Genomic DNA, 72,089 nt, shown 5'->3' with positions numbered 1-72,089 from the left:
AGGCAGGAAAGATGGGGAGCGGCAGAGCGAAGTAGCATAGGTAAGGCGGGCGGTCAGAAAAAAGGGGTGAAGAGCGTAGAAGAGGAGAAACGAAAGGTAGAATAGGTAAGGTAGCATTTCTTGGCAGGGAGAGGAGTCACAGTTTAGGCTCAGTGATGACGGTGACATAATTATGGAAGAGAATGCGGGAGGATGTAGGGGTGAAAGAAGTAGATAACATAGAAAAAATGGAAAGGGTTTGTGTGCAAAGTATAAGAGTGCAAAGGTCGCCCAAGGGCAAGAGTGGGGAGGAAGAGAAAGAAGAAGAAGGAAGCATACAGGACCTGTTAAGGGTGATTAGAGAAGAGTTGAAGATAGGGTTAGAAAAAGTTAAAGGGCAGGAAAGGGGATCAAGGGAAGAAATGGAAAAGATTAATGGGGAAATGAATAGAAGAGAAGAGCAATGTGAAGTAGAGAGAAGGGAGATGAAGGAAGCAGTAAAAGGGCATGGGTAAAAGACTAGAGGCAGTAGAAAAGCGGGGAGGGGGGAAAATAGAAAACGTAGAAAAATGATTGGCAGAAATAGAGAGGGGGCGCATGAAATGCGCGGAGAAGCGACAAGAGGGGGGGATGGGGGGGGGGGCAGGCGTGGTAAAGATAGCAATGGATAGGATAAGAGAGGGAGAGTGAGTTTTAGAGAGGAAAGAAAGGGCGGAGCCGCGGAGGAGTATAGTAGTAAGAAAAGCCAAAACAGAGAAGGCAAGGGAAAAAGAAGGGTCACAAAATATTATGCAGGTAATAGGGGTAAAGGTGGAGATAAAAGAGATGTGGCAGGTGGGCGCGAATGTGGGGGGGGGGGGGGGGGGTTGGGAGAGAGAAAACGGGATATGGATAGCAAGGCTAGGGAGCAGGGAGCAAGGAGCAAAGGAGGCAGATAATAGGAAAGAAACGTCTATCAAGAGTAAGGGAAGAGAGAATGGAGGAGGACCTCACCTGGGCGGAAGGAAAAATTTAATGGAAATTGAGGGACATAGCAGCGCTTGAGGAGGGATAGGGAAACAGAGTTAGAGTAGGATACAGAGGAATATTAGTGGAAGGGAAAATGTGGAAATGGGATGAGATAGGAGAGGTGCTTAGGGATAGGGTGGGTACGGAGGGGAGCGGAGGGGAAACGAAAAGTGATAATGACAGGATTTCAAGCGCAGAAAGGCAAGAGGGTAATAAAGCGGGGCAGGCGAAAAAGGACAAGGATTTCTGGAGGGGTCTAAGAGAGTGGGACGTGATGTTTTTAATGGAAGCGTGAATAGAGAAGAAGGGATGAGAAAGGATCAGGAATAAGCTACCAGTAGGATATGAATGGGAAGTGCAGTGTGCGGTGAGAAGAAACAGGAAAGGAAGAGCAATGGGGGGAATGCTGTCAGGAGTAAGAAAGGAATTAGTGAAAGGGTGGGAGGGCAGGCTGAACTGAAGGAGGAGATTGCGAGGAGAAAAAAATAGCGAGAGGGGGGGGGGGGGAGTAGAAAGTACTAGGGGTAAACGTAAACGGGTATTTGAAAACTAAATTAGGGGAATTGAGGGAACGGGTAGAAGAGGCAGAAGTAGGACTACGACAAAGGTGCTAGTGGGTAGTGACTTTACTGCCCGGACGGGGCAAGAGGGGGTAGGATGTTCGGGCGAAATGAGGAAAAAGTAAAAATAGCAAGTCAAAGGACAGAAAAATACACCCGGAAGGTAGGGAGCTGTTGCAATTTTTAGAAGAGATGGGCTGATCAGTAATGAATCAGGATATAGAGGGAGATGAGCAGGGGGAATTACGTATGTGGGAGGGGCAGGAGAGACGGTGATAGATTATGATACGTGAGGAAATGAGATTAGGGAAACAGTAAAAAGGCTGAAGATTGGGGTTAGAGTGGATTCAGATCACCACCCAGTGATAGTGTAGATGGGGGAGGGGGGCAGAGTCTAGGGAAAGAAAGGAAAAAAGGAAAAGGGGAGTTTGTGAAAGGGTCTGGACAGAGGAGGGCAGGCAGAGGTTTAAAAGAGAGAGAAAATGGGAGAGGATAGAAAAAGCGGCAGTAGATAAAGAGATAGAGGAAAGGCTAAGGGAGTTTAGGGGAGCAGTCGAAGCAGGAGGTAGGAAGGGTAAAGCGAAAGGGGGTTAGTAGGATGAGGAATGTAGGCGAAAGAAAGCAGACGTTAGGCGAAGTTTAAGAAATTGGAGAAAGAGGGAGGTAGAGGGAAAAAAATATAGAAAGGAGAGAAGAATACATAATAGATTACGTGACAAAAAGAAAAGGAAAGAAAATTTGGATTTCATAAAAGAAGCAGCAGGACTTCCGTTTCCGGTAACGTAGTTTACAGTTAAAAGGTGAAGCAGTGCAATTTTGTTCTTAAGTTTTGGAGGTTTGGGTGTAAGAATTAGGGAAGTGTTCGGGAATAGGTGAAAGAGAACAGCTGAAAGTTCAAGTGAAATAAATAAAAGAGGAGGGAGGAATAGAATTAAAGTGAGTGTTGAGGTATAAAGTAGAGGTGGTAGTTAGGAGGTTAGATTACGGCGCGGCGGTGAGTGGCGGAGAGGTAAAGGGGGCAGGTGAGAAAATGACGGTAGTGCCAGGGGGGGGTGAGTAGATGGGTAAAGTGGTAACGGCGGTGGGTAAAGTAGGTGGTAAGTGTAGATATTAGAGTATGTCGTATGGTAAAGAGGTGGATCAGGTGGGAAATTGCAAAGGCTAGTGATAGTTAGAGCGGCTAGCACAGGTGATGTAAGTGAAGCGGCAGGAAAAAGTGAGAGGAAGGAGAGAGGGGTAGAGGGGTAAGTGAAAGTAGCGGGAGACCTAGAAGAGGAAGAGGTTTTTGAAAGGAGTGAGATTGTGGTGAGGTCGCCAGAGTGAAAGAAAAAAATAATAAGAATTTTCATAAGGCTAGGGGAGATAGATGGTAGGATAAAAGAGGAATGTGGAAAGGTAGGAAATAGGGTGAATATACTAAGAGAAGAGGGAAAGAGAAAGAGAGAGGAGTTGAAAAAGATCTGGGAGGAGGAGAAAAAAGCGTTGAGGGATAGATTAGAAAAGATGGTGAAAAGGCTGGAAAAGTTAGAATTTGACGCCGCAGAAAGAAGTGGGGAAAAGGGAGATGGTGTTAGGATAGGGATGGAGGTGATGGATTAAAAGAATGAAAGAAGAATTTGGAAATTAGAAATAGGAATGGTAAAGAAGGAGAGGGAGGAGAGAAGAAAGAATGTTATAGTCGAAGGAGTGGAAATGAAAACCGGGGTAAGGTGGGAAAATGAAATTTAAAGGCTTTGAAAAAAAATAAGAGTTTTAGGGGGTGGTAAAAGTATGAAAAAAATTGGAACGGTGAATAGAGAAGGGAGGGTGATGGTTTTTATTAAGTTGGAGGGACTAGAGAAGAAAAGAGAGGTGATGTTGGCGAAAAATATGGTAAGAGGGGAGAAGGTAAGAATTGAGAACGACCTGACGAGAGAGGAAAGGAGAATTAAGAAAGTGATTGTGGAGGCGGCAATGAAAGAGAGAGGAAAGGGGAAAGGGGGAAAGGTAGGTTATATGAAGATGTGGGTGAATGAGAAAGCGAGGTTGCGGAATGAAGCAGGAGATTGGAGAGTACAGCAGGGAAACAAATAAGGGGGGGGAAAAGAAGAAAAAGAGGACAGGGTAGGATAGGAAAGAGAGAGATAAACGAGAGTATGAGAGTGAGAGAAAATAGAGGATAGGTTTTTGGAATATGGCGGAGTTGAGGAACAAGAGAAAAGACTTCTGGGAAGGGTGAAAAGATTGGGATGTTGCAATATTAGTGGAGACATGGGTGGATAAGAAGAAATGGGCGGAGTTAAGGGAGAGTTGGAAAAGAAGTTTCAAATGGGATATACAGGAAGCGATCATACCAAAAGGGAGGGGAAGGGCACAGGGGGGTATAGCACTAGAGATAAAGAAGGATACTAAAGTAGGTAAAATAGGAAAGTGGGATACTGACGGATGGGTAAAAAGAGAAGTTAAACTAGGAAAAGAATGGTGGTGTATAGTAGGGGTATATGTGAATGAGGATTTGGAGAGAAAAAACGAGTTAGTGAGGTGATGGATGGAGGAAGGTAATGAGGATGAAATAGTGTTAATAAGGGAAGATTTTAATATTAGGACAGGGACGGAAAGAGGGATAGAATATAATGAACAGGACGAAGGAGGTAGAAAGGCGAAGGATAAAGTACTAAATAAGGGAGGGAAAGAGTTATGTAAGTTCATCAATGAAAGAGGGTAGGCAATAGCGAACGGGCGTGTGAGCGGGGTCGAAGAAGGGGAATGGACATTTGTAGGGGGAAGGGGATGTTCAGTTATAGATCTCGTATTGATTGATGAAAGAATTAAAAAAAGTATAGTGGATTTGAGAGTAGAGGAAAGGACTGAATCAGATCATATGCCAGTTGTAGTTAGGATAGAAGTCAGCAGGTCTAAAGGTTGCAGGAGCAAGGCAGGAAGATGGGGGGGGGGGGGGGGGGGTATAGGAAGAGAAGTGTGGACGGAAGAGGGGGCACAGAAGTGCGGCGGAGATATGGGGGTGCAGGGAATGGACAAGGATCGAGGCGGTGCAGGACAGGTATGTGAGATGGACGTTAGGTGTGGAATGGCGAACACCGGAGTATTTAGCCAGGGAGGAGTTACAGAGGGAGAAGCTGGGAAATAAAGCAGGAAGAAGGGCATGGAGTTTTGAAAGGAAGCTGGAGAAGGGAGAGGAAAGCGAGTGAGCTAGGAAATGCTGGGAAGAAGTAAGGGGCAGGGCAGGGGAGGGGAAGCAGAGATTGAGATGAGAAAGGGAAAGGAAAAGTTTCTTCGTGGAAAAGGGAGCAGATCACAGGAGGGTAGTAGAGAGGAGGGAGAGAGGGGAGCTGAAATTTAGGGAGAAAGAGGAAAGAGAAAGAGGGAAGAGCAGAGGAAAGAAAGATGGGAGTAGAAAGGGAATCTAGGTACAGGAGATGGTACAGGTGGGTGAAAGGAGAGGGGATACCAAGGTATTTAGAAAAGGCGTAGGGAGAAGCAGGTGGACAAAGATCGCTAGATTCAGGTGAGGGAGCGAGATTAGGGAGGCAATGTACTGGGAGGCAGAGGAAAAGAGAAGGTGTAGGGTATGTGGGTGGGAGGAGGAAACGAAGAAGCACGTTTGGGAGAGGTGTGTAGGTTGGGATAGGATATTTTCAGTTTAGTTTAACCATAGACACCGATTGGTATCAAAAACTGGCATGGCCATAAAGATATTCAAATTACAATTTACATCATTCGAAATCCTACAAGAAAAGCACCATTATCAATCTGGTGAATCAGGGTATAAAACTTTCAAATGATTGCTATCATGACAAAAATCTTAAAAGGATGAAAGAATTTCTTTTCGAAAATAATTGTCCATGCATATTATTACATAAAACTATAACATTCAGACGCCGTTCCATACTTGAAGGAGACAACAACAACGAAGATAATCAAACTGATAACAACGATTTGTTTAGTTTCGTGTCAATTCCCTATGTTTCAGGATTATTTGAGTCGTTAAATAGAACTTTTGAGTAATACAATATCAAATTTGCGGGAAAAAATTAAATAATTTGCGGTCAGTTTTTGATTCGGGAAAAGATGCATTACTTAGAGATAAGCATTTAAATTTGGTGTACAAAATTCCAATCAAAAATTGTAACAAGCCATACATCGGGGTCAGACTAGTCGGTTACTTTCCGTCGGATTAAATGAACATAAGAACAATATCAAAGAATCTGACGACCACCATACGGCTCTAACGAAACATGTTACAATTCAATTACCAATTTGATTATGATAATGTAAGAATTTTTCATGAAGCACCTCGTTATTATAACCAAATAATTTTAGAAATGTGCAATATTGTGAGTCACACTGCTTTTGTCAATCTAAGACAAGCTGCGGAGAATTTGAGTGACACCAATGTAAAATTAATTATCGGCGCTAGTCTCTAGAATAAGTTAGATAAGTTATTTGAAATGACTGTTTCTGTTCTGGTTCCCTGTTTCGGTTTCTCCTTACCTTCTCCTTTTTGCTTCGGCGGTCACCGCGTACGCAGGCAAAAGTGAATCTCAATTTTGCAGATCTAAATATTCTTATTGTGACAGATCAAGAGGTGGAAAGTGAGAACAAAACGAGAGGGGAAGAATTCCCGGTTCCTTAAAATATGATCAGCGCATCTCATCCACGGTGAATCGTCTCTTTTTTCAATGTGAATAGGTCAGTATGAACAGAATTAGGTCATATCACAAAAAAGTTGTTTGATCCCGCTTGACTTATTGGCTTAACAGTGTCAAATACCGTTATACGATACTATATTTTGGTTTTTTTCTCGGTTGTTTAAGGTATTATTATAATGAAATTTCGTATGTGAGTTCTGTCCAAGGGCCCTCGTCGTTGGTTTAAATTCAATGTTGAATGTTAAACAAATTGGAGTGAAGAATGAAAATCGCATTCTTTTCCCACGATAGGACTGCTGATGTGTAACATTGACCACTCCAAATTCCTTTCCTACGGTAGGACTGCTGATGTGTAACATCAACCACCCCTACATTCCTTTTCCACGTTATCAACCACGCGACATTCCAAAATTATTGGTTCTGAGAATTGTTTTCCACTTACTCGGATGCCGGTTTGATATCAACCACGTGACATTCTTTTTGGCTTGTAACTGTCATGTGAACTCAACGATGAATTTTCAACGGGTTCAGTCAAGGTCAGAGTGCAAGGTCGACCAATAGCCGCGGTACATTCAGAGCCATGGATCTGCGGTGTTGAGTTACTATCGCACTGAGAATGCTAAAAGGTGCGCGCGCATACACAACATACGTGAAGCTGCCCTATGAAAAGGAAGCTCATCACTGCAAACGATCATTAAGTCTCAACTTGTCAAGTATACGTGAGGAAAAAGCTCAATACCGAATCCGCGGAGTGTTTGAGATTGATCGATATTATGGAATCAGCGTACAAAATCTTGGACTAATCATCCTCAATAGCAGAGATTCAGGAATGGATAAAATTTAGAAGTCAAAATATTCGGCTTCTGAACAAAATTTTGCAAAAGGCTTCATCGATTGGAAAAAAGATGAGAATTATCACAACGATCGGACTCTTGAAAGCGCTCGGGGAAGAATTCAAACGTCTCCAGAAAACGGGTGAAGGTATGCGGAAAGTAAGATGAAGCGATCAAGTTCACTGGGAAGATTTGGAATCAGCTTTCGAGGGGATAATTCGAACTGGGTCCATGGTCAATTTGAAGCATGAAGATATGAAGAGATTTCTAGAAGACGCAAAGGTACTAGCTGTGACGAGACTAAAAAAAGCTTTGAAGAAAGACTAGCTTGAAAGCCAACGTTATCCTGGCTTGTAAATTTGAAGTCAGAAAAGATGATCATACGGTGAAAGAGATCAAATTTTTCAATACGAGAAATGAAATCATCCTCCAGACAACAGGTATCAACGAATGGTTTATCGAAAATGCGACGAAGCGTTTGTTGAAAAAGGTGGAAGATTTCCAGGAAAAGGATTCAGGCTCGTCGCTGACTGAAATAATCAATTTGACCGTGAATATCAACAAGTACGTGTCATAACGAGGCGGTGTGTTCACATACACCCCGTTATCTAAGCATATCAGTGATAAGAAGGCTGTGGTAAACATCAGAAACAACGACTCTTACTGCTTTCTTTGGTCGGTTACCGCAGCTCTGTTCCCAGCCGACAACAATAATCTGAACGCGACCAGCTCGTATCGGCATTTCAGCTCAGTGCTACGGTATGATGGTATAAAGTTTCCTATGTCTCTAGACAAAAACACCATTTCAAAATTTGTGTCTCTAAGATGCGACATTCATACAATACCCAACGCACTCTGTGCAGCACAAAACGTTTTGATACTTCAAAATTGGCTACAAAATCATCATACTGTTCGGATGGCGAGCGTGTACAATTTGTGTTACTGCGCAGAAGCGTCTACAAGAACGGTCCCGCATTCCTGGCGAATGTATCATCCTGGTTATGATACTGTTGAATAGAATTATTGTACTATCGTTGTGAAGTAATTGTCAACTGTGAACTAAAAATTGTACTCAATAAAACTGTTTTTTAAAGAATATTCATGAAACAATTTTACACCTTCACCTTCACCTTAGCTCTTGAGAGAGAATTTTTTTCAATACAAAGCTTATGTAAGATTCGACCTTGCTCTACATCCTTGACCAAGCTGTACTCAAACCGAGTTATGTTTTTCATTCCTAGAGCGATAGTAACCCAACACCGCAGATCCTTGGCTCTGAATGTATACTACCGCAGCTATCGGTCGACCTTGCACTCTGGTCTTGACTGAACCCGTCCAAATTCATCGTCAAGTTCACATGACAGTTACAAGCCAAAAAAATGTCACTTGGTTGACATCAAATCGGCATCTGAGTAAGTGAAAAACAATTCTCAGAACCAATAATTTTGAAATGTCGCGTGGTTGATAACGTGGGAAAGGAATGTGTGGTGGTTGATGTTACACATCAGCGATATCCGAGTGGATAAAAAACAATTCTCGGAACTATTAATTTTGGAATGTCACGTGGTTGATAACGTGAGAAAAGAATGTGGGGGTGGTTGATGTTACACATCAGCAGTCCTACCGTGGGAAAGGAATTTGGAGTGGTTAATGTTACACATCAGCAGTCCTATCGTGGGAAAAGAATGCGGGACGATAAAAAAGTTCTCGTCCCCGCTGCACCCTCTACCGTTGGCAGACGAGTACTACATAAAGACTTTGACCTTCAGTCGGTAAGATTGTCGGTAAAACAGCAAGATTTTGACCTTTGACCGATAAGAATTGTTGGTAAAGCAGTGCGATTCTTACCGTCGACCAATACAACTGTGGGTAAGGTTGCATGGTTTTGACCTCAAGTCGGTACGGCAGACTGTGACGTCATCGCGGTAAAGGGCTTGAGTCTGGGGAGAATGCCGGTAAGTGTCGGTAACAGGAATCTGTAAGTAGAACCCCTATTGCTATACTACTATTTACAAAGTGGTTTCGTGCAGCCAGTTATCACCTGACTCATCATAATTTTAGTGTATCAAAGTGTCAATAGAGGCAAAAAAGGTTTGTACACCATGAAACATGGTATTAAGATGCGAAACAAGGCGTATAAGATCCATTAGTTGTTCATCGTTGAGCTGCCTCTCAATGTTGTGATGTATATGCGGCGCATATTTGGTAAATCAGATCCCGGAAACCTCACATGGTGTGACCTGGCTCTGGTCTTAGCGGTAAGTTAAAAATTTTGGGTACCATGGTCTGGGAAAAAAAATATTCGAGTCAATTTGAAAGATGAGTACGTTGAAACATGACATTCATCATAAAGAAGGTATATGGGAAAAATTTTAAGATGTTTCAGTAGTTGAGAAATGTCAAGGTCCGAAACGAATTCCAAAGCTATTGAGCTGAGTTTGGAGATTTGTGAGTAGTTGTAAATGTTTTTTTTAATCACCTGAAGTTTCGTAAGTAATTCGAAAGATATCTAATTCTTCTCAACAAAAGAAGTGAAAGAGTGTGATAAATTGAAAAATTCACATCGGGTAGCAATTAGTACATGAACTGCCGTTTTCTCCTCTCGAAAAGTGTAACCGAAGGTACAATACTACCGTGAATATCCGATTCTCGATGTTTTCCAGTCTCGTTTTCCGAAAGATGGATGTGGCGGTGATGGTTGAAGTCTGAAACGAATCCAAAAGTTATTAAGCTGAGTTTGGAGATTTGAAGATTTGTGAGTAGTTGAAAAATTTTTTCAAATCACTTGACGTTTCCTAAGTAGTTAGAAGTGAATGTAATTTTTTTCAAAAAAATGATGTAAAGAAGTGTGATTAATTGGAAAATGATGGAAAATTTACATCTGGTAACAATTGGTGTGAAGACTTACCGTTTCCTTTCTGGTAAAGTACTCGTATATCCGAAAGCCCAAGACACTTCACATCACTTGAGTTTGGCTGCCAATGAGCTGGTCCAGGACTGCAGTCTTATATTTATAATGAACCCCTATGTTGATGTTTTGTAAACGTAAAAATGCGATATCGTAGGGTGGTCCCCGTGTTCGCCGAATGTCATTATCTCGACTCATGTAATTCTTCTAATGAGTACCGTTCTACGCACACGGACGGCTTCGCGTGCACACACGAACATACGTACAGCTGCCCTATAAAAAGGACGCTCATCACGGCAAATAATCATTCGGTATCAACTTGTCAAGTATACGTGAGGAAAAAGCTGAAGATGGAATTGTTGGCTGTATTCAGGCCGTTCACCGATAAAAACAGAGTCCTTTGTTTTATGCATTTGCTCTACGATATCTTTTATGTTTCTGTGTATGTTATTATTCTCAGAGTCTCCATCTTGTACACGTCTGTTCTCTCTGAATAAATTCATCCTTTCCTTTCTAATAATCCAATAATAGGGAATAAAATTGACGCGTCAAAGACATGACACATCTATTGAATGATCAGACATTACTCTGAATCACTTACTAATAATCTCATAGAACTAAAGACGTCAAATGAAAATTATTAACAAACAGGGAAATTGTATAAAGTTAGTATACCACAGTACGGATTTTGGTTAGTACATCATGCTTTTATATTTAGTAGGTCTTGATGCTTATTCATAAAGGGTTTGTATCGCCCTCTACACCTATACATATGACTATCAACATAGAATGAACATTGTTAGCAAAAATAGGAATTGCACAAAGTCAGCAGTATATCACAAGCAGTATATCACAGTACAGATTTTTATTACTAAATTCGTCTCATATAGTAAGCAAAACTTCGAAGTATTATCAAGCGCTTATTTACAAAGCGTTTGTATCTTCTCTTCGATCAATGTTGCTTCTTTTGCAGCATCTTCAAACACCTTTTGTTTCTTTGCAGATAACTCTTTTACCCTAATCGCAGCTCTTCTTCTCTCCTGTAATGCAATCTTTTCGGCATGTGCCTCAGTGCGGCGTTTCTCCAATTCATCAATACTTGCGGTGAGCGTTTCTATCACTAAGAATGAGTGGTTTTTTGTAATGGGAACCGATTCCAATCCTTTATTGGTGATAATAGCATCGTATATTTTCCTATGTGCCATCAGTAATTCTTCGGCAAGATTTTCGACGAGATAGTCCTTGTTTACTGAAAATCTTCTCTCTAGTGTTGCATTCCCACGCGAAAGAATGAAAATCATTTTTAGAAAGGATGATAGTTCTTCCGGAACCTCAGATTCGCCGAACACTGTACAGAACCAAAAATTGTCTACTCTTTCATCTCCGGAAAATGTCTTCAAAGCTTCGACAAAGTGACTGGCAGCGCATAAGTCTTTGAACTGTCACTGTACTCTGTCTGCGACAATACCAGACAGCCATTTATGTTCTACAATCATTTCTAATGTGGTTACCAGATATTTATCTCGAATAGTAGACTATCGTGTGATAGCTCATTCGATTCGAAATGCGATTCTGAGAGAGACTTTCTTTCATTTTCCCCGCCGATAAAAATTGCAATTGTTATTGATAAACAACAAACAAAAAAAAACAAAGCTTCAGTTTGTGGCATTAATTCAAATAGTATAAGCGCCTTCGGAAATTTGAAAAAATATTCTCAAAGAGTAGAAAATTTCCAATAAAAAAGTGCTGACTACTGGTACTCTAACTTCAGTGGTAATAACTTTAATTTAACGTTGAAAATAGGGCACTGCGCGACCGTTACGGCATGGGCGCGCCGCGTCTGAAGACAGTATACCACTCAAAATAATTCTTTTACTGTAGTAAATATCAATTCAAAAATTCGAATAAATTATGGTGTATTCTTAACACTAGAAAGGAAACTTTCTCGTTGAAAAAACATTTTTAAATTTATTTTCCAAAATGTTACATATTTGTTAATTGGTCATAATTTTTCGAAACTTGATTTTCATTCCAAACGGCATGAATGTTTAAATAATAGCTCTTCAAATATTTCGCTTCTTGAAGCCCCTTCTTGAATGTATACTCAACAAGACCACGTTATAAAAGTTTTTTAGAGTTGTTTATTTCGTTCATTATGATTTTTGAAAGTTGACAAAAATGAGAATTTCCAAATTTCCATTTCCGTGGTCTTGTGAAGTATGTGTTTAAGAAAGAGCTCCAAGAAGCGAAATATTTTTAGAGCTATTATTTGAACATTTGTGCAGTTTGTAATGAAAATCGAGGTTCGAAGAATTATGACGAATTACCGAATGTGTAACTTTTTGAAAAATGAACTTAAAAATTTTTTTCCAAAGGAAATTTTTCTTTTGAGAAAAGCCCTGTACAGGTTCTAGTAACTATTGCAAAAATTGATACTTTGGCTGAATGCGAGATTTCGAATAGACTTAGACATTTTCGAATCGCAAACCATTGCCGTGGGTGATGGGTGATAGAAGCGCGTTAGTTTTATCACAATTGGATGGCCTGCAAAAAATTGCTCTAACCGTATTTGGTAGCAATTTTCCATGTCGTTTTTCTATCTACCTCCTTCCACGCCGAACCATTTTATCGAAATTCGTGACAGGTAGTTTATCGGGCTGACCTTCAAATCCCATGATGCTTGGTGAACATGACAACGGGAACTAAGATTACAGTACATAAATTCATCCTTTTATAGAACTCTCGTTAGTTGTTGCTCGACTATGAGGACGTGCACACGAAAGAGGTGCAGTGGAGGTTTGCTAAATGAAATCGACAATCATCTTCCGGTTAAATTGCACGTGCCAGGATATCAGTAGTGCGGAACCGGAACGAAATTGGCCAAGAGGTTGGCACGTAGTGATCTGGGAATCAATCCACTGGACGCTGCATGTAAAGACCACGACGTTGCATATGCAAAGAATCAAGATATCGCAGCGAGAAATCTTGCTGACAGAGTGCTCACTGAGAAGGCGTAGAATCGCATCTTGGCCAAGAACGCTAGTGTGGGTGAAAAGGCGGTAGTCTGAGGACTCACCAACGCCATGAAAGCTAAATCTAAACTCGAAATGGGTTTAGCTGTGAAGAGGTCGAAACTTGGAGTGGCTGCAAAGAAAAAATCTACAACAGGTGCGAAGAGTAAACAGCGAAAGAGAACAGTGAATCTTAAATCCATCATCACAGCAGCAAAGGTCGCCCTGCAACCAGGTCATAAGGCCGTTGCGTAGGCGTTAGCGGGTGCTTGTGCGGCCGCGCGTGCGACTGGGAAGAATGTTCGTGTGCCTAGCGTTATAGCTGTGCCTTATGAAATTGGCAGCATGTTGCGGTTCCTCATTCCAATTCTGGCCGGTCCACAGTGCGGCCAAAGGTCCCTTTATGCGGCTAAAAGTCGAAAGAAAAAGTTTTTAGTTGGGGATATTTTGTCATTGGCTTGGCTGAAGGAGTCCCCTAGGAGTCGGAAAACGTTCATAGTAAGGTCCCTCGCCTCAAATCCCCCCCATAATCTCAGTCTGAATATGGCCTTCGCCCGAACGCTACACGACGGTTAGGAATGTGCGACTGGCGACGCGGCGGATAAACAGGCGTCAAATTTTTGTTTTTAAAGCGATTTCAACAAAACAAATTGGATTCTACAGCTGAAGGTAAGTTAAATAAGTGAAAAAAATTCTGAATATAAATTCCTGAATAGTACATTCTTGGAAGGAGATATGTTAGGACTATTTTTTGGTTATTTTTCTCGAATTGAATGGATTTGATTGAGTGAATACGTTTTTACCTTACTACATCTTGCTCTCTAAGTCATTTGAGGTTTTAGGTAAAAGTATTATGTACTAATTAAAATCAATTTTAGCTGCCCGTTGCTGCCCGTTCACTTTTTGTGCACTGTATTACAGAAAAAAAGTAAGATATTCGTTTTAACGATCACAGTAATACATAAAAAACAAAATGAAAGAAAGCATAGAATTCAAAAACTAAAGTGAAAAACAAAGATAAAAGTGAGCCCTCGAAGGAAAACACATCCATACAGTAAATCAAAAGAATATGAGAAAGAGAGAGGGGGTTACACGCAGCTGCGATGTTGACACGTCAAAAGCTGGTAGTGGTACCTCAAATGACGGAAACACCGTTCGAGGTTTTTTTGAAAACTACAAAGAAGCTGCACAAATAACAGGAGTTGACGAAGATATTATATATCGTTTTGATATTATATTGCAAACTCTTGCATGTGGTCATGCTATTGATGATAACAATTTTTGGCAGTATGCAGTAAAATTAGCTAAAGACATTGTACAACAATATCCCTGGTATTATATGCCCACATTGGTTCACAAACTTTTGATTCATGGCCCCGAAATAATAAAACATTCGGTGTTACCGATCGGTCAAATGTCCGAAGATGCGCAGGAAACCTGTAATAAATTTTTTCAAGATCTACCGCATGAATTTCGCTAGAAAACGTTATCGTCAAAAAACGTTGGAGGATGTTTTCAAACGATTTTTGATTGCGTTTGATCCACAAATCTCCAGCTGTCGGAGATTACCCATGAAACCACTAAAATCTTTATCTGAAGACTGTTTTAATTGATTAGCTCCTGCAACTGTGAATAATCAAACGGAACTACAATATTATGACAGTTCTTCGGCTTTAGAAACCGATACAGATATAGAAGATTGCAACTGTGACGAGATCAGCAATGCAAATTTTTTCATGTAATATTATTTTCTACATCTAACTTTTAAATATTTTATCAATTACGCTTCTGAACTCTTCATGTTTAATGTGAGTTACTATGGTAAATGTCGATAAAAATATAATAATTTTTTCAAAATTTTTTCCTGCATAACATCGCCATATTGCACCCCGCCATTTTTAATTTGTTCATTCTTAATTACATACTTTAACAATCTCAAAACAAAGACTTTTAATCAATCGCCGAATTCATTCAATTTTAATAAGTTTTTTCGTACTATATGACGCCACACTAGGTCGGCCATCTTGAATTTGCTAATTCTGATGATGAATTCATAATCAGTGACCCCAAAAACCCTCATTCACCAATTTGTGGATCCTTCTCTACATTTTTCGACTTTTGGCCGTACAAAGGGGCCTTTGGCCGCACTGTGCGATCTAAGCGCTACTGGGGCTCTAGCGGGTGGTGTTGCGGGTATAGCTAAAGCGGTCGACGAAGCTTGCGTCAACAAACATGGCTTGAATGAAAGCAAATGGCACAATGCAACAATGGAGGCAATTGCGCGAGGCAAGGGATTATACCTAAGCCCCTACCGCAGCGGCATGGGTCTGTATTTACGACCGGCAGAAAACTGGCAAAGCTACCTCTCCGAGCTCTCACCAGCATTGATTTTCGCAAATATGTTAAAAATATGGAAATTTGACATCTTCGCGGCGTTTTCATGCAGAATGATCTACTGAAATCAGGACCAAATATGCGAGAATCTGCGATTATTAATCTTGACGATCAAAACGGTCCAGGGACACATTGGGTTGCGTACAAGAAAAATGGTGACCACGTTGTGTATTTCGATACTTTCGGTGATTTGAAACCGCTTAATGATTTGATGAAGTATCTCGGTGTTGGTAGCGTTAAATACATTCATAAGCGGCATCATAATATGATATTGTGATTTGCAGCCACTTGTGTCTTAAATTTCTTAGCGGACAGTTATAAAAAGACAAGTGTCACATGAGCGAGCATTAGTCATGTCGGAGTCGTTGACGTTAACATTGTCAGGCACATCCTTCGTGCTGGAGGCACAATATTTCCCCCTAATCGAGTTATCACCGGAGAAAAACTGTTCTCGGACTCGTCGAGTTCCTGACACTCAATTCAATACCCAATATCCGTGAGACGTTCAATAAATTTCACCTGCAACGAGCGGACAACAACAGAGAGGTCATTACGATACCCACGGGAAGCTATGAATGTTCAGTGCCTGAGCGTCGTTTTGTGCCCGTGTCATTGCGATCTCCGTGCGAGCCGCGCTCGAACGATTCGTCTCCGCAGGGATGCCAAATCTCGCGTAGATGAGGAGGCGAGCGCGCATCACGCATTTTTTAAAACAGTCGAGTTAAGTCGTCCGTATAGTGACGATCGTGAGTGACGCCGTGCGTTCTCTCGTACCACAACCAAAAGACGAGAGGCCCAAATATCCTCTCGTATACGTTCGCTCTACGGAGTAAGGTAGATGAGTACGGCCCGAGTGTCTCTCATTCTACACGGGACCGAGTGCCCATACACGCATACCAAGGGTCTTGCACCCTTCCATCATACAACGAGCCCGAGCGCTCTTGGTGTACTACCAACACCAATCATACTCTCATACACGTTCGCTCCTCGGAGTAAGGCAAATGCAAATCATACGAAATTCGATCGAATCGAATAAAACAAAAATCGCAATACGAAACGCACTCGAGATCGCGGTGGCATGAGCCAAACGGGCTGTAACCGGCATTTACACATTCATATACACAATCGACACACGCTTTTATACGTTTACAAATACACGTTCATACTTCGTGGGTTTTTATGCCGCAAGGCTTTTCCCACAAAAGCCAATAAACATTCATAATTCGATGGCTCAAACGCGAGAGTTTTTTTATTCAAGAAACCTCAACCTCTATCCTTCATACTAATAAAAAAGGTTCTATTCAAAACGATGAGGCAACTTCGCCTATGAAGAAGCTTCGACTATACAATGAAATTGAGGATATTGAAAATTTTCTGCGTAAGGAGCTACTCTCTGACATCACCCTCAGTCTAAGAGCTAATAACAATGAGCTGAACAGTGAAGTCACGTGCAATCAAGTAGTAGACTTCAAACCGCAAGATTCTATCGGCCGATTATTGGGATTCAAAGTGGCTGAGCTAGCACGAGATGTTACTGATAACTCAGAATTACCGGTGGCCGTACTGAAGGTTATTACTTCACGCGTTGAGTGTAACATAACCACAGGAGCATACATGAACGAGCGTCGAGCTCACACGATTTACGAATTTTTCTTAACCGTTCCATCAGAATATAAGATTGTCGAAGTGCCTGCCAACGTCATTTACCTACCAATCGCCTCACAGTCGATAGATCATTTGCAGCTAAGAATAGTCGATCAAGACGAAGAGCTGATTAATTTTCGTGGCAAAACAATAACTGTGCGTTTACACGTGAAATCACTGAAATAACGGGAATCGTGTTTGAGACGAAAAAGTTGGGCAAAAGTCATGGAAGTGAGACGTCATGGTCAAAAATCATCAGTCGCCCAGCACCTCTGACGACGCTTACACCCACACGAGGCTGACGCCTGTAAACGTTCGGTTTCTCCAGAGCCTATGTCTTCGATTTTGTGGAAATTTTGGAAAATAAGAATTTGTGTTCGCTGTATCCTGTGCGTGTTACCATGGAGGAAATAATAAGAATGCAGAAACCTGTGGTATTCGACGAATCGATTGCGCACTCTGAGATTCATGCTCATCAGCCGTTCGCATCATCCACCTTCCAGAACAACAATGAAATCCATATTCCAATCCATATACATCAAGACTTTTGCCTACTGCCCAGTAAAAGCTCTCTCCACATTCACGGAAAAATTACGAAGGATGATGGTGTGATTGCGGTCACGACTGCGAAATTGATGAATAAGGCTGTTTGCCATTTGTTTGAAGAAGTTTACCACGAGTTGAACGGTGTGGAGATTGATCGGAATAAAAATGTTTGTATCACCAGCGTTATGAAGGGCCACTCATCCCTAATTCCGGGTCAACAGTACAGTCTGGAGAATACTGGTCGAGTGGTGATACCGAACTACCTGATGCTTCTGGAAATTTCGACGTTTTTCTACCATTGAATTATATGCTCGGCTTCGTTGAAGATTGTTGTCGAGTCATCGCCAATGCCAAACACGAGTTGATTTTCACACGTTTCAACACCGATTTGAATGCCTATAGCGCCTAACATATCTCTCTTCAGGTATTGGCATTAGTGTAATTTTGCTGTTATTCTTCATCACGTCTCACGCTTGCCATGTTCGGACAGCTTCCTGCTGCTTGTGAGATTTCTCGTGCATGCGGTGTGGCGGACACCCGCCACTGGCGAGAAAAACCGTTGAAATATTTTCATGTCCGACTAGCCTTCGAGTGCCCAGGCCTCGCCTCGCTAGCCGAGGGCTAAGGGTTTGACCGCGCCGGAAATTTCCCTACATGTGGCATTTATGGCGCGACGCGACCCTTGGCCTCGACTCGGGGGCGAGCCTGCACTTTTTCTTCACCCTAGTCTTCGTTGCACTCTCGTAACATACACATCAAGTAGCTAGCTTCACTCTTTTGCTTTCCGTACTTTCGTCAATCAATCGTGTAAACCCAGTACCTCGTTTATTCTCTGTTTTAATAAAGCACCTATTAATTTCTTGTTATCGTTAACCATAATTATCGGCATTAATCATTTCGCTAATCACTCCACAACTCCAAAATCCTACAAATTGGTGACCCCAACGTGATCTGGCGCGATCCGTACTCTTTCTCGTGTCAGGCTGTATTAAATTTTTATTGTGAGTGCTAGTGTTAGTGAACTCATATTTTAGCTGTGAAATTTGAGTGGTATTGGTAACCGTATATAGACCCCAGATCGTGTAAGATGCCGGCAGACGCTGTAACCGACGTACGAGCTGCGCTAGACCGAGTCGCTGTGCGTATTCCGCCGTTTTGGCCCGCAGACCCGGAGATGTGGTTCACACAAGTCGAGAGTCAGTTCACCTTAGCGGGGGTGGTCGCAGACGAAACACAATTTAGCTACGTCGCAGGCAATTTAGACGCGAAATACGCCGCGGAAGTGCGGGACATTCTTACGCGGCCGCCCGCGAGCGGCAAGTATGAGAAATTAAAAATGGAACTAATCCGTCGTCTCAGCGCGTCGCAGGAACAGAAGACGCGGCGATTACTCGAGCACGAGGAGATGGGTGACCGCAAGCCCTCGCAATTTCTGCGGCATCTTCAGGCGCTAGCAGGCGTCGTTGTACCGGAGAGCCTCGTGCGCTCGCTGTGGCTCGGCAGGCTACCCTCGTCGATGCAGGCTATCCTTGCTACGCAAACGACCGCGAACCTCGATACGGTTGCCGAGTTAGCCGATGCCATCGCCGACGCAACTCCGCGCCACCAAGTCGCCGAGTACGCGGGGAGTGCGAGTAGGCTCGAAGCCTTGGTCGAGCAACTAACGGCAAGCCTGGCTACCGTCGTAGCCATGCAGGAACAGCACCAGCGGGACATCGCGGCAATCCAGCGGAAGGTGGACGACCAGCCGAGCCGATCACGCACACGTTCGCGGCAGCGTTCGCAGACCAGGGATCGTCAGCGGGACCGAAGCCGCAACGGTGAGTGTTGGTACCACGCGCGATTCGGAGCCAACGCTACAAAGTGCACAACACCGTGCACCTACCGGTCGGGAAACGCGACGGGGGGGCGTTAGAAGCGGTAAACGACCCCTGCCCAAAATCGCGCCGCTTATACGTATTGGATCGGGCAACGAAGACGCGATTTCTTGTAGATACCGGGGCCGATTTGTGCGTGTTTCCGCGAACTCAGGTACGCGGCCCGCGCGCCAAAACGTCCTACGAACTTTATGCGGCAAACGATACAACGATCGCAACATACGGATTCGTCACGCTCAATCTGAACTTCGGACTCCGTCGGGAGCTCACTTGGCGTTTCGTCGTCGCTGACGTCACGAAGCCGATTATCGGCGCGGATTTTCTCAGCCATTTCGGGCTACTCGTCGACATCCGCAATCAACGGCTCGTAGACGGGGTCACTTCTTTTAAGACACCCGGCAAGATCGCGGAGGACGGCCCTAGTATTAAAGTCATTTCCGGAGAATCGCAATACCATGCACTCCTCGCTACGTTTCCGGAGATTACGCGGCCAGCGGGGGCACACGTTGAGCCTAAGCACTCAACCTGCCACCACATCCGCACGACGCCCGGACCTCCAGTGACCAGTAGACCACGCCGTTTGGCACCCGAAAAACTACAGCTCGCGAAGAGAGAATTTAGAAATCTCCTGCAACTGGGAGTCGCTCGCCCTTCGGAGAGCAGTTGGGCATCACCGTTGCACATGGTACCCAAGAAAGGAGACGAGTGGCGACCTTGCGGAGATTACCGTGCTCTCAACGATCGGACCGTTCCGGATCGCTACCCGGTCCCGCACATCGAGGATTTCTCCCAGAGCCTCCAGGGGAACAACATATTCTCCACAATAGATCTGGTGAGAGCGTATAACCAAATCCCCGTAGCACAAGAAGATGTCCCGAAAACGGCTATCACGACTCCATTTGGCCTGTACGAATTCCCATTCATGTCTTTCGGCCTACGCAACGCAGCACAGACGTTTCAACGTTTCATGGACGAGGTACTCCGCGGCTTGGAATTTTGCTACGTGTACATCGACGATATCCTCGTAGCCTCACGGACAGAAGAGGAGCATCTGCAACATCTGGGGGAACTCTTCAGGCGGTTGAAAAGCTACGGAGTGCTGGTAAATCCAGCAAAATGCATTTTCGGAGCAGTAAAAGTAAGATTCCTGGGCTATAGCGTGTCCGGCGAGGGCACTCGGCCGCTGGCAGAAAAGGTCGAAACCATCCGCACCTACCCGAAGCCCGTAACTACAAAACAGCTACGACAATTCTTGGGTATGGTAAACTTCTATCGTCGTTTCATACCCAAGGCCGCATACCTGCAGGCACCCCTGAACGACCTTCTCCAGGGAAACGCTAAGGGACGAACCCCGGTAAGGTGGACCACGGAGGCTGAACAGGCTTTTGAAGCGTCAAAGGAAAGCCTAGCGCGAGCCACGTTGTTAGCTCATCCCGTAAGCGACGCCGAACTTGCAATCGTCTGCGACGCTTCAGATTTCACCGTGGGAGCAGCACTACAGCAACGCGTCGAGGGAGATTGGCAACCATTGGGTTTCTTTTCGAAGAAGCTCAGCACAGCCGAGCAGAAGTACGGAGCGTACGACCGAGAGTTATTAGCCATCTATTTAGCGGTGAAGAACTTCCGGCATATGGTCGAAGGCAGAGAATTTGTGATTTTCACCGACCATAAGCCGATTACATTCGCGTTCCGACAAAAGTCCGACAAGTGCTCACCACGCCAATTCAGACACCTGGATTTCATTGGGCAGTTTACCACGGACATCCGACATATTTCGGGGCAGGACAACGTTGTAGCCGACGCCTTGTCGAGGATCGACGAAGTAACAACACCGATCGACTATAACGCGTTAGCGCGATCGCAGGAAGGAGACGACGAACTGCGGACGTACCTACGTGGAGAGTCTGCCTTGCAGCTCAGGCAGGTGCAGATTCCGGGAACAGACGTAGCCGTCTACTGTGACGTTTCCACTCAAACGGCGCGTCCATTTGTGACAACGCCCTTCCGAAGAGCAGCGTTCAACGCCGTACATCACCTCTCGCACCCTGGAATCAAAGCGACGGTCAAGCTCGTGACGCAACGCTACGTCTGGCCGTCGATTAAGGCGGATTGCCGGCACTGGGCACGCGGCTGCGTAGAATGCCAACGAGCAAAGGTTTCGCGACACACGTCCGCTCCGATCGGGAAATTTTCTCCACCATCTACGAGATTCGAGCATATCCACATCGATCTGGTAGGTCCTCTGCCGGTGTCGCAAGGGTTCAGGTACTGTCTCACCTGCGTGGACCGTTTTACGCGCTGGCCCGAGGTATTTCCGGTCGAAGACATCGATGCTGCCACCGTCGCTCGGACCCTTTTCGCGGGTTGGATCGCGCGGTTTGGCACCCCGCTGAGGGTGACGACTGATCAGGGACGGCAATTCGAGTCGCGGCTGTTCAAACAACTAGCAGTTTTGGCAGGCGCGACCCACCTGAGGACAACCGCGTATCATCCAGCAGCCAATGGACTCGTGGAACGTTTCCACCGCCAGCTGAAAGCAGCAATTCGATGCCACACGACAGAGCGATGGACGGAGATCTTGCCTACGATCTTGTTAGGAATCAGGTCTGCATGGCGCGAGGACCTTGGGGCAACCGCAGCGGAATTAGTGTACGGCGAACCATTGCGTTTACCCGGTGAATTCCTCGTATCACGTCGTTCTTCGAGTTGCGAGGACGCTGCCGAGTACATCAAAGAGCTCAGGCAACACTTCGCGGAGCTGCGCCCCATACCGGGAACACGGCATGGCGAGAGGCGAACCTTCGTTTCGAAGGACCTAGCGACGGCCAGCCATGTGTTCGTACGAGTGGACACGCAAAAAGGTTCCCTCCAGCAACCGTACGAGGGGCCTTTCCGAGTGGTCAGCAGGGGCACCGGACACAAGACCTGCGTGGTTGAAGTCCGGGGGAAGCACGTCACGGTTTCAATCGACCGGGTAAAACCGGCGTACGTGATCTCCCCGGAGGAGAGGCCAACAGAGGGAACAGCCGAGGACGATGACATCGACCTGGCTCGGGACGAGCCAGCCAGAGACAACCCCAACCCACGGAACACCACGCGATCGGGCAGACGCGTCCGATTTCCCGATCGCCTGCAAGGCGGCTTTGCGTGACTCCATCACTGGCAGGGGGGTGATGTGGCGGACACCCGCCACTGGCGAGAAAAACCGTTGAAATATTTTCATGTCCGACTAGCCTTCGAGTGCCCAGGCCTCGCCTCGCTAGCCGAGGGCTAAGGGTTTGACCGCGCCGGAAATTTCCCTACATGTGGCATTTATGGCGCGACGCGACCCTTGGCCTCGACTCGGGGGCGAGCCTGCACTTTTTCTTCACCCTAGTCTTCGTTGCACTCTCGTAACATACACATCAAGTAGCTAGCTTCACTCTTTTGCTTTCCGTACTTTCGTCAATCAATCGTGTAAACCCAGTACCTCGTTTATTCTCTGTTTTAATAAAGCACCTATTAATTTCTTGTTATCGTTAACCATAATTATCGGCATTAATCATTTCGCTAATCACTCCACAACTCCAAAATCCTACATGCGGACTACAGGTTACAACTTTATAAGTTTCTGTGTTTTTCATGCCAAGTCACCTATTAGAGTAAAAGAGAATGCCTGCAGCTGTTGATCTCTCTGCCTTAACACGGAGTGCGCAGTCTATCTATGTAGATCTATGTTATTACGCAAGTGTGACGTGACGCTGGTCACGCGTCGCTGCTAAACAATTCTCTCGTTAATCCTTTTTTAGTCCGGTGCCTCTAGGCTACTCCATGCACCTGTCTTCTTTGTGAATTCTGGCAATGCGTCTTGCAGTCGATCAGCTGAGCACTTTACACTACATGTACATGTAATTGATGACGTCGTGATAAGACGTTGCAACAAGAATAAATATATTCTCAATAAGGTACTGGGAATATGTGATGGAAACGCTAGGAACATTTTGAGATACTTGAACACTTTGAGATGGCAGCAGGATTTAGGAATGTGAATTTTAAAAATGTCACTAATGGCGATACTGACGATGAGTTGCTTCATTACGTTCCTGTCGGTGGCGATAAGCGTTTTCTGGATTCTCGTAACTATAATTGAATTACTAACTAGAAAAAACCGAAGTAATTGTGAAATTGCATCGATGAGCATACTTTAATTTACAATATTATTAGTCGTCACTTATGTATATCATAATTGCCGGCGCCGCTCGCCCACCTTTTCATTCCGCTGTTCCCCGGATGGCTCGACCCCGTACTACTGCTCGCCACGTCAAGCAGTGAGCTCTTGTGTATGTAATGCCAAAGTCAACGCATCGTGTGTCACGGATTTTCAGAGAAACATAAGAGAGTACAAAATAAACTATGATATGAATAAGTTAACAAGAGTCCAATAGAGTGTAGAGAGAGAGAGAGAGAGAGAGAGAGAGAGAGAGAGAGAGAGAGAGAGAGAGAGAGAGAGAGAGAGAGAGAGTAAAAGAGAGTCAAATAAATAAGTTTATAGAGTGTGATTAGTAGAGGTAAGTCGTTTATTCAATCCCCAGTCCCTGGAATCCCAATAAGCCAATAATAATAAAAGCATTCATTTAATACAACTCAGAATTTCACATTATTTGACGTTGAGTGTATGCGTTTAAACCTTGAAAAACTCATTTTACCAGACCTTCACCTAGATTACTGAATCATAAAATAAAGTATTCTTTCTCATCTATTTCAGCCCTCAAGTTCTAGCATTTATGGATGTCTCTGACAGAATCAGTACTGTGCAATTGTCTGGATTCAGGTTTAAGGTAAGTGTTTAAAAATTAGCCATCGCAGGATTCAGGTCTAAATAGAAATATCACATACTGGCGTCAAAACTGTGGGGTCGTGAAGTAAATAGAGTAAATACCATGAATACCGGCTAATACCAGGTTGAATACTTTATTGAATACCATGTATTGAACAATAGTACAAGGATACCAGCACGTATCAATACTACTGCTCGCGAAGCGCCGAAGCGTACACTGAAGCAATCTTACTCATATTATCGTTGGTCCTCTGTCTCACGCACACATATCCACCCTGTAAACTATTATGTGCCTTGTCAGTCGAAGCAGTCAATCAACTGAGAAAATGAATAATATTTTCATCATTTTGGCCTTTGTATTACGAAAACTTCTTTTTCCCGCGAAATTTATAACAATTAATTTTTGTGGCGCTGTCCAGAGGTTAGTAAATGGAAGACGCCAGAAATTATAGTATAAAGTAATATGGGATTAACAACTTGTTTATAACGAAACAAAATCGGGTTACAGAAATTAGGGTGACGTAGTAGAAATGCGAAAGCTAGCGAAAGAAAGAAACTAATCAATAGATACGTATGCGCAAAGAGCGTGGCGAAGACTGGAGAAAGATGTGAAAAAGTGCAGGCTCGCCCTCGAGTCGAGGCCATGGGTCGCGTCACGCCATAAATGCCACATGTAGGGAAATTCCCGGCGCGGTCAAACCCTTGGCTCGCAGCTAGCGAGACGAAGCCTAAACACTCGAAAATTAACTGCAAAGAACAATAATTGTAAAAAGACAGAAATAGAGAAAAGGAAATATTATGAGAAATTCTTCGCTAGCTTTCTGGGGGCGGATGTCCACTACAATTTTCAAATAGTAAAAATATGTCATACTTAAATTTTCACACACCGCTGCAACTGACGAGCAGAATAATCGGAAAGGTAGAGTTACGGTTCGAGGTGAAGAAGGTCCGGTACCTCACTCGATTACCGGTATAATTACAATAAAGTATATTTCAAAGCATGTACTTGATACATAACAAACACGTGTGCACTGTAACGTGGCATTTCGGATACGCGTTCCAAACGGCTCCCCGAACCCTAGATGGGACTCGAAATTAAGGATCCCGCGGATCAGACTGCTAATCCTTTCGAAAAAGAATGCCAGGACGAAGGTCACGCATCCAATACTCTGAGGGGGGACAATTTTCGGTCTGGCGAAGACGATTTTTCAGGATTTTTTTTTTTTTTGTTTCGAGCAGATGCTGCATCATACACGGGAACGGCGGCAAATTCGAAAGCATTATAAAACCACAGTCGCGACGGGTCGCGACGAAAGGAGGGCCTCACGCGAGGCTACGGAGAGAGCGTCAACGTAGAGCTCTGCCGCGAGGGAACCCAAGGCGGAAGAGACTCCCGTTGGTGGCCGGCGAGCCGTAGCCTCCCCTCACCACGCTGACGTTACGCAACCTCGCGAAGTAATCACCACGCCACTGTCGAACTACGGGATACCGGCGACTGGACCGCCAATCAGCACTCCGCAGCAGCGGGAGCGAACGATAGCGATAAGTTACCGTATAAGAATTTCGCAACGAGAACACCAATTAGAGCGGAAGAATTTTGACGACGGATAGCGCCTATGTTCGAGGCATGTTCGAATTGTGGCTCCGATTAGCGGAGCTCGTCACTTGAGTCCTGGCGACAGTCCGAGGTAGTTAAACTTGCAGAAAATAAAGAAACGTTGTTGAGTTGTGTGTGCCATGGCCGATACGGGAGTTGACGAATTCTTGGTGTGGTTACGAATCGTTAAGTGCTATTAAGTCTTTGCGAGCTCATTTCGAGTGCAATTTAGCTCGGCGCACCGGTCAACGGTTGGCCAATTCTTTGTTGAGTTAGAGTGGCACTCGAAATTTGTTTGCCGATCTCCTTGTTTGATGTCCGTAGCCTGAGTTCTCGCGAGAACGCTGGGAGTAACATTTGGTTTGTGTATGGTATAAAGTCGAGTCACGGTTTTGAGTCGAGTCACTCTTGTTTTAAATTGAGTGTAGCCAAATTCCGCTGTACCAGGTCAAGTCGAGTCAGCTTGGGTAAAAGTGTCACCTCTAGCGTAGGTCGCGTATTCTTGTGCGTGAACGCTCGGGTTAGCGGGGCGATTTTTGAACTTTCAGGGAACGGCGAGTACGGATTGAGTTCGGATGCGTTGCGATAAAAGTTATACGATTACCGTGTAGACAGACGTAATTACGAAGAAAAGCTAGAGGTGCGATTAGCGCGTCGAATAAAGTTTGGTTTTAGTTATTGCCCTTGTGAGGTAGCATTATAGTTGGGCGATTAGCGCTGTATGTAGTTGAGGACGATCGTGGTTAGCGCGTCGGGTCAGGTTCCGTTTTTGGTTTTTGAGTTATTGTTTATTACTAAAGCAGCGACTAGCACGCGTAGGCTTGGAGGTCTTTTAGATTGAGTTTTTTTTTTTGTGTGAGATCTAAGTATTTGATTTTGAATCGCGAAAAGCGAATTTTGAATTATTTTTTCTTTTGTTGATATCAACGTTGTCGTGAAATATATGATTTTATTTTATTGTAATTTGGTAAATAACGTGTTGGTGTCGGAGGTCTTGCTCTCTCTCCCCAAAGCTACCCCTCCCCTCTCCGCGGTACTGAGCTACCGAGTTAATTGATGAGGTCTAGCGAATTAACGATTTTGAGGCGTGTTAATCACGCCAGGCGCCCAAAAGAATTTCGCGATATTGTTTAAGATCCAGCTTACATCGCGGGACGCCGAATTCTTGTGCACGCGGTAAGTGCTAGGTCATTTCCTTCGAGTGATTGAGGTACGGGAAAAATCCACGTCACAGTGTTTAGAAAAATAGCGTGTATTCACAGCGCTTGCCTTGGCTCATGCTGCATTCACACTAGTACTCATGCGAACGTAGCACTCGTCTTTGGCTGATGCCACCAACTTTGTATTCTTCTGAACGCAAATTCGCCTTTGCGGCTTATGCTGCAAACTTTACAGGTGTCAGAAAACTCACTTTCATCACTTGTTATAAAATATACCGGTTCGTAAATTACAGAAGTTAATCAATGAAAAAACCGGATCTAGCCCAATGTTCAGCATACATATTTTCTTTTGCATCGAAAGTGATTGAGACACTGTTTTTTTATTGATGTCATGTCTAATATCAAAAGCCATAAAGATAAAAGATATCAAGAAGACAAGGCAAAGGCTTCTCTAGGAGAGTTGCTGAAGTCTAGTGCTGATGTAGATATGCACTGATCTGCCGATCTTGCCTAACTTACCCGGAAAGTACCCAGGGTGTACTTGACCGATTACCTGCATTCTGTCATATGCTGTTCATCAAAAACTAATTCAATATTAATTTTCATGCTCGTGCTAATTGAGCCGTTGAATGAATGAAACTGTCCTGGAAGTTTTGCGGAAAAAGTCGTTTTACGATACAATCAATTGGACGTAACGTATTCACTCTCAGCAGATGATAATGTTCGCCGAGTTCTTACCCTTAGGGGTTGCATTCATTATTTGTTTGAGGTGAACTTCAGAGGCAGTCTTATCCATTAAAGGATCAAATCCGCACGGAAAGAAATACATGTGCAATATTTTTTAATGTACCTCACCACACCGCAAATCGTAGATAATCGATGCGGTACATCTTAGGTACGCTTTCCTTATAATCGCTATATGAATTACTACAAGTGGCACCGCTCGTGACAACTTCGATCCATTTAAATATGTGAATTCTGACTAGGACTATGAGCGCTGCTTGTAGAATGCCACTTCGGTCAAGGGAATGTCAGACCTTTATCAAATACAGGAAATCGTATTTTACAATTCTTTTTTTTCTGAATAATAAAATCTCTCTGATACTTTGGGAAATGATAAGATTTACGATTGAGCTTGTGGATTAACTGAAGGAAGTTAAGAAAATTGATGGCAAAACCCCAAAAATATTTGATTCAGTTGTAGTAGCGCATTGTTACTTCAAATCCAGTGAAAAATAGCTGTAAATAATGTAGTGTTTCCGTTAATTTTCTAAACTTTTTTTAGTCAACCCACAAGCAGGATCATCAATCCTATAACATAATAAGGTTTGAAGAGATTCAAATACGTGAAAAAAACAAAAATAAATTACCAGAGCACAATACGCTTTGATGTATTAGACGAAAGTACAATATTTACTTAAGAACGACGTACAAAGCAAATACTAGTGAAGGTAGACACAAATGTATTTCTCATTGAATTAAAGTTTTGGTTTGCATATTCTAGATCTAATGTAAAATTTTATATATTAAAGCACGTGAAAACAGAATACATAAATAATTCTGAGTTTCATATTTCCGATAAGCTGTTCATGGTACATTAAGTCGACACGTGAAATCAACTTGTCGGGATTAGATGGGGTCTTTAAATGAGTCGTAACGTTGCAAATGTATTGTGTCGATGATAGGCGACAACGGATGCGAGAGTGACATGGGTGGATCGACGGACGGTGAAAATTGATTCTACGATACAGCAGAACGACAGAAAGCTGAATTAAGTTAGTCGGATATTGAAAGAACAAGAGAAGAAAAGAGCATAGAAGAGCAGGGTAGAGAGAGAGAGGGAGAGAATAAATCTTACCACAGCCCGCTATTGATGGTTGATAGTGCGTTGCATAAATTATCGCAGTGGTGTCGAGTGCGTAAGTGCACTACAGAAGGATGAATTAGCTGTCCTCGGTGATACAGGTTCACACTGCCACACTGTAACGGTTGGTACAACGCACTCTAGTTGTTGGATGCCGGTCGTGGCGGTCCAGCATAGGTGGTAGTGTTCGAATTGACAGAGATAGCAGGGGTTTGAACGGTACGATTCAATGGAGCAAATGTTACGGGTTTACGGTTGTATTTTGTTTCGAGTTTCGTTAATATGTAAGAAGTCATGAACGATGATCATTATTGTTTTGCAGAAAAAGCATTATACACACAAAATTCATGTACAATTCCAAACACACATACAATCGACATAATAAAAACAGTAATCGACGATCTTGATCGATAACAAGACAAGACGTAGGCGGTGATGTATTAATGGTTAATAGACAGTAGTGATTGTGCATAAGAAAGTATAAATGCGTACTATAATGACACAGTTGTGGAAAAGCAATAATTATAGACAACACGTAAGGAGAAAGATGATAGGGGACACACAATGACACGACGTATAATATACTGTGTCAAGTTGATTTGCGAACTGCGTAATTTCACAGTGAACTATAAATTTCCACGATGTAGTGTAATTTTATGAAAATTTATGAAATTGCATGATCTTTTTGACTCTTTTTCTTGTACGATTGACACGTCAGTACAAAAACACACGCTGAACATTTATTCTATTCCTTGCAATGGCAAAAAACAGCAACACGCGGTTCCAGTTCGGAGTAATAAACTAGGTGGAGTCACGCTCACGTTTCCAATTTATTACTGCTGCGCATGGAATCTGATTCAATCTCTGAAAGGTCTAGCCGAACAAGAATGGTGAATCTGCCCCCACTGAATTTTGTGGCACCGATTTTTTCCCAAGTTCCTTACCCAAAAAAAAAATGTTGTGCAAAATTACAGCTTTCTACATCGATTCCGAGGGGTTTTTCTGACGAAAAAACCTGTGTTTTCGATTTTTGCAGTCATCAAATACTAAGAGGCGACCGAAAAATCTGAAAAAATTCTGAAAAATCAGAAACATGTTGAAATTTATGGAAAAAATATTTGCAAATTTTTTCTATGCTAAAGCCTATTATCAATCCTCGAATCTTCCTTCAAAAAATATATTTTACAATGTATATATTTTGATACTATTATGACAAAAATTGACGTGATTCTACTATTAATTCCCTGCAAACTAAAAAAAAGTCTCAAAATTCGGCCTGCAACACATTGAAAAAAAATGAAATGACAAAAATTTCACATTTTTCGATAAGAATCCATCGATAAATCATTCTTTGGGTTAAATTATCGGGTGATCATGGCTGGAGTAGTTGTGAGACATGACAAACAGATGTATATAATATGATTTTTACGCTTATTTTGGATATGTTGGAATTCTCGATGTCGATTAACAAGGTCGAAATGGAGTTTGTCCAATTTTTGACAATAACATGGATAAAAGAATCATCAGAGCTGTCGGTAAGCTGCACAGCTCAAGTGGCGCCGCTTGTGTGAATGTATTGAACGGCATTGAACCTCGAAATCGATCTAGATACTTCGGACACCAGGCCCATTTTCCTACTTAATTCTTTATTTCTCCATCGTGACAGAGTGAATCATTTGTCTCATCCTATACAACTGAGCTGACACACGTCGTAATCAAATGTGTGGTGCACGCACGGCATGCGCATCGACTTTTCGGGATACAGCGCGCAACTGAGCGCACGAAAATTCTATTCCCCAAACAGCGAAAACGAGGCGCGGGGACCGTCTCGACGTAACGGGTGAGCGTGAGACGCAGGGGACTTATGTTACGCCGTGTTGTGCGTCCCCCACCACTCAGCGAAACGCCGCATATGTTTCCGAACGTAAATAAAAACATATAAGCGGAGCGCTCACGTGCCTGCTTAGTCATTTCACTTCACGATTTCAACTCGTCAACTACGATCTGCTCAGTGAGAATATTCAGTGCAAGTCCTAGTCAGTGCTTAGCTACAAATGTATGAATTTCTATCCATTCTATACGATACTCGAGACAAAGAATGAAATAAAAATCGCCGTGCTGTCAGTAAGAATTTTATCAATGTTTCGTCCATCATTAAGCATGGTTCTCGCAGTGAAAACTAGATTTTTATACTAGAAGTTATGCACCCACACAACATCTTAATTTTGAGTTATTGGTTTCAGAATAACTTATGAGTGATTGATCAACATCAGTAATACACCATGTCAACGCCTCAGGTAAGCTCGGATTCAACAACAGATCCGACGAGATGTGCATACTGTTCTCGTATGCTTAGAGCATCAAAGGGGCAGCGAAAAAGAATAAACGATTATGGCAAATGTTCAGAATACTCTGTGAGAATAGGCAGTCTTGAAACTTGGGGATATTCTCTGCAATCATTGCAGGTTGATTCCATAGAGCAAAAGTAATAGAAATAGCACCGAATCGTTATCGACATCTGGCTCAAGAGAATCAGGATCACAACGAGCAACAGAGTTTGGTGGATCTCGCCAATGTTCTATGCCAGAAGTTGATGATGAAGATTCAGACCTCTATGAGTTGCCAACGCAGACATCTTCACTTTCTTTACACTCATCTCAAAGTATTTCTTCACAACAATCTTCTACAGTGATACCTTTACAAAGTTTCACAGACACTCCACCACAATCGTCCACTGGCAACCCATCATTTGTAGTGCAGTAGCGAGTCACTGTCGAATTGGTAGAAATGCCTTTTCCACGGGTAGTGTCAACTCACAAATACTGCTTTCTTTGTTACTCATCATCACAAATCGTCACTGTTTTTTCTGAAGCTCGATTGCAAGCATTACAGAAAAAAAAGATCTTCATTCCTAAGGGAAATCATTGTTCCCCAACTCATCTGATAAAAAACAAATTCCATTCAGATGACCTAGCTGCGTTGAAAATACATGCTGGTAACAGTATGATTGAAGTATCAGACTTGAAGTTTTTCCTGAATGACTTGTCAAATGGCCAAGAATTAAAGCACCAAATTAGGGATATTACTCTATCTGATCAACGTCTAGAAGCATTGACTGGGCTCAGTTACGCAAATCTGAATGAGCTGTCTGGGAAAATGAAATCGATGAGGAATTCCAAGACCCGTCACATTTTGCAAGCACTGGTAGTGTTTCTTTTCAAAATGAGGACTGGGAATTCGAATAGTATAATTGCATCTGTACTAGGGTTTGATCGTGACCAGCAAGTTTCAGGTTATTGTGCAGAAGTTGTGAACTCTTTTGAGAAAGATATTTTACGAGAGGGTTTTGGATATTTTAGCAAATCAAGGGATGATCTTGTGGAACATCAAACTTCGGATACAGTGAAGAAACTGTATGAGCTCGAGGACCAATTGGTGCCGACATTGGATAGAATTTACATCCGGCATCAGAAGAGTACGAACAACAACTATCAACGAAAATCGTATTCTGGACAGAAAAAGGTCCCATTATGTAAACCTTTTACTATTTTCACGACGAATGGGTACATCGTTGAGATGGAGGGGCCTTTTTACGCTACTCAAAACGATGCCGAAATAATGAGAATACTGCTAGACAATCTAAATGGTCTCCAACGAATCGTGAGGCCAGGTGACATTTGCGTAGTTGATCGAGGATTCCGAGATGTGCTGCAGCAATTAGAAAAGAGAAAATATAAAGTACTCATGCCAGCAATAAAACAACGTAGTCAGCTCACAACTGAAGAGTCGAACAACTCTCGATGGGTTACAAAAGTTGTTTGGGTGGTCGAAGCTGTTCACGGCATCCGTGGCTAGAAATATAAGCTACTTCATCACTCTTTAGATGATAAACTTCTCCCAAAGGTTCAATCACTCTTCAGGATTGCTTGCTATCTGAATAATATCTTTGGAAAGAGGTTGAATTCTGATGTTGGCATTAGGGATGATATTATTGAGCAAATGAAGTCTAGGCGTAATAGCGAGAATTCATTGGCAGAAGAGGCAGAGTTGGAGCGTTGAAATCGCCGAAAAACGCAATTTTATCAATGAGCATCAGCTGATTTGCTTGATTTCCCGGAGCTGACCGAAAAGGAATTGAATATACCCTTTACTGGTTCATACCAGCTATCTGAAGCAGTATCTTACCTTGCTGAAATAATGGACGAGGATGGAAATATTGCAATTATTTGAAGAGATTAGAAGATGCAAATCACGCAATCGTTCAAGTTCTTGTGAGGTCGAGACACATTAATAGAAAAACTTATAGATACTACATTGATTATACTCGTGATTCCCAAGGATCTTCTGGGATTCGCCGTTACGTTTGTGATTATCCAAATGGCAAACGAACCGTTGGTTGCTGTTCACACATTGTTGCAATCGTTTATCATCTATCTAATGCGCGATATCTATCGAAAATCATGAGACCAGCTGAAATCTTCACAGGACTCTTTGATGTAGAAGAGGTCAATGCTGTCATCAACAGTGATAGCGATGAAGATTAAATATGTAGCAATATAAATACTAGAAGTTAATGCTTGATCAATGACATTTATGGAAACTCAAATTACACTTATCATACTAATAACATTTATCAATGAACTCAAATTAGCAATAAAATCCTACTGATTATATCTGTTTATTATGTCTCACAACTACTCCAACTATGATAACCCAACAATCAAACCCAAAGAATGATTTATGTATGGATTTTCATAAAAAAATGTGAAATTTTGTCGTTTTTTTTTTTTTTCAATGTGTTGCAGGCCGAATTTTGAGCCTTTTTTGTTTAATTTTCAGGGAATTAATAGTAGAATCACGTCAATTTTTGTCATAATAGTAGCAAAATATATACACTACAAAATACATTTTTTAAAGGAAGATTCGATGATTAATAATAGGCTTCAGCATAAAAAAAAGTTGCAAATATTTTTTCTATAAATGTTAACATGTTTCCGATTCTTCAGATTTTTTTCAGATTTTTCGGTCGCCTGTTAGTATTTAATAACCGCAAAAATCGAAAAAACGCGTTTTTTCATCAGAAAAACCTCTCGGAATCGATGTAGAAAGCTGTAGTTTTGCACAAATTTTTTTTTTTTAGGTGAGGAATTTGGGAAGAGATCGGTGCCACAAAATTCGGTGGGGGCAGATTCACCATTCTTATCCGGCTAGACCCTTCATAAGATGTGTTATCCAAGATTCCATCCTTACACTCGTTAACTATTCATCATTTTTAGTTATAACGTGAGTATGTTCGAAAGCGACAAGTTGGCTTTATCGAGAGTGTCAGGTCATTCACTCAAGCTACTTGCAGCGTGAAGTTTTACCTTACCTTCTTTCTTTCGCTCTGAGTTTTCATTTTGTTTTTTTTTTTTTTTTTTTTTGCCTGGGTTCAGTTAGAAAATAGCATTCAACTATGTAGGCGAATTTTTTACATATTGTTTATAGAAATTGTCACCATCACACCTTTATAATAATTTCGCAGTTGAATTCTTTTGATTGCTCAACGTTTAGTAACGCGTGTTCATGGTAGATGCATGCATATAATGACATCCTCTCGACGAGATACGTATACAGAGCAACAGCAAAGTGATATACAGTGGGAATTTCTTGCGATATAATTGTACGTAGTTTATTATAATTTAACGCACTCTAAGAATTTGAGTATTGTAGTCACAGTTAGACATACAGCGCTCAAGTGCAACGTGACGAATGAAGCTGCGCTAGCAGCGTGTCAATCCATTGATCAGCGTATTTTGAATGTTATAAATCATGTTAAGTAGCTAGCATAAAACTCAATCGTACTATTTGATATGTATTTTATTCATTTATCACGTTGCCTGTTCGAACCCTGTTCGGAAAATTTGATGTTATCTTTGTGACAATAAATCAAAAGGACTGGTACGATTAAAAATACTGACGACTCATACCAAATTCAAAATGATTCGGCTGCTACATACAATGCTTCTGAAAGATAAGCGTATACGATTCATTGTTAACCGTCCAAAATCTTAAATTCATATATCAATGTAATTTGTAATAATATTTCGTTGATTGACAACTGTCCATTCTTGTTACCGATTGTTTAGCCAATTTTTCAAACAAAGAGAATTCCAACAGCTCACCAATCATCCTATTGAATATTTATGCAAGTATTTATATTTTTATTACAATTAATTCAGTTATAAGAAATTTGTTACAGCGCATGCACTACAATTTGAGATCACTGGTTGTCAGCGTGACCAACCACCACGAACGTTACCTCAACAATTGTGACAGTCGCCACTGGCAGTTGTGTTCCATACTGACAGGTGTCAAAATTTTGGAGGTTACATACATCGTGGCGAGCTGTCATCTAAATTTATGACAGTTGGTCGCCGTAGCTAACAACTCGTTTTAGATTGTAGCGCGTGCGTAGGAAACTACAGCATATGACGGAGTATTCTGCTGTTAGAAATTCACACTGTACGTATAAAATTAAAAAAAAATATCCAGGGAAGTCGGTTAAGCGTATTGTTTCTATAGGCCGCAGACAATATTACTGTAGTGCTACGCGTGATCGAGTCAATGCACTCTTAATCCGATAAAAGATTTTTAGTCCAATTTCCGGTTCCGGAAACCATGGAGAGAATGGCTAGTGACTATTCCAAGATATCCTAATATGCAAACACCGACAAAAATTGTCAATATCTGATGTAAATTATTGAAATGAGTTATCAACAATTGATTGATGAACGTCCTGATACAGGACGAAGTAACAGAGAAATAGGGAAATAGTAAGTAATAAACTTGAAAAAGATACAGTAACAAATAATATTCGGTTAATTAGTCGGTCAGTCGGTCCAAAGATACACAAAGAAGGAGAGGGCGAGGGATTGATTGATTAATTGATTATTTAATATGCCCAAGCAATGCTACAGAGCAAAATTTCAGTACATTTGTAGACAACATCTGAAGTATGAGAATTATAAGGGAGTAGGAGTTGGAGAGAAATAAGGAGAGGGAGAGGGAGAAGGAGAGGGAGAAATCAAGAAGAGAGACCGCGATAAGATGTAAGCAATACATGTGATACGTAATTGCCTCGTGACAAGTATAACAGGACATGTAGAAGATATCACGTAAACGTATGATAAGAATGTATAAAAAAATAACAGATGTGAAAAGTCAAAGTAATTGGTGAAAATAACTATGCAACAGTCAAACGAATAATAATGAAAATATTCATCTTTTTGTAATTAATTTCATCATTCTATTGTCTATACTCACGACTGCCTCGCCTTTTCTCCGACGACAGACTCATGGTTCGACCCAGCTCTCCTTTAACAGCTTTTAAAGATCTCAATACCTCATCAGGATCTCGCATCACCCTTGCGCATGAACTGCGTCGGCGGTCCCGATTGTAAACGGCGACTGGAACGTCAGCTTCGCCAGTGCTGCCACCTGAGATTGATAAGGGCATTAAAATGATTTCAAATGAACTTAAGTAAGGTGGATGTACCGGTTTTTTCATCACCTTAGTGTGGTGTATGTACGACGTGTGCGTATTATACCGCGGAAATTAGGGATGTACATACGGGCACGCGTTATACCTATATACGTGGAGATGTATATGTGCGAGAGTGAGTGGGAGAAGAGAGTACGAGAGCCGAAGAGTGTGGTAGTCAGTCAGTTGAAATAAAGTTGTCTTCTTGTAAACCTGTGTATTGATTCCTCTCTCCGATCCAAGATATCACACTTAGTATCAGTTATGTCAACACTATACAGATAATGACAGATAGAATGAGCAGGTGAATGGTACAGTCGATTCACCGAGTAAAAGAGAGAGAAAATCGAGTTACCCCCCATCTATCCTTGCCTACCAAGCATGCGAAGTGGACAATTGCCTAGAGGTAGAGCAGAAGTACCTAATCACGCATTCACATGGTCGCGGCAGAGATGAGTAGGGAGATCTCCAACGCTCGGCTTTTCGTGATACCAGCTAAGTTGGAGCGTCGACGTGACACCTAGGCGGCCACGCACCGAAGGTGGCCCATTTCCGACCTGACATCAAGCGGCCATGCACCGAAGGTGGCCCACAATCGTGTATATATAGATACACTCGGCTGCTCGAGCAAGTGGTTGCCAATCGCATCCTTGTCCCCGCTCGCACAGATGTTTCCAGGAATGCAAGAATTGGGATTTTTTTTGTTCCAGTTATGAATGTCAGCGAATAAAAGTATCTCCAGATTTGATAAATCTTGGAATCAATTAGCGGACGCTGAACCAAATTAGTTAACTATTCCCAGTCCGAATACTTTTTTTTCTTTTTTTTAATGTATATTATTTTTTTATTGATATGAAAATATGTGACGCCTGGTATTCTCGAATATTTGTGCACGCAGTCTATGGAAAAATATACGAAGCCAGCTCGATAACATTTATGCAAAATGTGCAATGGGCAAGTGGTTGGGGGAAATTTTTTTTTTTCTCGAACTGAATCTTCCAGAGAAGCATCAGCGAATTCCAAGCAAGCTCCATAAACATACCGAGCAAACGCGCGCTCACGGACGTAGCTGTGGTGTGGCTGAGTGGATACCACATGAGGATGAATTTTCAATCACAGGTTTTTGCGCGAAGTTTTCCTGTATTTAAGTTAATTACTGCTGCCTTTGCTATAATACTGTATTCAAGTCTTAAACAAAACACTAAAAAATAAGTTAACCACTTAATGTAAAACAAAATGTTAGATTGAGCTTAAAATTTAAGCCGGAGTTACATAAACTAAGATAATTACAAGTGCAACATTGTAAATATTGTACATTTATTGTTCATCTAAATAAATATGGTTTCCTTCTCAAAAAAAAAAAAAAATAAAATGAGGATGGAGTGATGCGGGACACGGGTTCGATCGCAGTTCACTCTTTTTATTTTTTTTTTTTTTTCAAATTCAATCCCGGCTTCTGTTTTTGTATTTTCGGAGAGAAAAAACAAATGAAAGAAAGAAAATTTCCAGAGCCGGTCGATTTTTTCCTTCTTTCCTTTTGCTTTTTGTTTTACTGAACCCACCCTTTTTGTAGTGGGGGTAATCCAGAAGAGAACAAATAATTGAAACAATAAAATTCCGAGTGTGAATCGATTTATTCCCCGTTTTTGGCGCCTCTTTTTTAATAAGGAAAAGTTTTGACAGTAATGAAAAATAGAGATTACTAAAAACAAATGTATTGTTTTTTAATAACACCGGTCCACAAAAATAAAAAAAAAGTGGTCTGTACTTTTGACCGGACCTACCTATCTTTATGTATTTTGACGCACTGAATCCGAATCTGAAGTCAGTTTTGCCCGTACACCCTCAAAATTTTGAGTAAATTGCAAAAAACCATAAAAATAGCCAAAAATTAGCAGTTTTGGTAAGAAAAAAATTTGTGGAACTATAGACCAAGTATGATTTTTATGCATTTTGGTCCGCTGAACCCAAATCTGAAGTTTATTCAACCATAAGCCTTTTAAAATTTAATTGGGCCGGTGTTATTAAAAAACAATACATTTGTTTTTAGTAATCTCTATTTTCCATTACTGTCAAAACTTTTCCTTATTAAAAAAAAAACGCCCATTTTATATCAGTCTTGACGAGCATTTCTTAAGAATTTTGAGAGACGCGAGATCGGAACGACAAAATTATTTCAGTAGCAACAATGTATGGACCCCTCTCCTTTTCTGATATTGGCAGCCAGTTAAGAGGCTTCACAGTGTTCAGTTTAATGCCAGCAGCTCTCGAGGTATCAAGATGCTAAGTGAATTACATAATTATTTTACATGCATGCAAAAACCGGCAGGTTTGACGCTCGTCTATTTACTTTATAGATTAAAAAGAGAAAAAAAGGGAAGGACCTGTAGTCGTATTTTATACTTTATTTAATTTTCCTTCAATTGTCAAACGTTTTTATTTTTCATTGTATAGGAAGAAGATGTGTAAGGAATTCCATTCTAGTGCCCAAGAATGTAGTACACATTTTCGATCGTTTTAACTTTTTTTTTTTTTTTGGCAAAACATGTTCCTCAATTTCCAAATTTCCTTAATTTTTTGGTATTCAAATCGATTCTTAACAATTTTGCGCACAGGTGGCATTTTTTTTTTGGCAAAACATGTTCCTGATTGATGATCTTGTAATGAAACATGTTCCAAGATTTTTTTTTGATTGTCTCGGAATGAGTATTTTTTAATTATGTTTGACGTTCTACTACTCATAGAGTTTAGATACCTAATAACAACTCAAATGCAATATGAAAAAGCTGCAGAGTAAAATCGTACCGTGATTTTTGGCATCCGAGGTAAAAAAAATGTCCAGGGGGCCACTAAGAGCTCGAAATGAAAATCTGAAAAAATAAGAGATGGTTTTTTGTATTCGAAGCCATTAACGTAAAAAATCCGTTTAACGACCATCCTAATAGATATACATTGTATGTTGGGCATTTCACGTCAAATTTGCAATCCATGTACCTCACCCTCTTCGCTTTTGATAATTGTTTGGTATGATGTTGCAACCACGGTTTCAATCGACTTAAAACAGTGTCGGAATTTTTTGCAGATTTCTTTAGCCACCACTGAAATAGAAAAAAATTGAAAAACCAATTCCGAAAACGCTTCTTTCAAAATTCTGAAAAAATTCTGAAATACTACATTCTTGGGCACTAGAATGGAATTCCTTACACATCTTCTTCCTATACAATGAAAAATAAAAACGTTTGACAATTGAAGGAAAATTAAATAAAGTATAAAATACGACTACAGGTCCTTCCCTTTTTTTCTCTTTTTAATCTATAAAGTAAATAGACGAGCGTCAAACCTGCCGGTTTTTGCATGCATGTAAAATAATTATGTAATTCACTTAGCATCTTGATACCTCGAGAGCTGCTGGCATTAAACTGAACACTGTGAAGCCTCTTAACTGGCTGCCAATATCAGAAAAGGAGAGGGGTCCATACATTGTTGCTACTGAAATAATTTTGTCGTTCCGATCTCGCGTCTCTCAAAATTCTTAAGAAATGCTCGTCAAGACTGATATAAAATGGGCGTTTTTTTTTTAATAAGGAAAAGTTTTGACAGTAATGGAAAATAGAGATTACTAAAAACAAATGTATTGTTTTTTAATAACACCGGCCCAATTAAATTTTAAAAGGCTTATGGTTGAATAAACTTCAGATTTGGGTTCAGCGGACCAAAATGCATAAAAATCATACTTGGTCTATAGTTCCACAAATTTTTTTCTTACCAAAACTGCTAATTTTTGGCTATTTTTATGGTTTTTTGCAATTTACTCAAAATTTTGAGGGTGTACGGGCAAAACTGACTTCAGATTCGGATTCAGTGCGTCAAAATACATAAAGATAGGTAGGTCCGGTCAAAAGTACAGACCACTTTTTTTTTATTTTTGTGGACCGGTGTTATTAAAAAACAATACATTTGTTTTTAGTAATCTCTATTTTTCATTACTGTCAAAACTTTTCCTTATTAAAAAAGAGGCGCCAAAAACGGGGAATAAATCGATTCACACTCGGAATTTTATTGTTTCAATTATTTGTTCTCTTCTGGATTACCCCCACTACAAAAAGGGTGGGTTCAGTAAAACAAAAAGCAAAAGGAAAGAAGGAAAAAATCGACCGGCTCTGGAAATTTTCTTTCTTTCATTTGTTTTTTCTCTCCGAAAATACAAAAACAGAAGCCGGGATTGAATTTGAAAAAAAAAAAAAAATAAAAAGAGTGAACTGCGATCGAACCCGTGTCCCGCATCACTCCATCCTCATTTTATTTTTTTTTTTTTTTGAGAAGGAAACCATATTTATTTAGATGAACAATAAATGTACAATATTTACAATGTTGCACTTGTAATTATCTTAGTTTATGTAACTCCGGCTTAAATTTTAAGCTCAATCTAACATTTTGTTTTACATTAAGTGGTTAACTTATTTTTTAGTGTTTTGTTTAAGACTTGAATACAGTATTATAGCAAAGGCAGCAGTAATTAACTTAAATACAGGAAAACTTCGCGCAAAAACCTGTGATTGAAAATTCATCCTCATGTGGTATCCACTCAGCCACACCACAGCTACGTCCGTGAGCGCGCGTTTGCTCGGTATGTTTATGGAGCTTGCTTGGAATTCGCTGATGCTTCTCTGGAAGATTCAGTTCGAGAAAAAAAAAAATTTCCCCCAACCACTTGCCCATTGCACATTTTGCATAAATGTTATCGAGCTGGCTTCGTATATTTTTCCATAGACTGCGTGCACAAATATTCGAGAATACCAGGCGTCACATATTTTCATATCAATAAAAAAATAATATACATTAAAAAAAAGAAAAAAAAGTATTCGGACTGGGAATAGTTAACTAATTTGGTTCAGCGTCCGCTAATTGATTCCAAGATTTATCAAATCTGGAGATACTTTTATTCGCTGACATTCATAACTGGAACAAAAAAAATCCCAATTCTTGCATTCCTGGAAACATCTGTGCGAGCGGGGACAAGGATGCGATTGGCAACCACTTGCTCGAGCAGCCGAGTGTATCTATATATACACGATTGTGGGCCACCTTCGGTGCATGGCCGCTTGATGTCAGGTCGGAAATGGGCCACCTTCGGTGCGTGGCCGCCTAGGTGTCACGTCGACGCTCCAACTTAGCTGGTATCACGAAAAGCCGAGCGTTGGAGATCTCCCTACTCATCTCTGGTCGCGGCATGGCGCTGTAACAATCAGAAGCTGGCAAGTTGCCGCGCGGCAAGTGGTGCTGCGCCGCGCGCCAACTCCGAATAGCTTATTCTTTTGACTTTCTTGTAACGCATGCGTAAATGCGTATGCAAACAAGGATAGATGGGGGTACCTCGACTTACTCTTTCTTTTCATCCGCACGACCTTACCACTTATGTTTTCGATTTCATGGCCTTTTGTCGTTTGAATAAAACAAGGTATTCGTCGATGTGAAACCAACAGAATATATTAGTTTAATATTTTCTACGTTTCGGCTGGACTGTCCGCAAACCATTTTCAGGGCTAATTAAGAAAAACCATTCTACCTAATTAATGTTTTCCCCATAAATTGTATGTTCTGATTCGATATAATATTTGAATGTTCAAATTTGAATGCATAACTAATATTTTATGGATAAACTAATCAGTTATTTGACTGAATGTCATCTCACGCCTATCAATTGAGGTTATGTATTAATAAGCGACTTTATCTTTTAGATGTTCTATCACCAAATCGCAACAACCGGGCTAATGGGAGACCCCATAGCAACCCCGAAAGATTGCTTGTAAGATTGATTATCATAAGCAAAATAACTGGATTCTAGACATAATTTGAGGGCTTCTGTAAATTCCTTTATTCAATAGTGATGTGAGATATGATGTCCGGCCATCTTTTGTTTATTATAGAAATCACAAGGCTTGTAGGTATATTAGTAAGCAGCGAGACGACGTCAAATGAAACCAGATAATAGTCTGGGGCGATATTTTTCCCTCTAGTTTCATTAACAAATGACCAGGAGTCTTTGACATGTTTTTCCGTTTTTCCATTGATATGAGATAAAAACTAGCTGAAAATTTTGAAACTTTCTACGTCGGTGAGTTAATGTTAGAAACTATAGGTCTGTGTGGTATGTCTGGTTTATGAACTTTTGGTTGAAAGTAGATTTTAGTTGCGAAAGAATGATGTGTTTTCAAATGCTTTACTGAAAAGGAACTCATCTACTTTTCACTCAACCAAAGATTTATATGATCATTGACTTTTTTTCTATAGTGTTAGGAGGATCCTTCGGTAGTAACGTATATGTACTAAGATCATTGAGTAAGCTTTGACATTTATGGTGATAGTCATTCCTTTCAATAAGGACCGTTGTTTACCTTTATCGAATTTAGTTAATATGATATCATGTTTTTGGAGGAATTCCACTTATGATAAATCCTGCGTTTTGCCCACTTATCTTTTATTATCTCTATGGACGAAACTCACGTTTTGCGAGCCAAGGTTATGACTGCAAATGGTACAGAGCTACTTTTATTTGTAAAAACACTAAATTTTCAATTATAAAGTGTACCAAATATCAAAAATTTTCATTCAAAACTTGCTCAAAGCCAGACTTTGTCATGATTCAAGCAATATCTAAATTAGAAGTGAAATGATTGAATATTGAATTTCATGAAGCTGGTCGTGCAGTACAGTGACTTAAAATATTCTTATAGAATTACACAAATTACATGGATTTAAGAAAACTCATAATACGACCACAGGTGACTTCAAGTTATTTTAAACGACTTTAAGTCATTTCAAAATAATTTCAAAGACTTTGGACCAACGTTAAGTATTAATTAGCTGGATTTCGGTGTAGTTACGTGTGCAGCTGAGCTGAAATAAGGTTCAAACGAAGGAGCTACAAAATAAAAATTGAAAAAGTTTGACTGATTGTACAGTTAATCAAGTTGAATTTGATCCAAACAATGTTCCCTAAATATGGAGACACGAAAAACGATTAAATTTTCTCGGAAAAAAGTCAGTTTCAACAACTTTTCAGACCTGGCATACTGTTCTCTTTTAATTTGAATTAAGAAACTATACCATATATCTAATTTCAATTAATTTTAGCTAATTTTATTGACAACTGAATTATCCTCATTCGGCTGGACTTAAACGACTCGTTTTGAATCCATACAAGTTGTATACATCGAACAGATGTTCTGTTTCCAAACATACTCCAGTTAGCAAAAATTCATAACACATGACTTGTACAGAATTCACTCACTAATAAAATGAGCCTTTATTCCGGGAAATTTGGAAAACGGAATTGGTTTATAACAAGTGCTGCAATGTAATGTAAGCTCTCTCACAAAGAAAGTTACACAAGTCGATCGTTGGGGATACCTTCCGTTTCAGATTATTAATCAGTAACTTGTTTCGACGTAAATTTATGGTTTTCAGTTTTCGTCCGTGCTAAGTGGATAATAATATTCCGATAAAATCAAGCATTAGTTTCTCTTTCAAGTTGATGATTTTAAATTACAGCTCCTTCACTTTTCCCGTTTCTATGGTTTTTTGACTGACCCATACACCTGACATAATCAAAATGAGACTATCAAGTTCTGGATACTGACAAAACTGCCAAAGGCAACAAAGACTTACGTTTGCTGTCAGTCCCTCCTTGACTCTGGAAACTGCTTCTTCGGCTACCTGGAAGTGACCTACTGTAATCTTTACTGAGTTCATAAGGCTCAACTTCGAGCTGTTCAGACTGGCTTGATCCCCTTCTTGAATTGGCTTGCCAGGCGTGGTCAGGATGAAGAAAACACGGTTCAGGGCTTCCGCTCTCACTCTGAGTGTCATCGCTAATACTCCTTTCCCGGAAATCAGTTCGCCTCAATAGTCTTTGAGCAATTTCAGTAGACAAGGAACCGCGCGGCGAACAGTGCGGTGATTTACCATACCGCAAGCCACGTGGATCCTCCAAACGGTACCTGTAGAAGTGCATTTTCAGAAAATGATTTCCCATTCGTTGAATCCAATAGTGAGAAACTATGTAAACTAGTTGGTATCTGTTCTTCAAAGGTATTCTTGGATGAGAAGGACTAAATGACCCTGTTTCGAGATTTTTAAACAGTCTGTTTAGAAATGTTTTGTAGGTTATAAAAACATGTGTCCGGCGTTTCATAATTCCATAGCCTCCTCCATCCTCTCCAGGGAGGGACCAAAATTACATTTTTTGCATCCAATTTTTTATTTTAAGGTTCGATTCACGGATTCTTACAAAAAAAAATTACCTACATCCATTACTAAAATACCTCTTATGTAAATCAATTAAGACGCAAGGGGCCACTCCCAAGTTCCCGAAAAAAATTCATATGTTTCGAAAGCTAATCGATGTGATGAAAACTTGACTTGTCATTTCATTGCTTCAGATATATGTTACCTGCACTGACTATTTTAAATTTTCGTGAATGGTGCGCCATGTCAAGAATGACGATGTTTGCACTTGTTTGCCATTCTTATACTATTTTCAATCATGTTTTGAAAAAAGTTGTCTGAATGGCTATAAAATATCGAGATTTGCCTTTCAAACATTAATTCACCTGATATCGAGCCTTGCGACCCTGTATATGAGAGTTTTGAGTTGATGAAATGTCTCATTTCAAGGGTGAGAATGATAATGTTGATTGATTTCTCGACCTGATCTTGAATCCATGTACAGACTGTTTAATCGAAAAACAAGTTTCATGTTTTGGCCCGAGGGGGGGAGGGGGGGGGGGGTCAATCACGATAGCTAGAATACTTAAAATAATAAGTCATAACATTTTTTTACTCCATCAACAAGTCAAAGTTAAATTTTCCGGACAAAATACTGGTGATGATTATGATAATAATGTATAGGATTCGAAGAAGTTTTAATTTTTTTAATAAAAACGTTTGTGACTGCGTCTCATCACGGAGCAGGTTAGGAATGGCACTTTGCAGTAAGTATTTTGAACAAGTATGTGAAAGAAATTATTTTATTCTCGTATCCATAACTGTGTAAATATTCCTTACAACCAAGGATTTACAGTGAAGATGATATATTGTCCTCGTGACTGTCTTCATCAGCAATAAGATGAACATTTTCCACGTCAAATAGTTTCGTTAGCATTTTTACGGATCGAATTATTTCTTATGAGTACTGTAAGACAGGTAGTATACAAGAGCAGCTGCATGAGGGTAATATCCAATTGTTCGTACACCATTTGTACAGCTACAACAGTACTCTTTGATTGCTTCTATACTAACATTATTCTCGTCGTAATGTATATAAGATAACACAATGAAAGCGAATGATCTTCTGTAAGCATTTCTGCTAGGTGGGATAGAGTCTGAGAAAGCTAATGGGACCCAGTGTCTAGGACAAGATATCATTCCCACTGTGAATACGTGGTTGCAGGAAATATGTTTCGTGGGGCGCGTCCTCTTTAACAAAAAAGAGGCGGCGTATGTTTTTTATTTGGTCACGATTTCCAACTCAAGAAAACAAGGATTTAGGTGATAGGAATAAATGAAATAAACACGTATTTTGAGCTATCAGTTCTATGTTTTATTATGGCTCAGAGAGGAAAATCTTTGAGGTATGAACCTTGGAGAAAAAACTCCTCGCGAATGTTGAATTTACAATGTGTATAGGATATTTATCATGTCAAATATATTTCGCACAATGAATTATTTCGGAGGTGAAATCTACGATTATGAGACAATATATATATATTGTAACGTTTTTAGACGTTACAAAAATAAATAAGGATCCGGGAGTTTAATTAATGAGACAAAATCAAAGGCGTTGATAAAATGCTGAGAAAAAGCTTCAATTGCAGGAAACGTGTTTCTAGTTCAGAGTCTGAAACAAGACTGTTTTTACAATAATGTTGGTTGACGCAGCAACCTTATTCTTTTTAAAGACATAAGAGGTTTATAAACTTCTTTTATCTATGATGACTACTAGATCATTAAAAGGGGGCAAAACGGGTGATTTCACCCTTTGTAACACTACTCCCCCTCGAGGAAAAGAGTCGTCCCAACTACGGAAAGATAAAACAATTGTAAAAGTGATCTAGCAGTCAGTGCTCGAAGCTGAGTTGAAGCTGTGGCTCTAAAAATTCAAAGACTCCCTTTTTTACTATCTGGCATTTGCCCACAGTCTCAAGGTAAACCACAGAAAACCTTGAGCAGATACTTGAGCATTAAATTGAATTTCAAAATTTTATGTGCCTTGTTTTATAAAGGTAAGTGTTATTCGGTGTTATATGTCTTCATGAATTTGTAGGAATCAAAATCATCTGGATCGACGTCGGAAAGGAAATCCATTCCTCTGACAAGTACGTCGAGGCGGAAAACCGTATCCGAGAAAACTCTGGGTCCTAGGCAAGGAAAAGGCTGATTCCCTCCGATAATTGGCACAGGAAACAGGAAGAAGGAATGGGTGACTGAATCCAAGACTTCTTCCAGAAACAGCACGCCCTAGAGTTTGGAAGGACAAATGTGAGTGGTGGCAGATCAATCCAAATTCGCTTAGGAAAAGCACGGAAAAGTTGAATCGAATATTCATTTCAGAGAGAAAAGAAACGATCTTATCTGAATCATTTCCGTGTGATTCTTCAAACAAAGGCCACCAGTCATTCTCAGGAATCGGGAAAGGTCGGAAGGAAAATGCTGTTTGACAACTAACCTGAAAAAGTGCTCACAAAAACTGACACTTGGGGTTGATAAAATATGAAAATCAAGCAATCGCTCATCGACCTTGAAAAATAATCGTGGCTCTATTCACATTATAAAAGAAACCAAAGCCTATCCGACACAAAATCCGATTCAGAAGAATAAGTTTCTAGAAAGAAACAAAATTCATGGAAAAATAAAAGATTAACACAAAACAAACAACTCTAAATATCTAAATAATTCATTCACGTCCAACCCTTGATTCTGCCATCATGAATTCAAAAGAACATACGTCCTTAAACGCAGCAGTATTAGCCAAAGGATTCCTTCTAGAAAACCTAGAAGAATACTCCGCAATAGATATTTCAAATTTCCTCAATTCTCTTTGGAGAGGAATTTCCTGTGGGCAGCTCGACGTGGTTTGAGAAGAGGGAAAAACAGGCTACCTCTGTCAGAGTTGTTTTGATTCTCAGTAAGTATACCATGATGAGTAACTCAAATAAATTATAAGAAGAAAATTTCCGCTTCAAAAACACTATTTCATTCTTTTAGCTCAAAACCCGAATCTCTTCAATACTCAGTTTCTTTTCATATTACTTTTGTTTAAAGAAAAAGCAAAATGTTGTCGGTGCAAGCAGAGTCTTTACGTCAATGTAAAACAAGCGGAAGGATGCGGAGAACGCGACATCGTCAAAGAGGAATTAAAGAAAATTATAAATGTTGCTCGCTATTATCCTTTAGTTTGATGTAATTATAAAAAATGGAGTTTAATTCATAAAGTTTTGTTCAATAAATTTTTTTTTTGTAACAAGAAAATTCTTTTAGTATTAAATTCAAAGGCTTAACTTTGTCCGTGTGACATTGCGAAACAGAAATTAGAATAAACTTGGTCGGCTGTGGATTCTGTATTGATAACTAAAACAGGAGCCGATAAAGAAGGAAACATTTGTTTTATCAACCATTCCACATGAACCTCATGAATAGTTCTGAGTTCTGAGCTCTGAAGAAATGTTCGACTCTTCTTCACGAGAACGGGAACTGACTAGGGCGAAGGAAGTTTCTGGAAAAACTATCAAGTAAACAATTAAATTTACTCTGAGCTCACACGAGCCAATGAGAAGAACGAAATTTTTCATCAATAAATGAGATTCGACGTCGCGAAAATTACCCAATCTTCGACGAGCTTCTATGAAACAATTGCTACTGAATATCGATCTTTTCATTACCTTTACAGGTAATGAATTTGTCTGAAGATGCCTATCTAACATAACCATTTGAGCAAAATGCTGAAAATAATAGCAATATCGATCCTGATACATCAAATCTAAAAGATTAATTCCAGCGACGTCTCGATATTCCTCGAGAGGTTCTAAAAGTGTACAGACCTGGCGATCTGCTAAAAACCTCTTTGTGAAAGTTGATTTTCCGCAACCGATATTCCCTTCAATAATAATCGTAAGCGGTCGAGTTTTATTCAAATGAATTCCAAAAGGAAGATTCTTCTTCCAATCGATGACTGACTGTAAGGAAGGTTAAGTCGATCACAGTTGACGAGGGTGTACGTCTGAAGATCTAACCTCGAAGGATGTTTCGGGTTGATCTTCTTCAAATGGAGCAAGACGTTCCAGGTGTACCACTTTTGGCTTGGAGTAAAGGTTTTTTCAGATCCTGTAAACGACATTATTCATCCGGTTAACCATTAAGTAAGGGCCTTCCCAATTTCCTTGCAGTTTCGGACATCGTCCTTTTTGTCTTCGAGGTTGAAAGAGCCAGACAGAATCTCCAGGATTAAATTTTAAATCCCTGGATCGAATATCGTAACGAGTTTTTAGTTTTCTGAAGCCATAGAAATTCTACTTCTAGCAAAGCTATGAATTTCTTCTGATCGTTGTTGTAAAAGAGAGACATAATCTCTTTGGTGCTGTCTTTGCACAAGAACAGGGCCTTTTTCTAAATCTGACGAAAGTCGAAGATTTCTTCCAGTAAACATGAGGGCTGGCGTCTGTTTTGTCGTCTCATGAATCGCAGATATGTAAGATAAGAGGAAGAAGGGGATCCAGGAGTCCCAGTCTCTTTGATTCTGCTCCACGAAAGACGACAAATATCAAAGTAAAATTCGATTCAGACGCTCTATCATGCCGTCAGATAGCGGATGCTAAGGAGTCGTACGAGTCTTTCTAACCCCTAAAATCTGGGTAACCTCTTTCATTAAGGTTGACTCAAAATTTCGGCCTTGATCAGTATGAAGTTCAAGAGAAACTCCGTGTCTACAGATAAACTCTGTAACGAACGCTTGAGCTACAGTGGAGGCTTCTTGATTGGCAAGTGGGACCACTTCAGGCCATTTGGTGAAATAATCGGCAATAACCAAATCATATTTATCTCCTGTATAGGTTGTAGGGAGAGGTCCGTGAATGTCTATTTCTATTCCCTCAGCAGGAGCTCCCTCGTTGTAGACTTAAAGAGAGCTGTGTCCTTTAGCTCGAGGTCCTTTCTTTGTTGTGCAGATTCGACATCTTCGGCAACAATCTTCAACGTTCATCCGACAACGAGGCTAAAAGTAGAAGTTGCGTATTTTGCCTAGAGTTTTATTCGAGGCGTAGTGTCCACCTGTAGGAGAATCATGATAAGAGCAAGAATCTCTGGAACTCGAGTCCTAGGAACCAAAAGTTGCCACCTGATTTCCTTCAAGTCTTCAGATTCCCATTTACGGTATAAAATTCCGTCAATTAAAAGGATAGAGTCCCATTGAGCCCAATAAATTTTCAAATCCAGCTACCTGAAGATATATCTTGCCAGTCCGGGCGGGTCTCTGTCTCCTTCCTAGACTTAAATTGAGTTGAAGTGTTCTCTTGTTGAGATTTTCTCCATTCCTCCAGGTCTTTTTCGAGAAAAACCTTCCGTAATAAAGGAGGGGGATTTCGGTTTTTCTGTAATCGTGCTCATTGTTTACACTCTGGCATTTCTTCACAGGGTCTTCGGGAGAGAGCATCGGCATTTCCGTGATGAATTCCTGCTCGATGACGAATATCAAAATCGTACTGCCCGAGCTTCTCTAACCATCTAGCTACCTGACCTTCGGGGGATTTGAACGAAAGTAACCATCTAAGGGAAGCATGATCTGTTCGTATCAAAAATCTCCTGACGTACAGATAATGATGGAAATGAACCACGGTCTTAACAACAGCTGGAAGTTCTCTACTGCTGACACAATAATTCCTCTCGGTTTCACTCAGAACTCTACTGAAATAACTAATCACTCTCCTGACCTCCCTGAATCTGTGAGAGAACCCCGCCTATTCCTGAAAGAGAGGCATCTGCATCCAAAATAAAAGGAAGTTCGACCGGTGGATAGGCTAAAATCGGCGAAGAAATAAGATTTCCTTTCAATTTCTTGAAAGCTTGTTCGCATTCCGGGCTCCAGTCAAAAGGAATCTTGATTCCGGTTAAGTGATAGAGAGGTTAAGCTATGCTAGCGAATCCCTAAGACCTAAAAAGCTTTGTACTTGCTCTTTATTTTTAGGTGTCGGCCAAGAAGAAACCTTCTCGATTTTGGATGGGTCGGTCTTCACACTTTGAGCTGAGACGATGTGTCCGAGGAAGCCTACTTCTCTCTGGAATAAATGGAATTTTTTCGGGCTCATTTTTATGCCCGCTTGCTTCAACTTGGTGAAAACTAGTTTGAGATTTTGAACTTTTTCTTCAAAGTTTTTACCAAAGACAATTATATCGTCCAAATAAACGAAGCATATTTTGCCAGTGAGCCCATGGAGCACAGCCTCCATCATTCTTTCAAAGGTAGCCTGGGCATTACTCAAGCCGAAAGGCATGACCTTGAAATACCATAATCCTCCTAAACCCGTGACAAAAGTTATTTTTTCTTTATCTAGAGGATTCATTTCGACTTGCCAGTATCCACTCTGAAGATCTATGGTGCTGAACCAAGTTACACAAGCTATCAGGTCAAGTGTTTCGTCGATTCTCGGTAAAGGGTGAGAATCTTTCTTTGTCATTTCATTCAGCTTCCTGTAATCGATACAAAATCGTTTGGATCCGTCTTTCTTGCTGACAAGGACGATTCGTGAGGCCTAGGGACTAGACGATGGTTCGATCACGTCATTCGCTAGCATGTCTTCCACGGGCTTCTTCGCCTCTTCTCCGGCGTTGAGAGCGAGTCTCCGAGAAGCCTGTTCTATTGATGAATTCTCTTCAACGTCGATCTTGTGCTTGACGGAAGTACATCGGCCCTTATCACCACTGTCTTTGGCGTCATAATCTATAAACTATAGCAAAACAGATCTAAACAATTCTATCTGAGCTAGTTATGACAAAATCGAAGATTTCTCAACAAGGTTCTGTAAATGTGAAAGAAAGTTATGTTGAAAATCGTCTTCAGAAAGTTCTATTTCTCGAATTCTAGGAGGAGTCCAATAAATTCCATTCCTATCTGTACAAAGAGCTATTTCGCGATTGTTTGAAGCTAGTGAATTTTTCTTGATCGAGATAACACAGTTATGAGCTGTAAGAAAGTCTATTCCCAAAACACCTTCATCCTCCATATCTGCTATAAAACCTTATGTGGAGAGTCAACGCATCCAAAAAGGTTAATTTGGACAGTAACCTGTCTTAAAACCAGGGTCGTCTCTCCACTGGCTGTTCGTAGGGATAAAGCGGAAACAATTTGGTTATCGGATTTAAAGAGATCCGATCGAACTACGGCCACTTCCGTGCCGGTGTCTACTACCCAAAGACAATCGACGCCATTTACAGTACAGCCCGCGTGAAGACCAAACTGACGTAGACCTTCAATTAAAAACTGTTCTTTAAGAGGGCTTTCACTTTTAACAATGCGCGATGATTTTCGCCCTAACAAATCATCCGAGATTAGTTTTTTGTACGAGCTTCGGCTAAAGAGCTCGATTGAGGATTTCCTTCCCTTATTTCTAAATTTTTTTTTCCGCCAATTATAGGAGTTCGGATTCGAATTTTGCATCAAATCTCCAGTAATTTTCTTAAACAAAAAATAATTGTTGGCATCATGACCAATTTTCTTACAAAAAAAGCAAGACAATACAGTTTGTTCGGACGCAACTACACTTTCAATTTCGCGTCTGGTATTCTGATTTCGAAAAGAACCACGATTTTCACGTTTAAAATTATTATTACCATTTTCATATCTAAAATTCTGAGGCTTGGTCTTTTCCGAGCGTTCAAAATCCCGTCTTTCTGAGGTGTTTTTGGACACCTCAATTAGGCGAAGTTTGTTTGACCCAAAATATTGTTTACGCATGGCCTCCACTACGAGGGCTTGGCCGTTGCCTCTCGCAGGGAAGTGAGACCCGATGTCCCAACGGCCATTTCAATTTCCGGGTCAGTAATTGCATTAAGAAAAGCCTGTGTTGCTAATAAATTCCTGGATGGTTCATGGTCTGATAACGCTACTCGAGATAGTCGTTCTATGTCTTGACTAAGAGACGCGAGGTTCTCGTCACGTCCTTGTCTCCTCGTTTGGAATTGTGCTGTATAAAGTTTTGTTAAATGGTCATTGTCATTTCTCAATTTTAGTGCAGAGCTAAGTTTGTCATAGTTTGAAATTTCTACCTGTGATAATGCTGTCAAAACGTTTAACGCGGGAGTTCGCAAACAAGAGACAAGGCTGTGGGCCCTCATGGCAGAGTCCCACTGATTATGCCTTGAAATTGTATTAGATTGTCTCTCGTACTCGGCCCATGGAATTTTTCCATCAAATATATGCGGTTTCAAAGAGCAAATAGGTTTCTCGTGAATTCGAGAAGTAACCCCTGGTAATCTTGAATTATTCAATTGACTAACAAGGGGAACGCACGACGTTCGGATCACGGATTTCATTCAAACTTTGAACAGTTTTCGTACTCCATTAGAACAACATAATGTGCAAGTAGCAAGGCGTACAACTTCGGCGTTTTCGAGAAAATCGCAAGGGAAATCTTATGTAATTCAATATCTACCGGTGCGTAGCGACACTGACAACAAGGCGGCGGCGGCCGAGCGGTGAGCCTTCATAATCCGTGGTCGCTGGAATGCTGGATCGAGTCCCTCTCGTGTTTTTTTTTTTTTTTCTCCTATAACACTGGTCATATTATTTTTTATATACATTAGAATTTAAAGGTAGTGTAATGAAAAAATACGTGTATTTGCATGAACCGTTATCGAATTTCCAATGTTGTATTGCTATATTTATAATTATCGAAAAGTAAACGATCAAACGAATAAAGGATTCCTCAAAGCATATGTCTGGCGATATTTGCAAAATCCCTAATACCTGAAAGCGGGTAACGTACCCGAAACTGTTGTGCACGCTCCGACCTGCAGACACAGATTTGAAAGGATAGGGAAGGGCCATTAGGTTTGGACCCGGGTTCTATTCTTATAGGGCTGATGCTATACAACAGGCTTCATTCGACAGTTAAGTCGCGTAGCGGTGAGACATTGCTAATGTAGCAGGAACGAATAGTGTACATACGAATTTTTTGAAAATCACGAAATTTACATTTGTACTTCAAAAATGGAAGAGACTCCCGGTTCTTCGAGTACTGTGGATGAATTTCGTGAACATTCAATGCATGATGCAGTTGTAAAAAACGTCGGTTGCAAGATGCGTTCGTTTACTGTGATAGTCTTCTTCAATAAGTGGACCTTATTGATACAGAATGATCTACATCATCATAAATAAACATCAGCAACGATTCGTGAAGATGCAATGGCGATTGGAGAAGAACTATGAGTCTGTCATCGAAATGTTAGGAGAAAAGGTGCTTAGTACTGACGAGGACCTCATTCATTTCAAAGAAGTAGATGAAGAGAATCTATTCCGTGAAGTTGAAGGAGATTTTTCCGACGATGAGGATTATGAGCCAATCGAAAAGAAGACAAAAGGCGAATACATTCCATTGGAGACAAAAATTAAAGTAGTGAGACTGGCAAAAGAACACCCCACATGGAGTCTACAAACTCTCCAGATAAAAGGATCTCGAAGTTTAAAAAGAAAGGACGATTTGAAGAGATGGGAAGAAAACATAAAAACTGGAGGAACAACGATCGATAAATATGCAATAATTGATTCGTGGACCAACGACCGCTTCGTGGAGGCTCGCAAAAATTATCAGCAAGTAAGTGTACATTTTTATTACTTTACATCAAATTTTTTTTTGTATTTTCTACAACCGTCTTGGAAAAAGAAATTATGGTAATGAAATGAAACTTTGATTTTACGTTTCAGGTAACAACAAGGAACTTGCAGGAGTGAGCTTTGGCGGCTGCAGGCCAATTTCAATCGGAGGGCTTTATCTTTAAAGCATCACGTCGATAGGTTGACAAATTCAAACAACGGCGCAGAATTTGGAAGAAACAATAGAAACCGTAATGAAGTTTCAACTGCAGACAAACGCAATTATTCCAAATTTTGCGGAAAAAATTTGTAATTAATACTGATCTGACAGATTGCCAGTACCAGTCAACTTATGACAGAATTCTCGCCGAAAAAAATTCAAAAACTGTGTTTGTTAAAAGGCGCGATATGAACAAAGTCACGCACTCATACACGGCACAATACGCGATTACAATGTCCGGTGAATTATTGCCGCAAGTATTTTTGTGTTTGCAAGAAGCCACGGGAAAGTTTGGTCCAAGGGTTTAAAAAACTGTTGACGATTTAACGAAAGACCTTCCAAATGTCGTTGTAACAAGTTCGAAATCTGGGAAACTTACCACACAACTTTATATTTCATTTTTAACCAGCGTCATGCTGCCTTATGTGGAAAAAGAAAAATTCTTGCTATTAATAGATTCTTGGGGAGGTCAAACGAATCCTGGTTTGTACGATGAAATCTTTACCGATGACACAGGTCTTGGAACTGGCAAGATTAAAGTCATACCCCCGAAATGTACTCCGCTTTGCCAACCGTGCGACGTTTATTTCTATAGACAAGTAAAGAACTTTATCAAGCGCCTTGAAAATTGTTTATATTTGATTGAAAACGAACGAGAAATTGCTTCTCGTGAAGATGCTATCAAAATACATTCTATCGTCCACCCCCAATTATCAGCACCGATATTTACGAAAATGTTGCGTTACGCATGGTTTGCATCCAAATTATCGAAAGAAAGAGAAATTTTTCAAAATGTCAACGAAGTTTGTTTTTCCATGGAAACTCTGAAGATTCCCTGCGCATGCGGAAACATTGCATTCATTCAATGTAGCAGATGCCGTTTTAATTTATGTTTTTCGTGTCTGTATGAAAAATATCATCCTGCAAATTATAACGTCGAAAGCACAACCTGACACTGACATATTGTGACTCATTGTTTTATTGAATAAAATTATTTACACCTTTATTTATCGATGTTCGACTACATAAAATTGGAAATTCAATGACGGTTCATGCAAATACACGTATTTTTTTTATTACACTACCTTCAAATTGTAATGTATATGAAAAATAATATGACCAGTGTTATAGGAGAAAAAAAAAAAAAGAAACCACGAGAGGGACTCGATCCAGCGTTCCAGCGACCACGGATATTGAAGGCTCACCGCTCAGCCGCCGCCGCCTTGTTGTCAGTGTCGCTACGCACCGGTAGATATTGAATTACGTAAAATTTCCCTTGCGATTTTCTCGAAAACGCCAAAGTTGTACGCCTTGCTACTTGCACATTATGTTGTTCTAATGGAGTACGAAAACTGTACAACGTTTGAATAAAATCCGTGATCCGAACGTCGTGCGTTCCCCTTATGAGATAAGGATGTTGAGGCTGAACATGATACAGAGGCTCGGAAAAGCCAACCTCGTTTTCTACATTTATTCTACGGATTGATGATTCGTCTATTTCCCTAATAAAAGGAACAGAAGTAGTATAGCTATAAGAGTTCTACACACAGATTCCTGTTACTGACAATTACCGACCGAGCCGCTCCGCGCACCCCAGACTCAAACCCCTTTCCGCGATGACGACACAGTCTGCCGTCCCGGCTTAAGGTCAAAACCGTGCAACCTTACCGACAGTTGTATCGGTCGAAGGTCAAAATCGTGCTGTTTTACCGACAATCTTACCGACCAAAGGTCAAAGTCTACAGGGTTTCCCTAAATTGAGGGACACGGACCAGCGAGCGTGATAGCTGACTGAAATGCAACCGAGAATTTCTTTACCGGAAGCTCGTCCGACGCATGGTTTTTGAATTATAAGCGATAGCGTTAGGCCAATCAGAGTGCACCATTTCATCTGGATTTGCCGCCACGGAAATTGCTGTTTTGTTCGTCTGGGTAAATTATTATTATTCGGTTACAGAGTAAATATCGGCACCTCCCCTCTCGCGCTGTTGTACCCCTTCTCGAGCGCTGACCTCGGTATTGTTGCCGCGGCACACGCTGCCGGCCGCACATCCACGGACGCACACTCGTGTGTGTGAAAATAAGCGAATGCCCAGCTCCACAATACTACGAAACACACATACACGAGTGAAAATAAAAATAAATCTCGAAATAAATCAGCGGATTTAAGATTTAATGTTATAAAACACTTCCAATCATCGATGTATGCATAAAACTAGAGATTTTAGACGGTTGATATGCCGTTAGGGTTCATAATTAGTCATTCAATCAATCTGAGTTATGCTTTCCGAACAATTCTATATCTTTTAATACAATTCACCTGAGTTAACGCAAAATAACTGAGTAAATGAGAATTCACTGAATCACTAAAAATGATAACTGAAATCATGAGAATTATTTGAGATATAATTGAATTAGGAAGAGTTGTAATAAGTCAAGTTACTTTGAATAACTTTAGATTTGTGTCAAAATTTTATGTTTAGAGAGAAAAATATTATAATTAAATTCAAATAAAAAAGTAATTTTAAATCAAGAAGAAGAAAATTTCCAAATACCTTAATTCAAATGAAGCAATTTGAATTTAATAAATCCATCCAAATTTGAGGAGAAATAATAATTATTATTTGGACCAGAAAAATAAAGTCGAATTACATGAATAAATTCAAATAATTCAACTCAAAAAAATATGGTGTCATTCAAATTCCCAGTTATTTCCTCGTCGATTCAATGTGGGTCTGGAGTGGCAAGTAACGTTGAAATTGTTGAGATCAATGCTAGTGATGGCCACTTATCTGAGAATAATCGATGTATCAATTAATCGATTTCAACAAAATAATCAGACACGGCTCGATTGTATTGGTAAAGATTAATCGATTTGGTAAATTCCTGCGTGTAGTCTTAATATGAGAAGAGATATCTTGATAATTCATAGTCTTATTGAAAATATTTTTAAGTTTGATGAATTTTGAGTAATTAATACTTAAACCACATACATCGATACTGTATTGCATCGTTCGTATGAGTAAACAAGCGGCTTAAGGCTGACCGTGAGCCAGCCCTCGAACTTTCCGTTTTCACACTACAAATTCAAGGTTCATGGAACAAATAAATATTAATATCCAATTCCAATTTTCCAACTACGAATTCAGAGTCGTGATTGACGATTCAAAAGCCCTCGCATATCATATTACATGAAAAAATATTACGATTGTTTTTATTTTGAACCACTAATAATGGATCGACCATCATAAATTTTAGAAATCTGACCTTGGATCGGTCACTGATGACCGGAAAAATCTCCACTTACGCATTTCTACCAAAATCCGAATATTTAAAGATTTTGTTTCACCATGTGAGTTCGCCATTTCGAATTTTTCAAATCTAACCCCAGATTCGTGATCAGTGACCCCAAAATCCTCATGGTACCAATTTTTATTCAAATCCGTGAATCCAATCTCAATAATATGTAAATTTCCTTTTTTAAAAATTACCTCAATCAAAGACCTATCCGATGAGGGGGGATGCCAACAAGATTTTTCATTAAAAAAAAAAACTTCTAAACATCGAATTTAAAATCAAAAAGCGATGAGTCTCAGTATCCCTTCGTGCTTTTGCTGCCTATTTTGCAAAAAAAAATGTATTTTATAGCCAGACAAATTAATGCTCGAATTAAATGGGATTTCGTAATTTCGACAATGCTTCATTTTACCTGGAAACAAAAAAAATCGATGTACTCCAATTCCAGAAACATAATTTCAATCATGTTCCATGATTCTGTGTTATTATTAGTAGGAAATGAGAAACATCGTACGGCACTCTGTTTTGTTTTCGGTATTATCTTAAGGGGTTAGGTGGGTTTCAAAAGCTCAAAATAGGTACATTTTTATGAATTTTTTTTTACTTAATCAACAGAATATTTCATTCCATCAATTTAACACATAAAAGATACATATTTTATAAGTAGTTTGTGAAATTTTCATTGAAAAATATTGAAAATTAAGGCGTGGCACGTCGTCTGCTATGACACCTCAAAAAAAAGTTCTCTCGGCGTAGTCAGGATAACTCATGACAGATTCATCTGAAATGCAAAAACCAAAAATTTTCTGTTAGTAGATGTTTAAAACTCGTACTTGGACGAAGGGAAAAAAAAAAAACAAAAATTACATTTTTGGCGGCGTTAAAAACAAAAAACCCTTATTTTGAGTAAAATTTGCACCCTTCATGGCCTTGAAAAATTACTTGGAATAGAAAAAAAAAAAATTCCTTCGTTCAAGTACGAGATAATGTTATTTTGAAGAAGTGTGCAAAATTTGAAAGAGATCGGTTCATAAGTTTTCGAGAAATCGTGACTACCGATTTCAAAAATGTAGTTTCGAGAAAAAAGCGATTGAAGATTTACATTCAAATAACATGTAAATAATCGTACTTACACCGTATATTGATGCAAACCCATGTTTTTTCCACGTGCCATCACCTGACACGGTAACATCTGTCGTATCTTCAACATTATTTTTATCACACGTTAATTTTTTTTCTTGATTTGCAGCAGACAACAAAATTGATTCGGCAACAGTTATGACGCACTATTTTTATTTTATCAACATGAAAATTGTACGTTGATGCATTCAAGAATGAGGAACTTATATCCATCAAACCACAGAATTTTTTACATCCGGCAAGTCCTAAGCCTAGTATTCCCATCACAAAAATAAACGAACAATAGCTAAGCAGCTGCCTCGATATATGTGCCTCCATATACCTGCGTCACGCTCGGTTATAGCCTGATAGGTGAAACATCCAAAGGCTATATATCTTAGAATATGACTTGGATCGTTTTAAAATTTTAAAGGAATATTCTCAACATATTCAATTATAAGATGAGCAAAAAAAAAAAAAAATTCGATTTTTTGAAATTTTGAAACCCACCTAACCCCTTAAATCTTAAATCCGCTGATTTATTTCGAGATTTATTTTTATTTTCACTCGTGTATGTGTGTTTCGTAGTATTGTGGAGCTGGGCATTTGCTTATTTCCACACACACGAGTGTGCGTCCGTGGATGTGCGGCCGGCAGCGTGTGCCGCGGCAACAATACCGAGGTCAGCGCTCGAGAAGGGGTACAACAGCGCGAGAGGGGAGGTGCCAATATTTACTTTGTAACCGAATAATAATAATTCACCCAGCCGAACAAAACAGCAATTTCCGTGGCGGCAAATCCAGATGAAATGGTGCATTCTGATTGGCCTAACTCTATCGCTTATAATTCAAAAACCATGCGTCGGACGAGCTTCCGGTAAAGAAATTCTCAGTTGCATTTCAGTCAGCTATCACGCTCGCTGGTCCGTGTCCCTCAATATAGGGACACCCTGTATAGTGCTCGCCTGCCAACGGTGGAGGGCGCAGCGGGGGCGAGAACTTTTTTACAGTCCCGTATTCCTTTCCCACGATAGAACTGCTGATGTGTAACATTAACCACTCCAAATTCCTTTCCCACGGTAGGACTGCTGATGTGTAACATCAACCACCTCACATTCCTTTCCCACGTTATCAACCACGTGACATTTCAAAATTAGTAGTTCGAAGAATTGTTTTTTATTCACTTGGATATCACCGATGTGTAACATCAACCACCCCCACGTTCCTTCCCCACGTTATCAACCACGCGACATTCCAAAATTAATGGTTCCGAGAATTGTGTTTTACTTATTCGGATGTCGGTTTGATATCAACCACGTGACATTTTTTGGCTTGTAACTGCCGTGTGAACTCAACGATGAATTTTGAACGGGTTCAGTCAAGACCAGCGTGCAAGGTCGACCGATAGCCGCGGTACATTTGAAGCCATGAATCTGCGGTGTTGGGTTACTATCGCTCTGGAAATGCTAAAAGGTGCGCGCGTATACACAAACATACGTACAGCTGCCCTATAAAAAGGACGCTCATCACTGCAAACGATCAATAAGTCACAACTTGTCAAGTATACGTGAGGAAAAAGCTCAAGATGGAATCCGCGAAGTGTTTGAGATTGATCAATATTATGGAAACGGCGTTCAAGATTTTATCTGAAAAATCGTCGCCGGCAGAAATTGCAAAATGGATTCGATTCGGAACCCAAAATATCAGGCTTTTGAATAAAATCTTACGCAATAACGCCCCAACGATCGGGGAGAAAACAAGAATTTTGACTACAATTGGAATTCTGAAATCGTTGACAGTCAAATTTCAACAATTTCAAAAAGTGGGTGACGGATTACGAAGCCGACGAAGAAGCGATCGAGTACGGTGGGAAGATTTGGAATCAGCTTTCGAGAGGAGATTTCGAACTGGTTCCATCGTCAATTTGACGCATGAAGATGTGGAGAGATTTCTAGAAGACGCAAAGATACTAGCTGTGACGAGACTAAAAAACGCTCTAAAGAGAGACAGGAGCTTGAAAACCAACGTTATCCTGGCTTGTAAATTTGAAGTTAGAAAAGACGATCGCATGGTGGAAGAGATCAAATTTTTTAATACCAGAAATGTAATCATCCTCCAGACAACGGATATCAACGAATGGTTCATCGAAAACGCGACGGAGCGTTTGTTCAAAAAGGTGGAAGATTTCCAGAATAAGGGTTCAGGCTGGCCGCTGACTGAAATAATAAATTTGACTGTGAATATCAACAAGTACGTGCCACTACGAGGCGGTGTCCTCACATACACCCCGTTACCTAAGCATATCAGTGATAAGAAGGCTGTAATAAACATGAGAAACAACGACTCATACTGCTTTCTTTGGTCGGTCACTGCAGCTCTGTTCCCAGCCGACAACAACCATCCTAACGCGACCAGCTCGTACCCGCATTTCAGCTCAGTGCTACGGTATGATGGTATAAAGCTTCCTATGTCTCTGGACAAAAACAAAATTTCAAAATTTGAGAATCTTAACGGCCTTTCAATTAACGTTTATGGTATAGACCAAGGTGATTGGAAAAAAAGTGAAATAGTACCGATTCACCTGAGTCAGAATGAGTCTGATGAACCTGTAATTCATCTTTTGGCGATAGAAACTGAAATCACTGACGATGACGATTATAATGATGTCGATATGGAAAATTATAAAAAAAATAGAATCTTTCATTTTACTTGTATTCGAAATTTGTCTGGATTAACAAGTTCTCAAATTTCTAAACGTAATGGTCGTACTTCGTTGTGCGATAGATGTTTGACTTACTTTCATTCTAAAAGATGTTTAACAAAGCACAATGTAGATTGCATGAATTTAAACAAAACCAAAGTTATTCTACCTACGGAGGAGAAAAAAATTCTGAAATTTAAAAATTTCAAGCATAAAGAAACCGTTCCATTCTGTATTTACGCGGATCTCGAATGTTTACTGGAACCCGCGCTCAAAAAGATGGGTACAAGAACAATTTATCAGAAGCATCTTCCGTATAGTGTAGCTTACTATTTGCATTGTGCGTTTGACGATTCGCTTTCAAAATTCGAAATTAATCGTGGAGAGACTTGCGTTCAATGGTTTGTGAATGAGTTAGCGGAATTGGCACATTCGTTAAAAGTTTATTTCAAAACTGTTGTACCGATACAATCGCTCAATTTCAATCAAATCAACGAATTTCATTCAACAACAGTGTGTCACATTTGTGAAAAACCGTTAACACTCACAGACGTGAAACATCGTGATCACTGCCATTTCACGGGAAAGTACCGTGGTGCTGCTCACCGAGGTCGCAATCTAAATTACAAAAATTTGCACACTATCCCAGTGATATTCCACAATCTGTCGGGTTACGAATCACATTTTCTGATCAAAGCACTGGCTACATCGTTCAAGGGCAGAATTAAGCTTCTACCCGTAAACAAAGAAAAGTACATTTCTTTTACAAAGTATGTCGAGGAAATAGATATAAAGTTTAGATTCGTAGATTCGTACCGTCTCATGCCCAGTAGTCTTGAGAAATTGGCAACGTATCTCGGTGATGATCAGAAATCAATCACACGAAAATTTTATCGTAGCTCAGATAAATTTCAGTTAATGACCAGAAAAGGAGTGTTCCCCTACGAATACACAGACAGTTGGGAGAAGCTCGAGGACACACGGCTACCATCTAAACAACAATTTTACTCGAAATTGATTGATCAGGATATATCAGACGACGATTACGCACACGCGTGCGACGTATGGCAAACTTTTAACGTTCAAACTTTGGGAGAGTATTCGGACTTGTATTTACAGACGGACGTGTTTTCACTGGCTGACGTTTTTCAAAATTTTCGACAGAATTGTTGGACGACGTACAAACTGGACCCGTTACATTACTACACAGCGCCCGGTCTGTCGTTTGATGCAATGTTAAAATGTACAGGCATCGAACTCGAGCTTCTCACCGACATAGACATGGTTATGTTTATCGAAAAGGGTATTCGTGGTGGTGTGTCACAGTGATCGAACAGGTACGCAAAGGCTAACAACAGGTACATGGGAGAGAAATTCGACCCTAAGGTCGAAGAATCTTATCTCATGTACTTTGACATTAATAATTTGTACGGTGCTGCTATGAGCTTTGCTCTGCCATACGGTTCCTTCGAATGGTTATCAGACTTCGGACAATGCGACGTTCTTACCATCTTGGATGATGCGGAGTTTGATTACATACTGGAGGTGGATTTTGGAATATCCTGAGGAACTGCATGAAATTCATAAGGATTTACCACTGTGTCTGGAGCACTACATACCTCTGATCTCGAATAGTAAGCAACCGAAATTGACGCCCACGCGACTTTTCAAGAAAAACGACGTTGTTTACTATAGCGTTCTGAAACAATGCTCACAATTAGGCTCAAAGTTACTCAAAATTCACAGAGTTCTCAAATTCAGGCAAACCCCGTGGTTCAAAAAATACATAGATTTGAATACCGATTTGCGCAAAAAATCTTACAACGAATTTGAGAAAAATTTTTACAAAGTGATGAACAACGCAGTTTTTGGCAAAACAATGGAAAATGTTCGGAAGTATAGAGATGTCAGACTGATCACGAAATGGGATGGAAGATACGGTGCGAGAGCTACTATAGCCTAACCCAATTTTCACAGCTGCACCGTTTTCGACGAAGATATAATTATCGTTGAAATGAGTAAGACGAAAGTCAAGTTGAATAAGCCGTTGTATGCAGGTTTCTACATCATGCATCTGGCTAAAACATATATTTACGATTTTCATCATAATTACATTAAACGGAAATTCGGCAACCGAGCAAAATTAATGTACACGGATACCGACAGTTTGATTTACAATTTTACTGTCCCCGACATATACGAACACATGAAGGAGGACTTGCACAAGTTCGATACGTCTGATTATCCGCTTGACAACGTTTATGAAATGCCTCTAGCGAACAAAAAACTTCTCGGCTTGATGGAAAATGAAAAAAAACGGAAAAATAATGCTGGAATTTGCAGGATTAGGAGCTAAATTGTACGCATTCCGAGTCTTGGGAGATGAGAAAGACAATAAACGTGCCAAAGGTGTCAAAGGATCAGCGTTGAGAAAAATAACTTTCGACGATTATTTGGAATGTGTTTTGCACCGTGAGAATTTGTCTACAAATCAGCATTAGATAATAAGTCGAAAGCATGAGGTATACATTGTAGAACAGCAGAAAGTGGCACTGAGCTGGAATGACGACAAGCGGATCGTGTCTCAAAACACAACTAACACGCTTCCGTGGGGCTACAAGCCCACACCTTAGCTTTGTAATTTATAACTGTACCATGACGTATAAAATATTATTATGTAGGATAGTGAATAAGAACGCTCCGAAATATAAGAAATTGTACAACGATGCATTTGCCTGTCGATTGTCTAAAAAACAAAGACGCATACTTGTTATGTGTCGGGTATAAAATAAAGAGGGATATACGTTTCTAGGAAAAATTTATTTATTCAAATGTTACATATCCGATTCGTTTATCCAACTGTCGTGTGTATTGTCAAAACCTAACCATTCAACGTATAATTTTCTTCCACGCTTCTCGAGCACCTTTTCCACCAGATAGATATCCGCATGTTTAACCTTGAGGAGCTCTTGTTCGTAGAAACCACCAGCGATGGGTTGATCTCGGTAGTCTTTGAGCTTGTTCGTCACAGGATGAGTATTTTCCACTCGACTTATCGTGAATATTTCAGTCGTCCAATTGGGAGTGTAACCTTTCTCGAAGACATTTTTGAATTTGCTGATTCGAACTTTGTCGCCGGATTTGAACTTTGCCGATACGGTAGGTATCGCTCGAAGCCCACCGTACGCCTGACGTAATAACAGCCTCTCGTTCGCAACGGTGACATCCGACGGTTTCATTCTTATAGTTTGGTGTTTGACGTTGTTGTAAGCCGAAACTAAATCAGATAAGATATCGAGCCACTTGTAGCTTCCTTGCATGCTGAACTGTGTCTACATTTTACCTTTCAGCGTGCGATTGAAACGTTCACAGATCGAAATCTTCAAATTACTGTACGTGGAGTAAAGTTTGATTCCGTAGCGTATCATAAGCGATTCAAATTTCGAGTTGTGAAATTCTGTTCCGCTGTAGATGTGTAAATTTTTCGGCACCCGTCCTTGAACAAGCACAGATTTTATTGCCTTCGTAACATCATCTACAGACTTGCTCTTTATCGGTACAGCCCACCCATACGTTGAAAAAATATAAATGACTGTGAGCATTTACTTGTAGCCTTTGTTTTGTCCAGCGTATGACCTCTGTTGTAATATATGTGTTTATTATATTTGAAGAAAGATTTGTGTACAGGTGCGCTCTCAGTGAGCCTCGCGTTCAGACTAATCCACACGGATGAACGGTGGTTCGGAATTGTATATGGTAATTTGGGCGTTGCCAAAATTACCATCTCGTACACACACGCACTCATACACGCATACATCGTGCGACGTCTTTCCCAACAACCTCATATCAACAAGATCCGCCTGCCAGGTCTCGTCAATGCCGCGCACTTCTACACGTCAACGCGGGTAATTCCGGCCTGCAGGCTTATGCAGTTCCGTCAACAGTGCTTGCTTTTCCTCGTTCATATTCCTACGCTCTTAGTCGGGTGTCCAATTGAGAAATGTTATCAGCGTTTCGAATAGACAGGTCTCTGCCTGTTTCAAGGTCTGTGTAGAAGGTATCTAAGGCTTTCTCCGTGGTGAGCTCTAAAGCTTTGATCATTTGATCGAGGTTGTCGATTTGTTTTTGCAGCACGTTGAATTTCCGTCTCAAGGTTTTTAAAGTTACAGCATTGTTCGGCTCTGCGGGATCTGCGACATTGCACAGTCTCTTGTTCCGTATATCGTAATGCCCGTCCGCTGTTATTTGAAATCCGACACCCGGTGGACCGCGAGTGCTCGCGGTCGTGTTTTTATCCAGATGCCGTCCAAACACGTCGACGCTCATCTTGGTAATGAATGCAAAAACGATTGAAGCTGCTTAATAAATGATTCCTGCTTCGCGTAGCTCTTCGATAACGGAGATTATTTCGTTATTGTGACTTGGATTTTCCGCTGCCTGAGATGCCAGGAGTAAACGCGGACGCTCCACTAACTCGTTTGGATCATCCCAGAAGACGTATTCCGTTTCAAGACCTTGTCGAGTGATCATAGCTTGCGGAAGTAGACCTTTACCCTTCCGGCGCGGTGATGGGGAATAATACATCAATTCGGCAATGACATTTTTGAATTTGTAACTGTTATCGTTTCGAACAGCCCCATCGGATGAGTAATACTTTTTATGCGCATTCGATGCGAGGATTATGTTTTTAAAATTTTCCCGATCTCCGGCGCTCACAGAAGAACCGTCAGGCTTCTTTTTGAACAAAAGTTCCAGCAAACCCTTCGTTTTCGGGTAACGCGTATCGCCAATACGAACGTAGTCACTCTCAAAAGATAACAACGAATCACCAATCATTAGTCCGTTTGAGAGGTTGCGTACACCGTACACGTTGTCCAATTCGCCTTTTGACTTCGCATCTTTCATCAGTGCAAAATACTCGTCCTCGATTTTCTCGACTGGTGTTTCTACAATTGTTTCATCTTCTGCCGAAGCGAAAGAATCGTCCATTTCCGAGACGGTTTCATTTTTTGTTTCATTCTTCATCTGCGTCATTTCTTCTTTAATTTCTTCTACCTCTTGTTTGACAGGTTTGGTATCTTTTGTAACATTCACCAGTTCTTGCAACGGAGTCACTACTGGTTTGAAAACGTCACTCGATTTCTGAGTCGTAGATTCCTTGCCGCAGCACTTGCTTGAGCGATCTGATGTAGGACATCTTTTTGCTTGGAAATTTCAGAGCTCTGCATGTTGACGCAACTGAGTCTGCAACGCTACTGCGTCTCTCGCTCAAAAACGTGAGATTTTATTCCTTTCCCAGGCTAACACAAGAATCGAATCCCCTCCTGTATCGTCCTTCGTTGAGCTCACTGTCTTTGTCGCCACCAGAAACCCGTACTTCTTACCGTTCCAGCATGCAGAGCACACACTTTTGAACTCTGTGTAAGACATATCGGTGTTTACATGGTCGTTGTATACGTGCCTCAGGTTCATATCGTCTTGTTTGAATAACACGAGTAAGTTTACGTTGTCGCGCACGAGATGTTTGGGAATACGCGCGTACGTCTGACAGAGATAGAAACAGTCAACGTTGTGATGTCTACCCATGCAAAAGTAGGCTCTAATATTGTCCTGCTTCTCGCACGCTACATTGTCAAATATGATTATTGAGTTGGGCCGTGCTTCTTCCGGTGTAATCACTTTCTCACGCTCGGTAAACGCAAAATACTCCGTATACTCAACATGGTCCAACAATTGCTTCGACAATTGGTATTCAGGTGAGTTGAGAGATTTCAACTAAATGTAGATATTTTTAAATCTGATTCCGTTGGGATGTGTTATAAGTGTGAGCAACGCATTAGTTTTACCACAATTCGACGGTCCACAGAATATTGCACGTACACTATTCGGGAGTAATTCACCGTGCCGTTTGTACTTTTTGACATTTTGCTCTGAAAGTTTGTCAAAATTCATTACGGTGAGCTTAGTAGGTTGTTTCTCAAACCGCATTTCGGACATGACTGATCGGATTTGCTATAAATACCCCGTTTTAAGGGGTAAGGCCACTGTAACGGTCAAAAAAAAAGGTTTTTTCACGAATTTTTTGCTTCCAAAATTGAAGGTAATTGAGAAAAACTTTCAAGGGTGTTATCGGGCATACATTAAACTTTATTATCAAATTGTGTTACAGCAAAAAAAAAACAAAATGGCGGTTTCACAGCTATCTTCCCGGGGCATGTTTTGCTTGCAGGGCTCCGCGGCACGCAGCACCACTGGTGCACTTTTGAATCTAGAACAAAAAAAAAAAAACCATCAATCTAGAGGGTTGTAGCTAGAGAACGTCGATCGGATTTTGAAAAGTATCAATTTTTGTGGATTTGGCGTGCGTTTGAAAGAAAAATTGATTTGTGACGGAAAAAACGGCTTCTTTTTTGTTAATAAAAAATCAATAAATAAAGTTATTGAAAATCTCGATCGACATTCTCAAGATAATGTTAATGTTCACATCTGGTCAAAATTTCAAGTAAACAAAATAAAAAATTGTTCGAGTGATGCTGCGTGCCATTTTTGAACAACCGTGTTTCAAGAAAAACGCATCAAAAGTTTTGCGAATAGTTTTTTATGGGAAAAAATAAAAAAAAGGAGGTAAAAAAAAATTTTACCGTTAGTCTGCAATCCCAGCACCATACATTTGTCCTTCGATGGCCAAATTTTCGTCTTCTTCCTCTTTCCTGGTGGATTTTTGGAGCGCGCGCGCACTTTTTGCCGCGTCGCTCAGAGATGTCTCCGCGTGCGTAATGCGTTTGGCGTCGGCTTCGATGCAGAAATTATATAACTGTACACAAATTTCCATCTCCAATATCTTGAATATTTGCAAGACGTTGGTAAGGCCGCCATTGAATGTGCAAACAGCGATATGCGTCGCGATATCTAGGACAGTTTTTCCGGTTGAAGATGATTTGGGGGCCAAAAAAAAAATTTTTCTCGCACGGGACCTTTTTTTCCTTATTCTAGAGGGTTCAAACTGTTTTTGAAGCCAATAAAAAAAATCGATTTCTCAGAAAGATTACAGTGGCCTTACCCCTTGAAGCACTTTTCTTCAGTCAACGCACGAACATGATCGCGTACAGAGGTAAACGAAGCAGCAGCAGGCGGCAACATCGTGGCAAGGGTCTGGTGAATAAATTCATCAACAGCCTTTCAGTCAAATTGCATGTACCTGGTTATCAGTACTGTGGGCCTCGTACAAAATTAACAAAGCGACTTGCGCGGGGTGATCTGGAAATCAATCCTCTCGACAATAGAAGTGTTTTTTAAAGAATATTCATGAAATAATTTCACACCTTTACCTTCACCTTAGCTCTTGAGAGAGAATTTTTTTCAATACAAAGCTTACGTAAGATTCGACCTTGCTCTACATCCTTGACCAAGCTGTACTCAAACCGAGTTATGTTTTTCATTCCTAGAGCGATAGTAACCCAACACCGCAGATCCTTGGCTCTGAATATACGTATACTACCGCAGCTATCGGCCGACCTTGCACTCTGGTCTTGTCTGAACCCGTCCAAAATTCATCGTAGAGTTCACATTACAAGACGCAAACGCAGCTCGAAACCGTCCATCGTTGCTTAGTGGTGTTCGGAGTAGCATTTCCTTGGATTTTAAGACTCAATTCTAGATACAATTACAAGGTACAAAACGTACCTAGGATTAAAGGTATACAAAATGGTTGGGTGATAAGTGAAAAAATATTCATAATTTCAATCTATTTTTTTGTTCTGTTTATTGAACGTAAGACTTACACAGGACATTGGATATTTGAATGTGATACTCAGATTATACGTATACGAATTCAAGTTGACCGTACGGTCCGCCAAGATAGCGTAGATGCAACCGTATCTCCTTACTGGCTGTCGTCAGCTTCTGGAACAAATCTTCATCTTCTTGGAGGGCCTTGGTCAGTCGTTTGGGTAGAAAAATCGTGAAAGAGTCATCCAAGTCCAGAACGATTTTGTTACCAAATTTTTTTTCAATCCGACGAACGCCACTGACTCGGTATTAGAAGTATACTTCGAGGTCCGAAAGCTTTTTCAAGGGCAGAAGTGTCTCCAGGCGAGCGACTTCGTTCAATTTTAAGAAGTCCATGATCGTTACTGTCGAGTTGTATCTGCTCAAGATCTCTTGTGAGTTGATTGAGGTCAGATCTGATTTTCAGCAGATGTTTTACTTCTCCAATATTCTTGATGAGCAGTTCTAGTCGTTTCTTCAATTCACGCTGTTGTTTCAGAGCACTTCTCATTTGCAAGAAGAACGGCTTTAAACCGGCGATGAAGTTTTCACTTTTCGCTTATATAACGTTTCCCCACCACATAATTTGAAATTTGGTGGAGGGTAAGGAATGTCACGTGGCTGATATCAAATACGTATGTTTGTGTATGCGCGCGCACCTTTAAGCATTCCAAGAGCGATAGTAACCCAACACCGCAGATCCATGGCTTTGAATGTACCGCGACTATCGGTCGACTTTGGATATAAAACCGACATCCGAGTATGTGAAAAACAATTCTCAGAACCAATAATTTTGGAATGTCACGTCGTTGATAACGTGGTAATGGAATGTGAGGTGGATGATGTTACACATCAGCGATATCCGAGTGAATAAAAAACAATTCTTCGAACTATTAATTTTGGAATGTTGCGTGGTTGATAACGTGGGAAAAGAATGTGAGGTGGTTGATGTTACACATCAGCAGTCCTACCGTGGGAAAGGAATTTGGAGTGGTTAATGTTACTTATCAGCAGTCCTATCGTGGGAAAAGAATGCGGGACGGTAAAAAAGTTCTCGCCCCCGCTGCGCCCTTTACCGTTGGCAGGCGAGCACTACAGACTTCGACTTTCGGTCGGTAAGATTGTCGGTAAAACAGCAGGATTTTGACCTTCGACCGATACAACTGTCGGTAAGGTTGCACGGTTTTGACCTCAAGCCGGTACGGCAGACTGAGACGTCATCGCGGGAAAGGGTTCGAGTCTGGGGTGCGCGGAGCGGCTCTATCGGTAAGTGTCGGTAACAGGAATCTGCGTGTAGAACTCTCGTAGCTATTGGGAAATCTGCCGGGGGCGTGGCTTCTCCTTGCGGCAGAAGCAGTAACTATTCTAAAACGCCTTTTTAAATCAGCTTTCGTGTTCTTATGTGAAATCATGTATTTATCCACAGTTATTAAACTCGAATTTTCAAAAAAAATTCAATAAAATACGAAAATTTCAATACAAGAAATTTGTGAGTTTGCAAATACTCAGCCTAGTCATAAAAATTTTATTAGTGGTTAAGATATACTTGATGCGGGACATCTAATGAAATGTGGCCTACAGCAATCAGATAATAGTTGTGATAATGAGTATAAAATAATTGCATTCTGTCTCCAAACTTCTCGTTTAAAAGATCCACTGCATGAAATTGTGGGTGCAATATCGCAACATTGGCTGCAATGAAAAATAAAATTTAATGTTTATTGTTTTTTTTTCTGACAAATATTGCACTACAAAAAATTTCATTTCATATTGATGATAAACAAATAATTATGAAATGAAATTCTATAGGTAATTACTTACATGTTGGTATGAAGTCATTTTTGGTGAAATGTAATGAAAACACTTTTTTCGACTGTGTAACCTCATTCCCAATTTTCAATGCTTTTACCCAAGCTAATCGACGATCAATTACTTCATCTTCACCAAATTTATTTTTGATTACCACAAAACTAGAATTTGCCGAAGGAAAAGTGTAAAATCGAACTATATTGTTCTTACTAGACTTGCTATTACACCCATACACGCAGCAGAAAGTTTTATTTTTATTTTCTCGTGGTGGAAACTCCATGATTAAATTTTTTGATCAAATATTGAAATTTAAGATGTTTTTAAGTAATAACTAAGCTTATAGATAATAATTGATTACTTAATATTTAAAAAAAAGTTTAACACTTTTAAACTACATTTCTCATATATTATATTTGATATCAGCAGTTTAAGCTTGACCTGCATAGTAGTAGTTTATATTTGATCCGTCAGGTAGCGTATCTGAGTGGATGATTTCCCAATACTAGTAACAGACTTCAAGTCGTCAACATCCTGGAATCGTCCTGGATGTTGAACTCCTTGAACAGCAGGGGAGGGAACAGGGGAAGGCAGAGGAGTAGCAGCTACTGGGACTCGAGGAGTAACAGCCGGCTCTCCAGAACCGCTCAACTGATGGACCGATTGAAGGGTCGTAACAGTTGTCTGGAACAGGTCGTGTAGATTGGTTTCCGAACGTTCTTGAACCTCTCGATCCAATCTCCGCTGTTCCAATTAAGAAGCAAGTTCTCATTCTCGCTGTTCTTGTTGATTGGCGAGTTCTTGCTTTCGCTGCTCTTGTTAATTGGCGAGTTCTTGTTTTCGCTGCTCTTGTTGATCTAGAAGTAGCTGGAGAAGTTGTTGTTGGTGACGCTCAGCGGCTTCTTGTTGTTGGGTCATGATTCTCAGCAGATCAATCTGAGAGACCACCGAA

General features: G+C 40.6%; 1 protein-coding gene across 1 annotated transcript; it reads right to left on the bottom strand.

Moving 5' to 3' along the window:
• Nucleotides 1–24,471: 24,471 nt before the first annotated feature.
• Nucleotides 24,472–45,531, bottom strand: LOC124187027. Its single transcript, XM_046579271.1, has 4 exons — nt 45,449–45,531; nt 44,037–44,368; nt 36,152–36,325; nt 24,472–24,507 (listed from the first exon to the last, which is right to left on the bottom strand). Exons 1-4 carry the CDS (start codon nt 45,529–45,531, stop codon nt 24,482–24,484), a joined length of 615 nt encoding a protein of 204 aa, XP_046435227.1. The 3' UTR covers nt 24,472–24,481.
• Between the last annotated feature and the right edge of the window lie 26,558 nt (nt 45,532–72,089).

Source organism: Neodiprion fabricii, chromosome 7, assembly GCF_021155785.1.
Source record: "Neodiprion fabricii isolate iyNeoFabr1 chromosome 7, iyNeoFabr1.1, whole genome shotgun sequence".
NCBI lineage: Eukaryota > Metazoa > Arthropoda > Insecta > Hymenoptera > Diprionidae > Neodiprion > Neodiprion fabricii.
Note: the sequence above shows the minus strand (reverse complement) of the source record. Positions and strands in the feature narration are given on the sequence as shown.

What these genes read in the sequence shown, in the direction of transcription:
- LOC124187027 (XM_046579271.1), bottom strand. Translation starts at nt 45,531, where the DNA reads ATGCTAACGAAACTATTTGACGTGGAAAATGTTCATCTTATTGCTGAT. An exon ending in AGGAGGGACTGACAGCAAAC is followed by an intron (nt 36,326 to 44,036) that starts GTAAGTCTTTGT and finishes TATCAATCTCAG; the next exon opens with GTGGCAGCACTGGCGAAGCT. An exon ending in GGAGAAAAGGCGAGGCAGTC is followed by an intron (nt 24,508 to 36,151) that starts GTGAGTATAGAC and finishes GGCACATAATAG; the next exon opens with TTTACAGGGTGGATATGTGT.